Genomic DNA, 72,089 nt, shown 5'->3' on the forward strand with positions numbered 1-72,089 from the left:
TGGGTTCTTACTTCATCAGTATTCTCGGTGCTCCATGTTTTTGGCACAGTGATACACAATTCAGTTGTGAAGCGGTCATAGGTGTGGATGCGGCTCAGCCACTCAGATTTTAGGACCGGATTTTAGAGCGTACGACAAAGCATAATATTAAATTTTCCAATAAACTGAGAAAAGGAAATATTAACATATTAACAGAAGGCACTTTTTCAGCCCCTCCTTACTTTCACTAATATATTTTATGTACCGTTACAGCCTAGCAGCTACGAAAGCACGCATTTGTGGGTGGAGCATTGATAGGGCAATACAGCAGTGGCGCAGTGCCAGAGAAGCGACTCTGTGATTGTGTTTGTAGCCAAAGATTCCCAAAGCCAAACAACCCCAAAAAGGAGATTAGTAGCATTTATGCTTTGCGTCAGCACTGACAGGAAACAGTATGTTTGAACGAAAGCTCCCAAAGCCAGAGATTTTGCCAAAAAAGGAATAGATCAGCAGCAGAAACAGTAGAAGATCAGTAATTCAGAGCGATTTATTAGCAAGGTTAGGACAGGGTCAACAAAAAGAATCAGGCTTTAGCAAAAAGAACAAAAGCAGAAGGGTTTATTGGGTTAATAATGTTGCGCTCTATCTTTCTCTATGTGTCTCTCTAATTTATTTGCTTTCCATGTCTCTCTCTCTCTCTCCTCTCTTCATAAGGCACTGTAGGTGAGCTCGGGCCAAGGTGATGGTGATGATGCCTACTCTTGTTTGGGCTGTCCGCTCTTTAGCCAGGTGATGAAATCTTTAGCCGCCTGGTCCTGCAGGTAGGCGCTGACGTCGCTGGTGTAGGTGCCGTCGGCGTGGCGCCGGACCGGCCCGCTGTGGAGACGAGGAGGAAGGGGGGGGTGTGTGAAATCAGGTTCCATTTACTTTATTGTGCACTGAGATTTATCTAGAGTACATAAAGTCTAAAGTGCATTCTGGAGAATCGCCACTGAGAGAGTAATGGAGCGAGGATGGACATAATCTGATAAGCCGGCTAAATTTGGTGCCTAAATTGGAAAACATTGGTGTCTAAACTGCTGTGTGTGTAGATTAAGACTTATCTGGTATGTGTTGGTTCAGGAATATTATCAGTACTCAGTCAGTAGTGGTTATAAAAAATGTTTTGGACCGATATTTTGATTTTACCTATATTTTAAGCCAATATTGGGTATTTACTGGACTCAAGTGGAGCAGAATGTTTAGACAACTGTGCTAAAATATCTAACCTTTATTCATTTTTACTGCATTAGTAACCTTTTACAAATCTCAGTAACGCTAATCCAGCTAGATTTTCACCCCAGTTCATAGATTTTTATATTACCGTGTACATATCAGCGTTGACAGATACGCGCATAAAAATTTCATAGCCTTTCCCATGTCAGTGCGTCTCTATTGGTTACTGAGTATTTTATAGGTTGCTCCAGTTTTGCGCAAGTTTGTACTTAAGTTTGAGAGTAAAGTCTTCATTTAGTTCTTAGTAGGGCTGCGCGATATTCACATAAAATGTGACGTTCAATAAAGCTGTCAGATATCAAGCGATAAAATTACTATTAAAATAATGCGTCTCTGGCTGGATGTAACACAAGTGCAGATATTTTTTGGAACATATAAACAGAAATCTGACTAACTTCTCTTGTTTACACAAAGCACTATTCACTATTTTGTAAAATAATAAGAAATGAAATATTAACAAGTACTATATATATATATATATATATATATATATATATATATGTATTTGTTTATATATTGTGTGTATATATATATATATATATATATATATATATATATAAATATATGTGTATGTTTTTTTTACAAATGTTCACAAAAACAAATAAATTTGTTGAGTGCAGTAAGGCATCATGTTCTTAGTTGGTCCAGGACTCTTATTTTGAAGGACTCTGGGGACTTCAGTACCTCTGCTGGCTAGCAGAAAAACAGTAGAGCCGGAGCAGCCTGTGAGCTCCATGTTTCCATTAAAACAGAGTTATGGGGACATTTTAGGTCTCAGTGTGTGTTTTGAGTCGAATCTCCATTAAAGCTGCGTTATGGGGACATTTTAAGGTCCCAGCGTGTGTTTTGTAGTTGAATTTCCATTGAAGCTGCGTTATGGGGACATTTTAAGGTCTCCCAGTGTGTTTTGTATTTGAATTTCCATTAAAACTGAGTTATGGGGACATTTTAAGGTCCCAGCGTGTGTTTTGTAGTTGGTTAGGTTCCTCGTCTCCCACATCGGAGATCAGGTACAGTCCCAGTGCAGAGAAGCAGGCTAACGGTTTGTGGGGTAACGTAATGACGTCTCTCTGTTGCTACGTATATGAAGTAATGAGATCTGTTCTGTCACCGCCGTTTTAAAGATGTGTTTACCGCGGAAACTTATATTGCGATAATGATAAAAATATGATTCATCGTGCAGCCCTAGTCCTTAGTTAATACTAGTTAGTTTCAAGCTGTCCTTGGTTGCACCGCAAATCCGTAAGATACGTCGTAACTAATGCATACATCGCATTAACATGACAATGACATGTTCAGGACCAGCTTGTTAATGCACTACCATGGAAATGCGAATCCAGCACTTAATTTTTCCATTAGTTTAGTGTTAGTTTCATGCTCAGAGATAAAACCAGGGTCAGGATAAAAGCTGAAAGCATATAGCATTTAGTGTTTTTAGCTTAGTAATGTTTTTGTTCATTTTATATGGTTTCTGAATGGTTTCTGTTGGTTTTCCCAATAGGTGAGAATATTTGGCAGATACTAAGCTCAACAATAAAACACGTTTGTGTGTTGCAATCCGTTTTTATGTTGTAAACTTGAACTTTATAATAGCTTACGCTATATGTATAACTAATGCACAGCTGGTGCAGCCGGTATTGTATCAGTACCTGCAGATAATTGCTTAAAAAACATACTAGCAGCAGACAGATGTTTGGATTTGGCTGACATTTAAAACCGGTATTTCATGATGTATTTATTGAAATCCAGATGAGCAGAGTGCATAGGCACTGCTCGGTCACCACACAAAAATATGTGCATTTTAGTAATTTTATTTCCTTTTTAACCCTCTACAAATGAATTTTATAATTCTCTGTCCTAATTTCTACATTTTCTAAATGTTTCTGTATCTGTATCGCCTGATATTTACACAAAAAACATTGTATCAAACTGGCCCACAATTCTCACACCGCTGCATCCATAAGAATCCCTAAGTTTAATTAGTTTGATACATTTAACATAAAAAGGGGTTCAGTATGTTTAACCTAAACAGTATCCTGTAAGATATACGGTCATGTACAAAAGTTTGGGTACCTTGGTTAAATTTTACGTTTTGTGTTTGTCTAAAAATAAGTTCTCTACAGAAACACGCTTCTGCACATTTTAATGCACAATAATACATAATGAATGTAACATATAGGGAAAAAATTAAAACATGCCTTGTGCAGAAGTGATGGCACATTTTGTATTTTCTGTTTTGTTTTTTTTTCCAATATGTTAAATTAAGCAGATAAATAGAAATTTGCAGAAAAAAGTCGTTTCTGTAGAGGATGTAGTCACGTATTTTCATGTCATTTGACCAGGGCTGTTCAAAGTTTTGCATATGACTGTATAATGTAAATAATATGCTAATGATAAAAGTAGTTTAAAGATGATAGGAAATAGAAATAGGCCAAGCTAATGGCACAAATTAAGCATTATGAATTTATGCCGTTTGTTATTGAGTGTGAGTTAATAAGTCCTAGCAATTTAGCAGATAAAAAACAATTTGTGGCAAATTCAGAATGCCATATATACAGCATGCTTTCTTTCGCTCTCTTCATATATATATATATATATATATATATATATATATATATATATCACTGATGTCGGAGCAAAACCTCATATCTCAAAAATGTTAACTTTACAGGAGAAGGAAAAAACCTACTTTTCTTTTAATGTAAGTCAATGGTAAGTAATTCTGGGCCGTTTCTTTGGGTCCAGTCATCATGAAATTTACACACAATGTAAAGGACAATAGGTTTTTTCAGATAATGTCAAAAACTGAAAATTGGCCAAAATGGAGATATGAGGTTTTGTTCAGACAATAGCGATAAATGTCTATATCTATATATCTCTATCAATATATATGAAGATAACTGCCTTTTTTCAAATTATGTCAAAAAATAAAAGATGACAAAAATGGAGATAAAAGGTGATATATATATATATATATATATATATATCTATATATATATATACATATATATACATATATATATATATATATATATATATATATATATATATATAAATATGGGTTAATCTATAAATACAATACATACAGCTTCAGATCCATTTTAAAAAACAGTTGAGTTTAAAAATGCAAAAGCTCTTTAGTTGCACTCACCCACTCCTCTTAGAGTTCATCAGCCACTGCACAAAGTCCTGCGCCCGCTGCGTTTCCAGATATTTGCTGTAGTCGTTGGAGAAGGTGCCCTCCGAATGCCTCTTCACCAGTGGGAAATCTTTCCTCTCCTCCCACACACGCGCTTCTGTCTCTGAGCTGCAAACATGCCAAGTCTCAGTACAAAAGCAACCATTAAATCCTTTAAAAGTGTTTTAAAGTGTTCTGGTTTGCTATGCTTTAAGACCTGCTTTCTAATTCTAATCATAGGAGATACATTTGGATTATTTTAAAGTGCATCTTTAATCTTTCTAATGAATTCTTTGCATTTCTTAGTCCACAGTGAACAATTGATAGATTTCCACTGAAACTAAAAGCATTTTATGACAAGCTTCTCTAAACATTCTCTTAAAAAAGTTGTTCCAAGACTAAAGAGAAAACCTGAACCAGCATTTCTTTAAATTACGATCTTCAAAGACACAAAAGGGCAATTTCCAAATATCTCTTGTATCCTCAGTGAATTTGGAAGCATCTATTTTCCTACAAAGCACCTTTGATGGATCTTCATTCAGCTTTTGCATTAAATTAAATTTTAACTGATTTTTAACAATTACTGTATAAGTAAATCAGTAAGAAGATTAATTCGGAATAGTTTAAATCATTCTAGAGAACATTAAAGAGCCAGAATTGTTCACCGTGATGGTGATAGGAACCAGACGTCCACCTCTAAAAGCTCCCTCACAGAAAGTTACTACATGAAATGGTTATGAATTCACTGCCTACCGTTTTACGATAGTTTAGTGAAGGTTTTTGTTTAAAATGTATAATTTTTAAATCCATTAATGGCATTTCAGGACAATATAAGTCACAATAGACCCCATACAAAACATATTATTTCAGATTTTCCACTATTTAACCATCATCAACATTCCATATAAAACTCAGAAGACTTGTGTAGGTTCACTGGTGGTTTTGGATAGTAAATAAAATGGCAAATTTGAGCTGTAGTCATTGTGACCCCTGGTTCCTATCACCACCACTGTAAAGACATCTGACTTTGTGGTACAGTAAATTTTTTTCTTTGCATTTTGTCAAATTCCAACCTGGAAAGATGCTTTTAGATTATTTAAAGATGCTTCAGTGTATTTGAAAACATCAGTAATCATTTTAATTGACCACTCAGTACTGCAAAAAAAAATCTACCCAAAGTTGTTGGAAGATTATATGAGATCTTTCCTTTTGAGATGTTTTTCTCTTACCTTGTGACGTCTTTTAGCGGCAGCTCCAGGCTGCTGTGGATGAAGAAGAGAAGCAGAAGACCAGCGAGGAATTGCGTGCCTTTCATCTTTATACCTACGTCACACATGCACAACAACAAAGGAGTCAACTTTTCTTCATTTCTACGGAAATAAAGAAACATCTAGCGTTCACATTTACATCACAACACTTCTTTTCCTTCAAGAGGTCAAAGGTTCTCCATCCTAATTCTGTGGGTCCGATCCCCCCGCCACTCACCGGTGCGCAGACGAGTGTGTGTGTGTGTTGTGCAAGCTCTTTCGCCTCCTTTCTGCTGCTTTCGCCGGTCTCTTTCTGGCCTTTTCACTTTCTTCCTCCCTCTTTTATAGCAGGGCCAGACAGATGGATCAGCCCCGACAGCAACCCCCCCTATTCACGCAGACTGGGACGCACGCGCACTCACACTATACGTGCGGCGGTGCACGCGTTAAACTCATTCATTAGTCCCAATCCATTACCCTGCTGGGTGAAACCAAAGCTTTGTGTTTGTTTAAAAGAGGAAGACGTAGCGGAGATAAGGGCTGTCTTTTAGAGGTGTCGGAAAGCAGGATGCCATCCTGGCAAATAAAGTGAGAGAAAAACAAGATGAAGTGCTACTGTACGCTCTCGCCGAGGGACGATTAGCACTTAACACTGGCCTGAGTCGGGACCAGGGCTGAACAATTTAGGGAAAATAACTAATTGTGATTTTTCTGCAATTTAAATTGTGATTATTTTCAATAAATGAAGGTCCAGGCCTGTTATTTCGCAAGAAAAAACAGGACATTCACTTTTTTCTGGCTTGAGGCTTCAATGATGCCTGTTAGTTGTGGCTGTGTGGTCACATAATAATAACAATAATAATAATAATAATAATAATGATAATAATAATAATACTAAGAAGAATAAGAATAATTTTTATTTATATAGCACTGTTCATGCCGGTGGCAGCTCAGAGTGCTTTACAGACAGGAGATAAAGCTTAACAGTAATTTAAGAAATTATAAGTATTAATTAAGAATCATATAAGTAAGTGACAGAGATCAAATTAAAAGATAAACACCACGAGACGTAGAGTTTTAATTAAATGCTGAGTTAAAGAGAGATGTTTTTAGATGCTTCTAAAAGTGAGCACTGAGCTTGACTGTCTAATAAAAGGTGGAATTGAGTTCCACAGTTTAGAAGCAGAATAACTGAAAGAGCCTCTCCATGTTTTCTATGTTTTACAGAAGGTATTTGTAGAAGGTCAGTATCTGCAGATCTTAGATTACGTGCTGGAACATAAACAGACAGACAGTCTGTGATGTAAACGGTGCTTTTAAGGTCATTTAGAGCCGTAAAAACTAGTAGCAGAACTTTAAAATCTATCCTGAACGATACAGGCAGCCAGAACAGCTCTTTTAAAACGGGACTGATCTGATCTCTCTATGTTGTTTTTGTTAGGATGCTGATGCATTTTGTACGAGTTGTAAGGGATGCATTGTTTTCTTAGGAAGTCCAGTAAGAAGATCATTACAGTGATCCACTCTGCTGTAACAAATGCATGAACAAGTTTCTCTGCGCGCTCTGACAGAGAAAAGGCCGAACTTCAGCGACATTTCTCAAATAATGAAAAGCTACTTTAGTGACTGTGTTTACATGCAAAATAAACAGAGTTTAGAGTCTAAGATCACACCCAGATTTCCTCCTTCAGGTTTGGTATATGAAGCTAAAGAACCAAGATTCTCATAAAGCAGCTTTCTCTGAGTTTTAGTACCAAGGATGTACAAAGAGAAAAGCCCTAAAACTGAACCTTGAGGGACTCCACAAGAAATGTTAATTTTTTTGATGATTGATTTTCCAGTGAAACCATGAACTATCTATTAACTAAATATGATTTAAACCTTTTTTGACTCCATGTTATTAGGTTAACCCAATATTTTACAGTGCACATTGGAAAAAGACGTTTTTTTTCAAGGCTTCTTTAGTAAAGGCATTAATTCTGTTTAGATTATGATTATGGTTCTTCAGATTGATGGGGAATGTGTTGTGTTTCTTGAATGATAACGGTTCTATACAGCACCAGAAGGGGGTCTTCTATTGTTACAAGCTTGACATCATAACAATAGCAGAACCCTTATTGGTGCTAAAAAGGACTAATTTCAAAAGGGTTCTATACAGAACCACATACAACACATTTTCCATCAATCTAAATAACAATTTTACCATGAAAAGAACCATTTAAGCATGAATTGTCCTATATAGAACTCATGGCTCTACATACAACGATTCACTATACTAAATAACTCTTGAAGAACCATTTTTTTAAGAGTGTAGACATAAAATGCAATTTCCGCCTGTTTTGGAGGAGGAGGTCTTTCGGTTGAACTATACTTTGGTTTCAATATTGTTGGAATATGGAATATTTTCCAGTGGTAATATATTGGAAATGTGTATAATTTACAAATGCTTAACTAGATTGTTTTGTCTTTGTAGGTGAGCCAGCAGGTCAACAAGTGTTCTAATTGTGTTTAGACGCTATTTTTTTTATTGTGGCAGTTGTACAGGATAGTTGGATGTGAATAAAGCTGAAGCTGTCCGTTTTATCTCGGCCACAACGTCGAACCAGCATCATCCAGGCTTTGTGGGGAGGTGTGAATTGTTTTTCACAGCAGAAGGGTTCTCACCCCTCCCCTTTCACCCCCTCAACCTTTCACACACAGAGAGACAACAGTGTCCTGGTTCATCTTAAAATATTTTATTTGATTACATTTAATAAAGATATCTGAGTCATTGTCCAGAATCAGAAGCAGAATGACCACTAGGGGGCACTGCAGAAAGAGGTTCAATTCCCCCACTTAGCCACATGTACCCGACAGGCCTGGAATCAGCCCCGAAACAATCAAGGCCTCCCGTTTTATCTGCTGCCAGAGGAGTTAAGCTGTGTAACAGCACTGTCAAGTTCAGCGTGTAGAACTGGAGCTTTCTGTGGTCAATCCTGTTTCTATCAGTGTATAAAAGATGCACGGGGCCTCTTTTATTGTGGGACACGTTTTTTTTTCCGAACTAAGCATTCAGAGCGCTGTTTACATCAGTAAGAGCTTATTAATGATTTGTTTACTCAGAGAAAAAGTAAATCACAGCTGACTTACATTCCTGTTTACGTGTTTAAAAGATAGATAGTGACATAAGTATATCAAATAAACACAACAGCATTCAGAAATTGCATCTTTAACCGTGAAAAGTTGAGAAAACTGCAGAAATAGGCACTTTTTCAACAACCTGAAAGGAAAGGAGCAGTGTTTATAATGCACGCTATAAAACTGCAGCTTTCTTTAAAATTGCGATTTCGATGTGAAAACGATGAAGGGTTCAGCCCTAGTCAGGATCTCATCGGTCTGAATAGGGACACTCCGACAATTTGCACCTTATTGAGGCTGATACCAACACCAATAAATGCAAATTTTGTTTTTTGCATTTTAAAACAAGACCTCTGGGATCATTTTCACCCTGAGGAATCTGGAGCCCTATCCATGGCGCCCAGGGAGCAGTTGGGGGTTAGGTGTCTTGTTCAAGGGCACCTCAGTCACATACTGTCAGCTCAGGGGATCAAACCAGCGACCTTCTGGTCACAAGGCTGGTTCCCTAACTTCCAGCCCACGACCGTCCCAGAGTTATCTGTATTAATTACAGTATCATCCTTATTTCTTTTCTTTTATCTCTATCAATAAATAACATCTGCATCTGCAAGATCTTTTTTTGCCTTTTTTTGCAATCTAATTATAATCATTCTGATTACAGATTCAGACTGAGGTGTTTATGCTCACTCTACTCAACAATCTGATGAAAATTTCTGTTTTCATGCTCACTACAAGTAATCAGATCCAAAATTATGCGCATGCGTAGAGAACCACTTAGTGTAGACGTTACCATGACAACCAGCATCACGTGAGTCCAGTCGGAGTGAGATGAGCAGCAGTGAGCAGTGCTTGTGTTTTTAATTGCTTTAAAATGATGTCAGACTCAGGAAATCGTCCTTCACATGTCCTTATTAAAGAAGACGAGAGGAAGACGTCGTGTTCTGAGACACATAAGCTGGACGTCCGTCCCACCGCTGTCTTTTAAAGATCAGAGCATAAACTTCATCTCCTCTGCAGACCAGTTTCTGCTCCGCCATGTTGAATGGTATAAACTTTCACTATGACGTGACGAACATGATCAGAACGGACTTAAACTTTCCGATAGGGAATGTAATCAGATACAGACGTTTACACGGATATTATTCTTCTATTTAACAGATTATTTACAGGATTACCCACCTCGTTCAGTCAGATAGAAACTGTATTCTGAATGGCTTCAGTCGGACTAGTCTATTCCGATGAAGGTGTTTACATGGACTTCTATTCTCTATTCCGATTGAGCTATTAGTCAGATTATTAATGGATTATTAGGTTGCATGTAAACGTGGCTAGTGAGACTTAAATCCTGTTCCGCTTTGAAAGATTACATAGAGTTAGGGTAGGTTTTAAAGCACAAGGCGAACCTGATAAATAATGTTTGCTTTATAACACCTCCATCACATCATCTATGTGAAAAGATGCTGTATAAAAACCCTCAGCAGGCCCAATTATCACTGGCATTCATTATTTTCTATGAAATAATTCTCACTTGTAGCTCATTTAAAATAAGTGGAGACGCTAAGCTTTCAATCTTTATCACGTTTGATTTTAGAGATATTCTGTTATGATTTGAATTTGATGAGGTTTTTTGCATGTAGTCTTATTGTGCAGAAAGAAAAACTATCCTTTACATTTTTGCCACATTTTGTCATTTTTCAACTAACAGCAAAAAAAGGAGGAACTGCAGACTCAAACCTGTCGATTACAGGATGTAAACTGAATGTAATTTTATTGATTGTGTAACTGCATAATTTATAATGTAACTGAAATGATTGTGTAATGTAAATCAAATGTATCTACACAATAATAAGTATAATTTTGAAGGATTAGTAGGAAATGGACATAAATACTAGCAAACGTTTTGGGAAAGATTTTATAGAGCTCTTAATATTCTCTCCAGATTTTAGTTCAGACGTGGATTACATCCATGTGTATTTTCGCTAATATGTACAGCACCCATTTACATTTAGATTGTTTTTATTCACCTGTTGTGCAGTTTGGATTTCATCTTGTCTGAACACCAAAAATTTATAATAATTACTAAAAAATGATGACACAGCTGATTGCTTAAAGTTTGAATGGGTGAATCCTCATATTTGGTTGAAATATACAAAAAAACGTTTTTTTTCCAGGCATTTATTTATTCAGCTCACTTTAACTTTGAAATGTAATATGTTTTATGACACTCTGTTTACTTCATCAAAATACACATTTTTCAATATAATTTACATCCAACATTACATCCATATTTTATAACATATTTTATTTCACTTACAGTAAATAATTAGTTTCAAATTAAATGTTTCACAAATTTACAATAAATACTTTCACCTGCGTAAAGGTGAACATGTGGAAACAGCAGGATTACACAGCGCTCTCACCAGCTAGATGTGAAGTTTAACATTTAAATAGAAATAAGTTCTGGGTCCAAAAATGCTACCCATAAAAATCTTAGCAAAGCAGGTTGAATTCTCATTTCACTGGTCTGGTGGCTTCTGGATACACTACACAGCAGAAAGCTATAATAATAATAATAATAATAATAATAATAATAAATGTTCAGCTGGCTCATAAAGCATAGTGATTACAATATTAAATGCAAATTCCCTTGATTTCTTAAAATTCTACATAGGTCAATAGATGAGATGTAAACAGAGAGATTCAGAGTGGTTTGGTGTGAAATGGTTCAGATGTCTTTACAGTGGTGGTGATGGGAACCAGGGGTCGCCATGACTACAACACAAATATAGACATTTTATTTACTATCCAGAACCACCAGTGAACCTGCACGAGTCTTCTGAGTTTATATGGAATGTTGATGATGGAAAATAGTGGAAAATCTGAAATAATAAGTTTTCTTTGGGGACTATGTTGCCTCACAGCGCCCTGCATGTATCCCTCCACCATGAATGGAGTTTAAGGTCAAAGTCTTCTCAAAACTATCATAAAACAGTGTCTCAGTCATCAGGCAGTGAATTCATAACTGTTTCCTGTAATAACTTTCTGTGAGGGAGCTTTTAGAGGTGGACGTCTGGTTCCTATCACCACCACTGTGAACCATTCTGACCATCTGACCATTTAACAACTACAAATAATAAATTTCATAAATAGTGTCTTCGCAGTTTGATCAGCTGCAATATCGACAGGACATGCAGTCGGCCAAAATTCAGACAGGGATTGGATGGTTGGAAACCTTCTCTTTTAGTGGAAGCACATCTAGCTCAGTGGTCACCAACCCTGGTCCTAGATCTACCTTCCTGCAGAGCCTAGTTCCATCCTCAATCTGCCGCACCTGCTCCAGCTGATTGACTACTTCAGAAGTCCTTGATTGGCGAGATCAGATGCGTTAATGTTTGGTAAGGAAGGTTAGAATTTTAGATGCAGATTAGTAGAACTAAACTCGGCAGGACAGTAGGTCTCCAGAAATTACCACTGATCTAGGTTGTGTCCCTACAAACAGTTGTAGAGCTCAAGCATTGTGAATTGGACGCACAGCAAAGCACATAAAGATATTTCATTAATAAAAAAACAAGTTCATTAAAGCTGTTTCCAACTGGTTGTTACCCTTTTGGTGTTGAGGCTTCAATGTGTAAAGTTTTTGCTTTATAATAAAATAATATAGAATCAATAAAAATATATCACAATATATCAGTTTTTTCTCTTGAGGATTTGTGGTATGATGGAGTGGAGCTGGCTAATGAACTGTGGTGGATTGTCCCAAATGAAGATGTTTGCAAAGTTTGATGAGTCAGGGAACATTTACAACAGAGCTGTTCTTCAGGAAGTGACTCGTGACTTTAAGGTCGACATTTCGAGGAACATCTCATGCAAAACAACTCTTCAGGAAGTGACTCAAATAGGTATAGACATGCTGATTGGCTGACCCCCCAAGACTGTGATCCTCATCAGTGTACCACTGAGAGAGAGAGAGAGAGAGAGAGAGAGAGGGAGGGAGGGACGGAGAGCGATGGACAAAATAAACATTAACTATTACAACAGCTTTCCTATCAACACAACTACCTTTTAAAAGATTCCAGTCACTTTTCATAATTCACGCGTCATCTAAAGTCGGGGTTACACTACAGGACTTTTACCCTGATTTAGCCCCGATTCTCAGTCTGGCTGAGTTTGAGCTGGTCGGCTCTTGCCTGCAGATTTTTGGGTCAGTCGGAGTCGACAGTTGGAGAGAGAGTCGAGTCGTGTTTGAGGGGCGCAGACTCAGATTTTTGGCCGCCCGATCGTTTCAGACCAGTCGGAGTTTATCAAACGTTTGATTTTTTTCCGACCCGACTCTGAGTGAAATCTAGTGTAAACTGATCAACGACTCAGTCTGAACGGATTCTTGCAACAGCCAATGAAAACCGAGAGCATGAAAGAGAAAATGCAGCAAGTGAACAAAGAAACGTGGCAAAAAGTCACTCACATGTGGAGCGAAGCTTTTTAATGGGCTGAGTTTAAGGCACAATCGAGTTTATGTACGTTTAAAAAACCACAGTGATCACATTTTTAAATCCATGATCCTCACTTAAACATGTTCACCTGCTGCTTCTTTACTGTATCAGCGCAAACGGCAGAGAAAACAGCAGCAGCTCCACGTTTGTTTATTTGGGTCGCCTAGTAACGGGAGAACGCAAGCGTTCACACGAGTTTGTGTGAGTCTACGAGAGTTCAGTGAGCTCCGTTCGGTTCAGCAACAGCTTAAAAGTCATGCAGTGTGTGATCCCCAATATTTCAGTCGCCCAAAAAATCTGCAAAAACCAGTCTGATAGTGTGAGACGCCCAGTCTTTTATAATCTGTTCAGACTACAACAGTCGTGTAGTGAACCTAAGGCTTTAAACCACTTATCCTCCTGGGTTGTGGGGGGTGCTGAAGCCTATCCCAGCGTTCACTGGGTGGAAGGCGGGAAACACCTTGAACAGGTCGCCAGTCCATCAAAGGGCCAACACCCAGACATATTCACTCACATCTAGTGGCAATTTAGCATCTCCTGACTGCATGTCTTTGGACTGTGGGAGCAGACCCACACAGACAACATGCAATCTCCAATCAGAAAGGACGCTTGTTACCTGTCAGGGGAATCGAACCCAGACCCTTCTTGCTGTGAGGCAGTACAACCCACTTTGCCACACTGTAGACTGTAATACTCTAAGCTTTTCTGGGAGCCCTGGGAAGCTATGATATTATACGCTGTACTTATTTATATATAATAATTTTAGGCCTGGGCAATATGATAATACATATTGTTATTGTGATAAATTATGTCTCAATACAATATGCGTTTCTGAACGTGTATATCGTCAGTACTTGTAGATACTGACCAACTGCATGTTTCAATATAAAGAGAGCAAAATGAGTCCCGTTTAACTGGGTTTTTGATGATATTGTTTGAAATTTAGCACTGCTGACTCTTTTTCTCTGATCAGACGTCTGAAAAAAGAAATACTGTCACATATCGTGTATCGTGAAAATTTCTCGAAGTATTGCAATACTATATTTTTGCCATATTTTCGTCCACCTCTAAGTAATTTCTTCGTAAGTTATCTGCCTCAAAATATTATCACACTTAAAATAGATGCTGTTCTAGATGTTAATTTAAGCATAACTTCATTCTTAATGTTCTACAGCTTTCTCAGATACAAGATCATCTACAGCTCTGTTCATCATTCTGAAAACATTTCTTCATTTTTCGTAGCTTCCTACAAATGAGCTGAAACCTGTGAAGACGTAGAGAATCGTTTTTGTGCAAAGAAATTGGTTTTATATTAATGAAAGCATTGATTCCAAACTTTTTAATAGTTGTCTATATAAGGTACGTATTTATAGTCGTTTGCACCTTTAACTTAGTTCACATCCACACGTCTGCACATTTAAATGCACAGTTACTGTTCATTGGCTGAATTTAACATAAAAAAAACCCCATAAAATATGGCCTTTGCAAAGGTTATGGCACATTTTACACTGTATGTTCTCTTTTTATATGTAAAACTCAGCAAATAGGTAGAAACTGTGCACTAAAATTAGCAGAGAAATGCAGAAATTGAGTGTGCTCTCTGTAGAGTGTCAATCTATTTGCAGTTAGAAAATTAATAAAACATTATTTTCTCTGTGATGTTCAAACTTTTGCATAAAGTATGTGGGCTATGTTTGTCATGCAAAAGTCCACACTTGCAGATGCTTTAGTGAAACTTGCGTTTGTAATTTAATGGCCGATTTAGCTTCAATCATGTTTACCATTGCATCAAAATCCACTTGTTCATCGACGAGAGCTTTGGAGATCTGGGCAGCTTGCTGGAAGTGAACGTTATCTGAAAAATAAAGCAAAAAAATACATGTCTTTTACTGGCTTTTCTGCTTGGCTTTGGGTGTTATAGCTGCTCTCAGTGTAGTCTAGACAATGACTAAGTGAAGCCATAAAGAGATTTAACTCCATTTTCTGGCATTAAAGCAGAAACAAGGGTCCAGAAGTCAAACAGGAGTAAAACGTGTTGATTAGGAACGTAGCTGAAACACATTTTTGCATGGTTAAGAGCAAAGCTGCAAAAAATGGCATCTTGTTAAATGAAGTTGTCTTAAATATAGTTAATAAATCTAATATCCTGTTGAGATTGCTGCAAGTTTAAATTAAGATTATTTAACTTATCTAGACATTTGGTACTTTTGTACAAAATGTAGAAAAGTAGCCTTGTAGACTTGTTTTAAATGATTTTATTAAGTACAATTATCTCACTATATTAAAGCAGTAAGCCACGGAGGCTGTGCGATACTCTGATTTTATCACGGGGAAGGGTGTTGTTAGGCACGTCGTGAAGCAGAGTAAAACGCCCTTCAATGTGCTAAAATCGCAGTAACACAGCCTCAAGTGGCATATAGTTTTCATAAAATGGTGGACAACATAAAATATGATAACACACACAATTTTAGACACAAAATAATTTCAGTTATTATTAATAAAAATCAACATGAACAAGCATTCCACCAAGAAATGTAGTTTCTTTAGAGTATGGTATCGTTGCAGCAACCATGGACCACAAATGAGGAGAATGAACGTTTTTCGTATAATAATGAACATACGATAGCACAGCACTGTTTAATGCAAACGCTTTCACTAGAACGTTTTGGTCACCAAATCACCACCACGTGTCTTATTTAGCACCAATCCAGCGGCGCCCTCTTCTCACACTGGGGCTGAATCTCAAACGGCTCCCTGCTCCCTACATAGTGCACTATGTAGGAGTTAAAATACTGGATCCTGCAGCCCAACAGAGCAAAATACAGCTAAGAAACAGTCATTTGGGACTCAGACACATCCACACTCATGATGCACTGTTTGGCTGTAGAGGCTAGAATTTCTAAACTTTCATAGCTAGAACACTATTTAGGGAGTACAGAGCCGTTTGGGATTCAGTCTGGGTTTGACACGACTTCTGACAGAAACACGAACATTTTAAGTGTGTAAGACATTCAAGTGACATTTTTAGACTTTTATACTGCCGTTTTACAGCGAATCATATAAGTACTTTAATTCAAGTCTGTGATATTAATGATGGAAGATGTTTAGGATGTTGGCTCTTTTAGCTTGTTAGCTAGCTGACCAGCCTGGTCAAGGATTATTCCATTAATAGCACAAGGGTTTTTTTGTGCTGTAGCGCAGTGATACACAATTCAGATGTTTTGAGGATGTCATAGGTGTGCGTATATTGTGGGTTTTACAACGGCTTTGAACATGGCTCAGCCAATCAGATTTTAGGACCGGAACTGTCTGTTTTATATGGGCAGATAATTTGGCTAGTTTTAAGAATGTGCTTGAAACTAGCAAAATTATCTGCCAGCATAGTGAGATAATTTTACTTAATAGATTACCTAAAACAAGGAAATAGTGCCTAAAAATAAATAAAATAATCTTAATTTAGGCTTGCAACAAGAATGGCATGTTTGGAACAGTGAGAGAGAGAGACACAGAGAGAGAGAGAGAGAGAGAGAGAGAGAGAGAGAGAGAGAGAGAGAGATGCATTCAGCGTGCAAGCAAGTGCCTCTGCATCTACATGCGTGAGTGAGTTAGAACAGAAGCCTCACCGTCCGCGGTGCCGTGCACCAGCAGGTACTGAACGCTCTTGAAATTCTTGGCTCGGCCCGTCACCGTGGAGTTCTGCACAGATTGCACAATTTCCTCAAACAACTTTTACGTAGCTTCCAAAACTGCACACTCGTAAATCGGGGCAGATCGCTCATAGAGCTGACTCATGCTCCTCATCAAGTCATTTTGGGAAACCCACTGCATTTGGAACAAGATTAGAGCCTCACAGGCGTAATGCGCTGAGCTCACTTACGTCATAAAAGGCCTGGTTTTCCGCTGGAGTCAGCATGTAGCGCTCTGTGTAAATAGTATCTGTGAAAGAAAAAGAAATGGACTTTCCTTAATCTATACAAACAACAAACAGTGTTCTGTAACTTATGACTAAAGGAAATAGAACAAATGTACGTGCATGTAAAAACTCAATGGAGCCACTCGGGACTATTTCAATACCGTAATATTCCCATTTAGACACCGGAGCGACGGCCATGCCGCACTTGAAGACTCCGCTGCCTGCTCCCAGAACCATGGAGGTGACATAGCCACCATATGACTGAAATAGAGTTATATCAATAAAATCACACCAATATAGTCACACCATTATTGTAAATCAATTTAATACATGCTAGTGCAACGCGTCCAGCGAGCCGGGTCGCTGGTGGCCATTTCTAGGTCATTACACCCCCCGTCCAATTACATGTTTTGTAGATTTTCAAAACACTTAAACATGGCATTTTCCTGCAAATTTTTTATGCACAATTTAATTTTTTTTGAGTTAAGTTAAACTTGTTGAAAAAATTACATATAATGTGTGCACAATTTTGCGTTTTATTTTTTCCCCCAATATATTAAAAATAAACAGCAATTTTGCATTAACCCTCAGGGGTCTGATGGCATTTTCTCGATCTGTGCTTATCTTCTTAAGTTCTCCTTTAAAAGCACTGTTGTATATAGATTTTTAAAGATTTTTTGAAAACTGGCTCTATATAGGTCCAAAATGTTACTACTATACAGAGCCAATGTTGTTAATAATGTGCAACACACTGAAAAAGCATGGAAAAGTTATTTTAGTTGCTTCCAAATCTTCTTAAATCCTCCTTTAAAGGCTCTTCATATAACATGATCCTTATGTTTCATATCAAAATGATCCATTATCTTCATCACTTCTTTCCAAAACCGCTTCAGCAACTTCAGCAGCTGTAAACTCTCTAGCGAGCATCACGTGAGTCCAGTCAGAGTGAGATGAGCAGCAGTGAGCAGCGCTTGTGTTTTTAATTGCTTTAAAATGATGTCAGACTCAGGAAAACATCCTTCACATGTCCTTATTAAAGAAGGCCGAGAGGAAGACGTCGTGTTCTGAGACACATAAGCTGGACGTCCGTCCCACCGCCGTCTTTTAAAGATCAGAGCAGAAACTTCGTCTCCTCTGCAGACCAGTTTCTGCTCCGCCATGTTGAACGGTATAAACTTTCACTGTGACGCGACGAACATGATCAGACCGGACTTAAACTTTCTGATAGGGAATGTAATCAGATACAGGCGTTTACACGGATATTATTCTTCTATTTAACGGATTATTTACAGGATTACCCACCTAGATTAATTGGATTGAAAGTGTAGTCTGAATGATCTCAATCAGACTCGTATATTCTGATTAAGGTGTTTACATGGACATATTCTATTCAGATTGAGCTATCAGTTGGATTATTAACGGATTATCAGGCTGCCTGTAAACGTGGCTTGTTATTTACGTCATGGATTCAAAGGAGAGAAAAAACATCACCCCTCACTACTTTCGGAGAAAGAGTTTACCGTTCTTGACCAAGACCTGTCTTCTCTTCTCTAAATGGCTAAAGGCAGCTATGTAGTGGCTGGTCTCATTTGCATTAAGTTGAAATCACTGCACCACAACCCATCGTGCACTGCCCAAAGTGCAGAGCTCTCCACTGAAATGAATCGGATGCAACAAGTGGACACGCACCGTAATTTAAAAAATAGACTTACCCAACCCCAGATCGCCATTTTCTCTTTATCCACGTAGCCCAAACTGATGAAATGTCTACAAATGAGGACACAATGTGACATTAGCGTGACACTGTACACTTGTGTGTGTGTATAATAAGGATGAACTTGAATTAAACTGGGTTGAATTGAACTGAACTAAAAGGGACTGAGTTCATGTCTGTATTGCTCCTAATTGACCCACAGAGGGCGATAAAGGGTGGCCAAATTTGTTCAGACCCTCTCTTTGTCCCAGTCCCAAATGTTCCACTTCTCAGAGGTACTCAGGAGCGCCCTCTACACGCCCTTACTGTAGACTGCAGCGACACAGACTCAGCAGTGGCCTACTACTCAAAATTCCAAGAGAGACAAGCAAAAACAAAACAGTGTGGATGGTTTTGTTCACAGCTGTCTGACCGGCTTGGTGGAAAGGAAGATATTCAGAAGATACTGAGTGAAAATGCATTATGAATGTCATCCTGACCGTAGAAGAAGAAGACTGTAGTCGTGCTGTCATTTTGTAGTGAATAGGGTTTTCGAAAAATCGCCTCTAACGCTGGATCCTCTGAATTACGATGACATTAAAGAGTTGAAATATGAATATTGCTACATGTAAGCTAAAGCTACTGCACACTGATTTCAAGTCATTAGACTGGCAGCCTCCTTAAGCAGGTTTTGTCAGTGTACATTTCCATGTTCAGACTGAGGGCAGATGAAAGGAGTCAGGTTTCCCTGCAGTTCTCTGTTCTTCATCTGATTCTCACTGAAACACGACAGATCTTTCCTTTTAGCTTGATTTGAAAAGATCTACAAACGTTCCTGCAGTCAGGCTGATCCAGTACAGACTCAGCTTAATATCACTGCTCACCCTGATAAACTGATTTAGGCTCAGAATATCCTCGTTATTATTTTAATGCTGGTAACATTTTTCTGGGGACATTTTCTCAGGACATTCCCCAGCTTTTTGTTCGACTTTTCCCGTTCCGCCTTAAATGGTGCAGCAGTTACGTTCTGAACTACTGCGCCATTTAAGGTGGAATGGGAAAATTCGAACAAGCAGCCGGCAAAAAAGAAGCCGACTTCAGCTTCACGGAGGGTTGAAAGGCCTGATATGAGGAAGCTTCTCTATTTTTGCTTAACAGAGTAACATTAACTTATTTTTGCTGTTTCACACCAACAGGTCAGTTTTTTGTCTTGTTTGCTAATGTCTGTAATAGCTAGTCACAGCTGCTGCACCATTTAAGGTGGAACGGGAACATTCAAACAAGAAGCTGCGAAAAAAGAAGCTAAATTCAGCCTCACAGTTTAACAGGGGTAGTATTTTAATAAGGAGTTTTTAGCCTATCAAAATATCATACCGGCAGTGTGTAGCTTAGTGACGTCAAATTGATGTGCAGTAGCTTTAGCTCGCATGTAGTAATATTAGTATTATAGCTCTTTAACAACCTCATAATTCAGAGGATCCAGTGGTATTCGGGAGAAAAATGTTCACAGGACAGAACATGTCGGGTTCTGAAGATTTTTATTTAACACAGAGGGCGACAGAGGTGGTTTTTCCAAAACGGTATTCATTCTGGCCATAGAGAAATGGAGCTCAGACCCGGAGTTCCTAATATGGGCATAACGAGGACTACAGAATGACGCAAGACTACAGTGGTCTATAAGCAAAGTAGCTCATTAAGCAAAAAGAAAAACGGGACCGATGCATCGAGTGCGTCGCATACAGAGCCTGTACATCTCACAATGTGCTGAATGCACATTTAAACAAAGCACATGCCCTACAGGTCTGAGTGTGGCCTTTGAGGATGACCACAGGGTTCAGGGCGCCAGGCTTTACTGAACATAGCACAGGGCCTTTGACCCACTTATCTCTGAAAATACAGTGATTATGCTGCTGCATAACGTCAGGACTGAGCTCTTCAACACCTGACAGTTTACAGGTGAAGTGACCTATCTGGCTAACTGGAGCACCGTTTCATACGTAAACAGTGGGATTCATAAAACATGTTAACAGCCAGTCAGGTGGGTTCTGGAAAGTCATGAGATCAGCAGCGCTGTGGCCCTCCTACGCGGGAGGTCCTTTTAAAGTCTGACACATCTGTTCTGGAGGTTTGATGTAAAACGTTACTCAGCTGTTTCGGGACTTTAAAGCCTCATTCCCGGCAGGTGTCGTGGGGGTATTTACCTGGCAGCAGTGATCTGGTCCTCCACCTCGTAAGTGCCCAGACGCTTGTAAATGGAGTGCATTATCTTGTCTCCTTGGTAACCGCTCCCTCTGCCGTCGAAGCTGGCCACGATGACATTCTCCGTGCTGGCCAGGTACGTGGACCAGTTAATCCGGAAGCGGAAGTCTGACTTCTGACTGCATGGCCCGGCATAGCTGGAGACAGTACAACATATTTGACCAGATCTGACCATGAGAGGGGTGAACAACCAAGCTAGATTCCTGGGTTATAACTCTGGGTTCTACTTAAAGCTTATATGTAAACCCCATCAATAAACACTGGGCGAACTGAATGACTAAATCATCTCAAACGAGCCTCAAACCATGTCAGGTTAGTAAGTCTCAAGCAGTAGTGGGCCATGTATGCATTCATTCGATATTACGGTTGAAGTTATTACCCTGTTTTACACCAGCAGTGGTCACTCATCACTTGTTTCTGAATTCAAGCTGACCTTTGGTTGCTATGGTTTCACTGACGCCAAGCAAATGACATGATATTACACCATACTTTACTTAAGCAGTAGAACACGAGTGGGAGTGTGTTATCGCGAAATAACATCACGGCTGCGATTTGGTCGCCATAGATCATCACAGCTGCTTTGAAATTAAGCTCAAAAGTACCTGAAACTGAACTCTTTATCGTATTACGGCGCACCTCCGACTTCCGCAGTTTGCTTTTCTGTTCAGCCACTTGTGAATAATAGTTTAGACGTGGATTCGAAAAAGAATGTAAAAATCCTTACACGTCAATAAGCAGAGGGTATTTTTTCGACTTGTCAAAGTTGGGTGGAAGGATCATCTGGTACCACAGCTCTGAGAAAACATGCAGTTTACAGCATCAACATATGCACAAAACCATTTAATGCACAGCACAGACACAGCCGAAAGCACCTTATCTGCATGTGGCCTCACCAAACTCGCCGATCTTCATAGTGCCATGTGTGACGGTGGGCATGGCGATGTCCTGGAGAATGGAGTCTAGATTTTTATTGTCCTCCAGAACTCTGATCTCTGAAAACAACAAATACCAGTCAGTCAGTTTCAAGATTTTTTGGATCTGCTTTTATGTATCTAATATATTCAAGCATAGCTGTTCTATTTAACAGTAATTCAGTCAGGACAGGCCCAGACGAAACGCATTTGCAAGCATAATTTCACGTCCAGGTCAAAGAAATTTCACGTCAGGTTTAACTTTTGGTGAACTATGATGCAAGATTGTGCCCTCTACAATATTGCTTCTGCTATGGCTGCATTGACCTTCATAGCGCTTGAACCTCCAAAATACTGATTCAACCACAGTTTAAGCAGTTTTACCATATAAATAAACTGATAAAAAGAGGTTGTACTGTATGTAGTCAGTGAGGAGACTGAATTATTATCTTGACTTTTGTTGTTAACTGCGATGTTGGCTCCATGGCTAACTCCAGCTGCACACATCTCCTCACTCGCAGCTTTTTGCTACAGATCAGTGTGCAGCACTCAGCTGTGACTGGTATATAGTTATCACATATAATTATATTCACTTTTGTGGTTTTACTGTTTATGGTAGGCGAGTTAGCCAGATTGGTTGCTTGGCTGCTCACGAGTCACTCAACGGTCACCGACCAGGAGGTTTTCTCCATTCTTTCGGTACGACTCTGTGTGCAGCGCCATGCTGAAGTGAATAGTTTTCTGATATATATTTATGTTCACTTTTGTGTTGTTACTGTTTAAGTTTACCAAATATATGGAGGATTTATTCCCATCGCTAAACTTCCAATCACGCCTGTTTCGTAAGGCGACAACAAACTGCTAGTCTAATGTGACTGCATTAATTCCAATGATTCATCTTGTAATTCAATTTTTGTAAAATCTGTCTAAAGTAGGGCTGGGCGATATGACAATATTTATCATTATTGTGATAAACTATGTCACAATACAATACAATATGCTCTTCTGACTATATTTCGTATATCGTCAGTACTTGAAGAACAGTGAAAAACTGCATGTTTCATTATAAACGGAGCAAAATGAGTCCAGTTTAACTGGATTTAGTGCCAATATATTGAACAAAAATCATTCTGCTAACAATTTAAGATACTATTTTTTAAACCGTAGCACTACTGTTTCTTTTTTCTCCGTTCCAACTGGATAAGATGTCAGAAAAATTTAATTTCATGATGTATCGTTTATCGTGAAAATTTCTTGAAGTATTGCCATATTGTATTTTTGCCTTATCGCCCACCCCTAAGTAATTTCTTGATAAGTTATCTGCCTCAAAATTAAATCACACTTAAAATAGAAGGCGTCCTAGATGCTAATTTTAGCATGACTTTATTCCTGATGTTCTACAGCTTTCTCTGAGCTCTACTGATCATTCGGAGAACGTCGCTTCATTTTTCATAGCTTCAATATATATAGAGAATGGAAGTATTTTGTGCAATAAAACTGGTTTTATATTAATGAAAACATTGAGTTGTCTGTATAAGGTATGCATTTATAGTCATTTGCTGATCAGATGTCCGAAAAAATATTGTGACTGATCGTGTATCGTGAAAATTTCTTGAAGTATCGCAATATTTTTGCCCTATCGTCCACCTCTAGTCCAAAATGAGTGAACTGACCCCAGCACTGCTGTATGAGTCGTCACCTCAGCCCTGCAGTGTATGTATATGTGTGCAGTGTGTTTGCTGGATGTTTAGCTAGTACCTGAACCAGCACCTCGACTGTCTCTCAGAGTGTACAAAGGAAGCCCTGGACCTAAACAAACAAACAAACAAACAGGAAGTGATGTGCATGCCGTTTGATCATCTGTGAATGTTTATGATGTTATGATCATTATGTTTTATGGAACGTGGAACTTTATAGTTTGGCAGAAACTCTGTGGCGGCACTTTAAGCTTGTATTAAACTGACAGAACATTAAATTTACTTCTTTTTGCACCAGAGCTAATGAGGCTAATGTAGCTAACGAGTCATGGAAGCTTATAGCCTCCAATTAGCATTGCTAACTGCACACCTAATTCACCACACTTGCCTCAAACTACATTAAGTTGTTACAGTACGCTCTTAAAAAAGACGGTTCTTCAAGGGTTCTTTAGTAAAGAAAATGATTCTATATAGAAGAGAACCCTTTGCATGATTAAGGGGTTCTTTGCATCTTGAAATGGTTCTTCAGATTGATGGAGAGTGTGTTTTATACATACTTAAAAAAGATGGCTCTGCAAGGGTTCTTTGGCAAAGAAAGTGTTTCTATCTAGAACCATTCACATTCAAAGAAACCTTTGTGTGATTAAAGGGTTCTTTGCATCATGAAATGGTTCTTCAGATCAATGAAAATTGCACTGTAGATGATTCTAAATAGCATCTTTTTGAGATGGGTTCTAAAGAGCACCAAAAAGGCCCTCTCCATCAATCTAAAGAATACTTTCATCATGCAAAGAACCAATTAATCATGCAAAGGGTTCTTTTAGTGTTTATGGCTCTATATAGAACCATTTTCTTTACTAAAGAACCCTTGAAAAACCATCTTTTTTAAGAGTGTATGATACTATATAGAGTCTTTTTGAAAAGGGTTCTACATAGCACCTAAAAGGGTTCTTCTACGGTTATGATGTCAAGCCTGTAACAATAGAAGAACCCTTTTTGGTGCTATAAAGAACCCTTTTCAAAAAGACTCTATATATAGTACCATATAAACACACTGTCCATCAATCTGAAGAACCATTTCACATGGCAAAGAAACCTTTAATCATGCAAATGGTTCTTTGAGAGTTTGTGGTTCTATATAGAATCATTTTCTTTACTAAAGAACCCTTGAAGAACCACCTTTTTTATGTGTGGACATACTGTTAGCTATGAAATAGATAATTTGGTCATTTTTGTAGACGTCATACAACGTCAAAAACAATTTGACATAATTTCAGGCAAATGTGTGATAAGATGACGATCACTTTTAAGCTCACTGGTGTTACAAATACTCAGTTTATGTATTTAGATGTGTCAATATCATTTTACGATCATGGCCTTTTCATTAAACTGCAGGTCTGTGAGAGATATGACTGTATGGAGGCCTCATCTCTTACCTGAACAGTCCATTCTGTAGTAGGTGCCTTCAGTGCTGAAGTAGGCGGAGTTATATTGACACCTGTCCTCATTCACAGTACAGGTGAGACAGACAGGCTGAGAATGAGTGGAGTCTTCGATAGAGATTCTGCAGGATGAAAGGAAAAAAAGCACATGCATAAAACGTTAGTACACCGGTCAGCCATAACATTATGACCACCTCCTTGTTTCTACGCTCATTGTCCATTTTATCAGCTCCACTTACTATATAGGTGCACTTTGTAGTTCTACAGTTACAGACTGTAGTCCATCTGTTTCTCTGCATACTTTGTTAGCCCCCTTTTACCCTCTTCTTCAGTGGTCAGGACCCCCATGGACCCTTACAGAGCAGGTACTATTTGGGTGGAGGGTCATTCTCAGCACTGCAGTAACACTGACGTGGTGGTGGTGTGTTAGTGCGTGTTGTGCTGGTGCGAGTGGATCAGACACAGCCGTGCTGCTGGAGTTTTTAAACACTGTGTCCACTCACTGTCCACTCTATTAGACACTCCTACCTTGTCAGTCCACCTTGTTGATGTAAAGTCAGAGACGATAGCTCATCTGCTGCTGAACAGTTTGTGTTGGTCATCCTCTAGTCCTTCATCAGTGGTCACAGGACGCTGTCCACAGGACGTTGTTGGATATTTTTGGTTGGTGGACTATTCTCAGTCCAGCAGTGACACTGAGGTGCTTAAAAACTCCAGCAGCACTGCTGTGTCTGATCCACTCAGACCAGCACAACACACACTAACACACCACCACCACATCAGTGTTACTGCAGTGCTGAGAATGACCCACCACCAAAATAGTACCTGCTCTGTGAGGGACCATGGGGGTCCTGACCACTATATAGTAAGTGGAGCTGATAAAATGGACAATGAGCGTGGAAACAAGGAGGTGGTCATAATGTCATATTTTCAAGTGCACATTTATTCATAAGTTTACGTTGGTTAATGAGGACACTATGGTGAAACACCAGTGGTGGGGTCAATTTATTCACCTATTCATAGAGTTATTTGATTTTTAACGCTTTTAAAAATTTTTTATCAGAATTAATTTATGTTGTAATCATATAACAACCATCTAAACATCGGCCATATTTTTAGACTGTGTTAGGAATGAACCTCCTCAGCATCCTGAGTTGGAGGAGACCTAGCTGGACCTAGCTAAACCCTCGCATTCTTCCATTACTGGGAGACGCAAATAAACAAAGCCAAGATGACCACAGAGTGGACAGACTTTCCTATAAGGACTGAAACTGTAACAATCTGTGGATCGATTTACAGATAAGTGAGTAAATGAACACTTGTAGTAACTCACCTGTAAACATTCCTCTGTCCTGGACTGCCGTTGTGCTCGTTACTCACATAATATCTGTAGGGACATAAACATAAATATAAAACACGTGCATAAATGACAGGTTAGCATATTAGAACACAGCACTGCAAGTGTAAATAAGTGAAAACGTCCTCTACTAAAATACACTTCTGCACATTTTAATACACAATCACTGAGTGCGTTTAGAACACATATCAGATGTTGAAAGTGAGACATTTTACCATTTCATGAAAACATTAACTCATTTTGATGGCAGCAACATATCTCAAAAAATTGGGACAGGGCCGTGTCTACCATTGTGTAGCACCTCCTCTTCTTTAACAGCAGTCTGTAAACATCTGGGAAGTGAGGAGACCAGTTGCTGGAGTTTTGGGAGAGGAATGTTGTCCCATTCTTGTCTGATGTAGGATTCTGGCTGCTCAACAGTTCTGGGTCTTCTTTGCTGGATTTTTTGTTTCATGATGCACCAAATGTTTTCTATTGGTGAAAGATCTGGACTGCAGGCCGGTCAGTTCAGCACCCAGGCTCTTCTTTTGTGAAGCCATGCTGTTGTGATGATGCAGTGTGTGGTTTAGCATTGTCTTGCAGAAATATGCAAGGCCTTCCCTGAAAGAGACGCTGTCTGGATGGGAGCATATGTTGTTCTAAAACCTCTATATGCTGTTCAGCATTGATAGAGCCTTTCCAGATGTGTAAGCTGCCCATGCCATAGGCACTAATGCAGCCCCAGACCATCAGAAATGCAGGCTTATGAACTGTCCGTAAAGAACACGGCGTCCATGGTTTCCAAAAAGAATTTCAAATTTTGATTAATTTGACCACAGACCAGTTTTCAATTTTGCCTCAGTCCATTTTAAATGAGCTTTGGCCCAGAGAAGACGGCAGCGTTTCTGGATCGTGTTAACATATGGCTTCTTTTTTGCATGACACAGCTTTAACTTGCATTTGTGAATTGCATGGTAAACTGTGTTCACAGACAGTGATTTCTGGAACTGTTTCTGAGCCCATGCAGTGATTTCCAGTACAGAATCATGCCTGGTTTTAATGCTGTGCTGCCTGAGGGCTCGAAGATCACAAGCATCCAGTATTGACCGTCTACGTTGACCCTTGCATACAGGGATTTCTCCAAGTCTTTTGATGATATTGTGTACTGTAGATGGTGGGAAATCTAAAGTGTTCATAATTTTACATTGAGGAACATTTTTCTGGAATTGTTTCACAATTTTTAGAAGCTGTCCCAACTTTTTTGAGAGGTGTTGCTGCCATCAAGTTCTAAATGAGTTGTCTTACTTTCAACATTCTGAACTGTGTTCTGTGTGCTATTGTGAATAAAATATGGGTCTATGAGATTTGCAAATCATTGCCTTCTGTTTTTATTTACATTTATTTACATTTTACACAGCATCCCAACTTTTTTGGAACTTACATTGCATTTGTGGTCACCTTGAGAATGCTGATGACCTCCCATTGGCCAGATGTTACAGGTGTTATAGTGTTCTGAAAAAAAAAATGGATGTTTTTTGGCAACGTGTGTAAATAAATTCTTATAAATGGCTAAACAAGTGCAGTAATGTCCAAACATGCCAGTAAATGCTGAAGTTTGTTATTCATTCTTCACAGCAATAAACACATGCTTGTACTACTGCTGGAATTCAGTTCACATACACTGACTGCCCACTTCATTAAGTATTAAGTACGCCTCCTTGTTTCTACATCCTATGTTGATTTTATCAGCTCTGCTGACCGTATAGTTTCACTCTGTAGTTCTACAGTTACAGACTGTAGTCCATCTGTTTCTCTGCATACTTTGTTACCCTGTTCTTCAGTGGTCAGGACCCCCATGGACCCTCACAGAGCAGGTACTATTTGGGTGGTGGATCATTCTCAGCACTGCAGTAACACTGACGTGGTGGTGGTGTGTTAGTGAGCATTGCGCTGGTGCGAGTGGATCAGACACAGCAGTGCTGCTGGAGTTTTTAAACACTGTGTCCACTCACTGTCCACTCTATTAGACACTCCTACCTTGTCAGTCCACCTTGTAGATGTAAAGTCAGAGACGATAGCTCATCTGCTGCTGCACAGTTTGTGTTGGTCATTCTCTAGTCCTTCATCAGTGGTCACAGGAAGCTGCCCACAGGATGTTGCTGGTTGGTTCTCAGTCCCGCTGTGACACTGAGGTGTTTGAAAAACTCCGGCACTGCTGTGTCTGATCCACTCAGACCAGCGCAACACACACTAACACACCACCACATCCAGTGTTTAAAATGACCCACCACCCACATAATACCTGCTCTGTGGGCGTCCTGACCATTGAAGAACAGGGTGCAGAGAAACAGATGGACTACAGTCTGTAACTGTAGAACTACGAAGTGCTCCAATATGGTCAATGGAGCTGATAAAATGGACAGAGAGTGTAGAAACACGGAGGTGTAAATCTGATCAATAATAAACCTGTAAGTCATATCTCTGCCCTTTAACCTTGGTCATGAGAACCGTCACTTGTTATCTGGACATCATACAGATTTTCCGCTGCTATAAATGACACTTACTGTGGTTTGTTGGAGGTATTTATGGTTATGAGAGCTTTAAACGCGTTAATGGAGCGTCAGTAAAAAAGTAACTCACTCCGGTGACGTGATGAATGTGCTTAAAGCCGTTCGTGTCGCTCTTGACATAGTAAAAGGTGGAGCCGCTTGGGTGGAAGACGGGATCATCTGGGGAAAACTGGAACAGAGAAAGGAGATACATGCAAAACCAAAAATATTGATGGCTGTTACTGGCAATTTTGTAGTGAGAGAGAGAGAGAGAGAGAGAGAGAGAGAGAGAGAGAGAAAGAGAGAGAGAGAGATACGTACCCGGCCGACCCAGCCTGTGCTGCTCGACACATTTATTCCCTGAAAAAAGGCACAATAAACAAAGCAAATACAAGCTGCTTAATTTAAAGTGGAATTCCACCAATCTTTCAAAATTTGGCATAATTAAACATTTAAGATGGTTTGAGTGTCAGAACTGTTCAAAACATGGCACAAGAATATAAAATAATGACATCATAAAAAAACAAAACATAAAATGCACAAAAAGTTGTATAATTAGTTTCAGAAAATTGTTGTAAATCAACAAAACATGTCTTTTGACCAGGGCATATGACTGTATATGCAAATGAGCTCATTGTGTATGCAAATGAGCTCTCTGTATATGCAAATGAGCTCACTGTTCTCGCTATAGTCCCTATAACAGGGGTCAGCAACCCAAATGTTAAGAAGAGCCATTTTGTCCCTTCAACAAAAATCAGACTTGCTTTGCTCTGCTTTAAGCTTTAGCTCAGCTATAGCTGCTTTTCTCACATCGCCAGCAGGAAACTTTTTCTGCAAAAGTAGATCAGTTTCTTGGAAAATGTCTCTCAACATTTGACTTTTTACGAGGCTGAAGTCGCTTCTCATTCACCAGCTTCTTGTCTGAATTCTGCCGTTCCACCTTAAATGTTGCCTGAGGTGCCAGAATGTACCTGCTGCACCATTTAAGATGGAACAGGACAATTCAAACAAGAAGCTGGCGAATGAGAAACTGACTTCAGCTTCACGACTTTTTAGTGTTTGACAGTTTCTAATTGCAGATTAAACGTATCAGGAAAGCAGCTGGAGTGATTATAAACACAAATAAGTCCATTTGTCTCTGAATTCTCGATGTTTGTCTTAAATCTTTCTTTTTGCCGTTACGTTAGCTACTAGCTAGACGAGACTGTTGTCTGCATTACTCTGGTGACCAACAGTCTGCGTACCAACCTTCAGGGTTAAAGGGTGAATTAGCAGTTCTACATTAACTCCAGAGTTTAAGACCATTTATTGTTAAACTGTGTTGAACGATCAGCAGAGCTTTATTTTACTGCAAAGGAGGATCTTTTTATTTTTATCTAATAGTAAGGTAAAAGGATGTGGATGGAGGGTACGTACCGTGGTTTCTCTCCAGGTGTCGCCGTTGAGTTCGTACAGCTGCAGAGTCACATAGCTTTGGGTCCTGTTTTGCCACTGAACTGCGATTCTCTCGTCCGTTGCCCAAGTGACGGTGCTCAGGTAGTGCTCTCTGGAGAAAACAGGGCAGGATTCAGAGGAAAGCTCATGTAGGCCTCAGAGTCTAGTCATGCTGTCAATGGAGATTGTTCATCAGGAGGCTTCCAGTAAACACCAGTTTCACAACCACAGTTTGGGAAAAGTGCATGTATTTTGGGTCATATTTACCGTTCCCCAACAGCGCTTGGCACCACGACCTCCGTAATTCTGGACACATTAGTGGCATCAGCCACGAACAGGCGCACAGTCGGGTTCGGCGTTCCTGCCTGGAAACACAAAACGCCTGTTGTTCAGAGTGAAGAAATATGTTTGGCACAGGCATTTTCCCTGCCAGAGCTCTGTTTATTTGCACTACTTTGTGGCTGTTTCTTTTTCGTGAAAGAGGAAGTGTGGACTATCATGGAAATAGAGCATGCCAGCGATAAAGACCACAGTTTCTGAAACAACACCAGCACTAGCTCTGACCTCCACACCAACTCAGTTTCACTACACTTTTTTTCTCCAGATAGTTACCACACCCTGCTTCAGACTCACATCATACTACTTCATACCACTGTGCACCACATTTTCATTCTCATACATGATGTAGATTGATGTTGTTTGCACCACCACACACACTTATGTATATTGCCTGCTTCTGTATCTGTATGTTGCTTGTATATTGTGTACTGTCTGTAAGTAATATGTACATTGTCTGTATATTACTTAAGCAATAGAACACAGAGGGAGTGCGTTATCGCGAAATAACATCACGGCTGTGATTTGGTCGCAGTAGATCATCACAGCCGTGATGGTATTGGCGATAACACACTCCTCGAGTGTTCTATTGCTTTTATACAACAGTTAAATAAATTAAGTAATAAATAAATAAACTGGGCGTTTAATATGTTTTAATGTTCGCAGTTCCTTCAGCCAAATTATAGTTCCTTAACAAGCAGCTTGTTGCTACGTCAGAGTAACAAGCTCCGCCCACTCGCTGCACAGCCGGCAGTTCGTTCTCCTGCTCCTTACACTAAATTCCCAAACTGTCATCACCACTGAGCAGCTTTTCAGTCGGCAGCTGTGACAGAAGAACAGCTAAACAACCTGGAATCAGCCAGAAATGAACCCAACACCGTTCACCAAACATGTAGTCTGATCTTCAGAGTCTGACTAAATCAGACTGAGCCATAAAACTGCCGCAATATCAAGTTTAGCTCAGTTTTGTCAGTTTTTGCCAGATCAGTATTAATGTTGTTTTGTTCCAGCCAGTCTGTAAAGCATCTTACAGCCCATTTAGTTTGGCGAATGGTGTTGGGTTCATTTCTGGCTGATTCCAGGTTGTTTAGCTGTTCTTCTGTCACAGCTGCCGACTGAAAAGCTGCTCAGTGGTGACGACAGTTTGGGAATTTAGTGTCGTCTCATCTTCAGAGTCTGACCAAATCGGCTGTTGGTCAAACGTGATCTTAAAAGTGTCCATTTTCAGTTTGTGGCAGAGTAAGAAATAAAAACGTTTAAATGGCTTGAGCATCTCCTACAGCTGTCAAACTCGTTGCTTTGCAACAATGTCTCAGCGAGTGATAGAAACCGTGATGTTATGGTGAAATAACAGCACGGTTAGAACACTTCTCAACCAATAGGCTTGCATGGCTACCTAACTGTTGTATAATTGTCCATATATTGTCTCTATATTACTTGTATACTGTGTATATTGTATACTGTGTATTGTCTGTATATTATCTGTACATTGTATAGTGCATTTAATTGCAAATGATTGAACTGACTATTCATAACAATACATTTAGTAATATCATTTATAGAGCATGTTTCATACCAGTTGAAGCTCAAAGTGTTTTACAGGCAAGTGATAAAGCTTAACAGCAATAGAAGAAATTGCGAGTATAAAATTAATATCATATAAAGCGATGACACAGGTCAAAGTAAAAAGATAAACTCCAAACGAGATGCTAGAGGTAACACCTCTGCCTTCTACACTGTAGACTGGGGTTCAATCCCCGCCTGGATAAGTGCCCTACACTATACCAATAAAAGTCCTTGGGCAAGACTCCTAACACTACCCTTGCCTACCTGTGTAAAATGATCAAATTGTAAGTCGCTCTGGATAAGCGCGTCTGCCAAATGCCGTAAATGTAAAAAAAGGTGAACTGAGTTCTGCAGTTTAGAAGCAGAAAGAGTCTCTCCATGTTTTCTGTACTTTACAGAAGGTGTTTGCAGAAGGTCAGTATCTGCAGATCTAAGATCACAGACAGACATTCAGGAGCTTTAAGGTCATTTAGAGCTTTAAAAACCAGCAGCAGAGCTTTAAACTCTCTCTAAAAGATCCAGGCAGTCAGTGCAGTGTGTATATGGGGTGATTTGAGCTCTCTGTGTGGGTGCTGTGAGGATCCATACTGCTGTGTTCTGTATGAGCTGTAGAGGATGGACTGTTTTCTAAAGGTAAGAAGATCATTACAGTGATCAACTCTGCTGAGCAAACACATCAACAAGTCTTTCCATGTCGCTCTTAGATAGAAAAGGCCGATATTTCTCAAATGAACAAGCTACTTTAGTGACTGGATTAACTTGCGGGATAAAACACAACATTGATTTATCAGTCTACTCAGGCTTTAGCAGAGCTCAGTAACACTGAGATTAATAACTGATCATCACATTGATTTATCAGTCTACTCAGGCTTTAGCAGAGCTCAGTAATACTGAGATTAATAACTGATCATCACATTGATTTATCAGTCTACTCAGGCTTTAGCAGAGCTCAGTAACACTGAGATTAATAACTGATCACCACATTGATTTATCAGTCTACTCAGGCTTTAGCAGAGCTCAGTAACACAGATATTAATAACCGATCATCACATTGATTTATCAGTCTACTCAGGCTTTAGCAGAGCTCAGTAACACTGAGATTAATAACTGATCACATTGATTTATCAGTCTACTCAGGCTTTAGCAGAGCTCAGTAATACTGAGATTAATAACCGATCATCACATTGATTTATCAGTCTACTCAGGCTTTAGCAGAGCTCAGTAACACTGAGATTAATAACTGATCATCACATTGATTTATCAGTCTACTCAGGCTTTAGCAGAGCTCAGTGACACTGAGATTAATAACTGATCACATTGATTTATCAGTCTACTCAGGCTTTAGCAGAGCTCAGTAACTCTGAGATTAATAACTGATCACATTGATTTATCAGGCTACTCAGGCTTTAGCAGAGCTCAGTGACACTGAGATTAATAACTGATCATCACATTGATTTATCAGTCTACTCAGGCTTTAGCAGAGCTCAGTAACTCTGAGATTAATAACTGATCACATTGATTTATCAGTCTACTCAGGCTTTAGCAGAGCTCAGTGACACTGAGATTAATAACTGATCATCACATTGATTTATCAGTCTACTTAGGCTTTAGCAGGAACTTCAGTGTTTGTAAAAAAGTTCGGTAGAGAACGTCTTTAGAGGCCATGTGCTGATTTTATAATAGTTTATAAACATGTACTGATTATCTTTCTTTTAAAGATACAACATATCAATAAATATAGCCGGGCTGCTAGGCATGCTTATGTTAGTTCTCCTAATAAACAGCCACATGTTCAACTCTGACTCCTTATTCACTGCTTATATCTCTGCAATATTTTCTTTGGCATGTTCTTATCAACATCAACACCAGCAGGTAATGAGAGTGAACGGGGGGAATGTGGCTGCACTGTCTGGGATTTTTCAGCTGCAGAGTTCAAATCTCTCAAGTGAAACAAGTCTTGCAGTATAAATACAAAGAAGTATCACTTTTGCTATTGAACTTCTGCTGCCTGAGACAACTGCCTAAAATCAAGAGCATTCTATTTAAACAGAGAGGTCAACCACAGAAACAGCAGTTAGGAAACTCTCTGGGTCGTCCTAAAGTTGAGACAGTATTTAGGAGGTTATGTCTAGTTAGGATGCCTCTGTAGTACTCTTGTCTTATCTGGAGCTAGGATAAGATGATGAACGTAGGATATGTAAAGCTATTGTGCTAAATGATGTTGTCATGGTGACTAAACAGAGTAAGGATATTTCTGTAATGCGGCCCTAAACGTCTGAAGACTTTAATGCCTCTAAAATCTACCCTTGCAGACAGTTATTACACAAAATGGTGTACAATATATGAATATGCTGCCTGAATCATCGTTTTACAATAGTTTCAAAACACATTCTTCAAAATCCATTCATGGTGGAGGGATACACTGAGGGTGTTGTGAGGCAAAATAGTCCCTAAAGAACATATTATTTCAGATTTATGACTATTTTCCATCATCAACATTCCATATAAACTCAGAAGACTCGTGTAGGTTCACTGGTGGTTTTGGATAGTGAATAAAATGTCTATATTTATGTTGTAGTCATGGCGACGCCTGGTTCCTATCACCACCACTGTAAAGAAATCTGAACCATTTCACACCAAACCACTCTAAATCACTCTCAATCTCAATCACTCAATTAGGCATAAATGTTTATTTGCTGGAATTGAAATTGACTCCAGTCCAGTGCAGAAGCACTACTATCATGCCTGACCTTGGGGTATGGGATGATGACCATCTCCGGGTACTGGCCATCTCCGTACCACGAGTAGTCGATTGTATGAACGTTGGTGTCGTTGAACTCAGCGAAGGCCAAGTACTTGCCCGTTGGTGACCACCACAGAGCACGGTTTGTGGAAAACATCTCCTCTGCACACAACAGCAACACAAATGTACATCATATAGAGGTTTGTTAAAATGATACATAATTACATTCCCAAAAATTACCCTCTATTGGTAACATTCAGGTACGACCACAGTCTCACTGAATAAACGAATGTTTTCACTACGCGAATGAGTGGCTTTAATTGTGTTGAGAGCTGTTCACCAGTCAAGTAATGCCAGTATGAGTCTTTGGTCTCGTTATTAGCTGTAAGACTCACATTTATAAAAGGAAACCCTTCTACAAACCTGTCAGGTTCAACACGGCTTCAAATAACGAGCCTTTCATTAAAGAGAAAACTCAAGCCTGACGGGAAAAACTGAAGCGCTACACGCGGTAAATGCTGGATTTAAAGGAAAGAATCAAAACAACTTGAAACGGACAAGGCTGAAATGGGTTTCTTATTCACCAGCTTATTTTTCCAATTTTCAGTTCCACCTTAAATGGTGCAGCAGTTACATTCTGGCATCAGAATGTAACTGGTTCACCATTTAAGGTGGACCAGAAAGTTCCAATAAGCCAACAGCTTTTAGCTTTGCTTGAAACATTGTGCATTCTGTAGTTTCTATAGCATGTGAGCTAGCTAGCACAACTAATCCAGCTAAAAAGTACACACTTAAAAAAGATGGTTCTTCAAGGGTTCTTTAGTAAAGAAAACTATTCTATATAGAACCATGGCCACTCAAAGAACCCTTTGCATGATTAAAGAGTTCTTTATATGGTGGAATCGGATGGAGAATGAGGTTCTTCAGATGAAGAATGTGCTGTAGATGGTTCTATATAAAACCCTTTTGGAAAGGGTTCTATATAGCATCAAAAAGGGTTGTTACAACCTGACATCGTTACAATAGAAGAACCCTTTCCAAAAAGGTTCTATATAGAACCATCTAGAGCACATTCTCTATCCATCTGAAGAACCTTTTTATGATGCAAAGAATCATGCAAAGGGTTCTTTGAGCATTCATGCTTCTAAATAGAACTATTTCCTTTAATAAAGAACACTTGAAGAACCATCTTTTTTAAGAGTGTAAGTTTTAATGAAATATGACTTGTAAGTAGATTAGCTGGCAGATTTAGCTATAAGTAGCCTGCTACCTAGCATACTTGCTATCCAAACTACAGGCTATCCAGCATTTTCAAGTTGTTGTGCCTCTTTTCTTTAAACACTGCATTTACTGCATGTAGCGCTCCATCGCTCTGACGGTTTTTCGGTAATGAGAGGCTTGTCGTTTGTGGCCGTAATAAATCTGATGCCGTGGCAAGCCGCTGAAGAATGGCGTTAGCTTAGCTAAATGGCCAACTTATGCAAATCTGGCCCCAATCCGGCCCAACTACATGGTTGGTTCACAACATTGATGCCATAATTGTCCCACAAATGTAGACACGAGGCAAAAACGGTATAAAGCTGTCCAGGATCTGTCCAGGATTCTGGTCCGCATGTCTGACATCTACCCGGTAGTCAGCACTCACACAGGAAAGCCAGAATTGGCCCAAAACTGTGTGCTGTCTGGGTAGCCTTCATCAATGAGCTTCAGGGAATTCCAGTTTGACCATTGGCTGCATATCGATACACCAGTTCCAGCACCATGCCCAATACAATGTCGCTACCATTGCAGTTTCCCTGCTATAGATTTACATAGTCAGCTGTTTCTTACCTTCATACACCCAGTCAGGGATGCCATTCAGGATCTTATTATGAGCTCCGTTGAAGGTGACTTGCTGCGATGGTGTGGTGGGGCTGTCCTTCACATACACATTATACATCCACACATACGCCTGGTTTAGAGAGAGGAGAACAGGGTTGTAACACCAGCTACAAGATATGAGTATAAACTGCCTCTTATTTTGAGTCAAGATCTTTTTAAATTCCCCATATCATAGAGAAATTAATTTTTCCTGACCATTATGAAATAATAGAGTCTGATGTTGTTGGTAAACATTGTAAAAGTTTCAAAAAGTACAGTTCACTCTCCAGTCCACACGGTCCATTTGTGAAAAGTGATGTCACGAAAAACAACACATTTACTTATATACCTATTTATTTTACTACATATATATACCTGCTCCGCCTACAGCAGTTTGGCTCCGCCCACTCACACTGAAGTGAGTGTTTCAGGAGTGTTTCAGCCCGACTGCTTTTTGAATGAGGCATAATACAGGGCAACCAATCAAAACAGTGCTCATTTATATATCAGTCTTGAAGGAGAACTCCTCCAATTTTCAAAATTTCTGAATAATCAAACAGTTATGACGTAAACAGAGTCATTCAGAGTGGTTTGGTGTGTCACTCTGAATGGCTTTGTTCACATCCAAACCATTGAATTATGCAGAAATTTGAATAATTGGTTGGATTCCCCTTTAAAGGGGGTGAAAGGACTTTGGAAAATGTTCATGCAGAAATGAATTATGACTGTTTTTGCTACATAAAATCACACAAACTTTATAAGTGGACCTGAGTTGATTAAAAATACAAGAACAATGTAAGATTTGTAGCATTAATATTTGCCTTCAACAGTGCATGATTCAGTGCGTGTCAGTGTCTGAGTCTCATAAGTACATGTTGCTGTGTAGCTAAAAGTAATAGTTACGCAGCACCTTGCAAGTGCGAACTATAAACATAAATCTAGATGGGAACGATTACAGGCCTGCAGATAAAGCACCGCCAGCACGAAGTGAGATAACCCTCTTGGGTGGAACCATGATAAAGATATTAATCTGACCCTTACTTACACTACGGTTTAAGTCTATAAAGTTACATGGGTCACACGAGGCAATGTCTTCTTGACCGGTGGTATCTTTTAGGTTTCTGAGTTCTGAATTTCTGCTACAAACATCTACCAATAGTCTAATATGCTAATCTGAAAAATATGAGGCCAAGTTTATGTTATTACCCATACACAGTATCAGACTGAGTTGATAATCAACTTTTCACCCCAAATGTAGCCAAGCCATGTTTAGTGTCTTTAGTTTGCATTTTTAGTTTGCATTTAGCACTGAAACTATGAGGCGAATGTAGGAAAAAAGTGGAAGCCTACACTGAACCAATTAGCATCATGCTAATGTGAATACCTAAATAATTACACTATTTTTTTTTTTTACTATTTTTCTTTACACTATTTTATTCTGTTAAATAGCATAGAATGGACAATGTAAGGACAAGAACTACAGCGAATGTAGGAAAAAAGTGGAAGTCTACACTTCACCAGTTAGCATCATGCTAAAACACCTACATTATTACAGTTTTTTCCTAACTCTGTTAAGTAACAAAGTATAGCCAACGTAAGGAGAAGAGCTACAAGGCTAATGCAGGAAAGAAGGAGACGCCTACACTCCACCAATTAGCATCATGCTAAATTATTACACAGGTTTGTCTTACTCTGTTAGTAACACAGTATGGACAAAGTAAGGAAGAGCTAGAAAGCTAAAGAAGCGGAAGCCTACACTCCACCAAGCATCTTTCCAAAAATACCTAAATTACACAGTTTTTTCTTACTCTGTTAAGTAACATAAATAAGGACAAGAGCTACAAGGTTAATATAGGAAAGAAATGGAAACCTACACTTAACCAATTAGCATCATGCTAACTAAATCCCTAAATTATTACATAGTTTTTTCTAACTCTGTTATGTAACACAGTATGGATGACGTAAAGGCAAGATTCAGGCTTCAAGATGGCTGCTACTAATGTTGGCTGCTATGTTACATTTCAGGGATATGCACACGTACGTAAGTACTCGGTTAACTGTTTGAGGGGCCAGTATTTGAATACTGAAATCACTATTCAGGCACTATTCAGTTTCATTATGGGAAGATGGAGAACACACACCGACCAACAGTTCAGTGAGACGGTAACTTTATGGTTTAACAGAACTGTAAAACATGGCAAGTTCACTCGCGTTAGAGAATAAGTATGTATACTACACTTTGCAGCTAGAAAACGTGAGTGCCTGAGTGTGGCGCTGTTAAGGACATGATTGAGAAGGCTAATGTTGAGCAGCTTCATCACTAACTAGGCCTGGTACACTAGCTGATGTCAGCTAAGTCCTGAAACAATGAAAATAAGTTTCTCTGAGAAACTAACATGCTGGCTAATTGTCCACTGAGGAGAAGAGCAAGAGGTTTTGATTAGCATTCAGTGTTGTACCAGTTAGCTTTGTTAGCAGGTTAGCTCATCCGAAAAGGCCGCCTCTGTTATGTGATTGGTAAGTTTTTGTGCAAAGCCAGCATTTTCACCCAAAAAGGTAAGCCTACAGCAGAGCCGGTTTATGGGGAGTCTGGCCACTTCCTACTTCCACCGTTATTTCAAAAACAGGACTGCTGAACAGCAGAGGGCGCCCGCGAGCGAGTCCTCAATGAATGGGAGTAAATGGAGCTCAACGGCTAAAAACAAAAAGTTAAATAGTTTCTAATCACTGAACCAGAACTTTCCTTTAATTTTAGAAAGCAGAAGGATGTATTTCACTAAAAAAACAAAGAAGTCCTACCCATATATTTCCTTTTTTCTACAGCAAACGGGTTTTGGACAGCAGAAGGCGGGCATTACTGCTGAGTGAGTGCTGATTGATTGGCGAGCGGAGCAGCTCATTGGCTGTTCACGCCCACAGACATAATACACATACATGGGGTGCAGTTTTAGACTCCTATAACTCGAGTTTAAAAGCTCTTAAAAATATAACAGCAGTGTTAAAATGTTTTATGCTGTTCTGTGTTCAGGAAATGAATACATTCTTTTACATTAAAAATGTTTAAGCATTTATAAACTATGATTTTGCTCAAATGCTCCATATCAACCCATTCATTTTGGACTCACTCGGGAGCGCCCTCTAGTGTTTGAGAAACCCGGAAGACATTGCAGAGTGGAAATTCTCATCTCTACAAGTTCTCTGCCTACAGCACTATGTTAGTGTCGGCTGAAGTCTGTTTTTTTCCTTCCCTGCGGTTTTCAGCCCTTACAGGACCTCAAATATCAAAATTAGCCAAATAAGAATGGTCATCACTATTGCATACTTCTGTCCATTTTTATAGATAACAGTACATCATACAGTGTCAGAAACCACATAAACAAGTCTATTAGAGATTTCTCAGTAACTCCACACGGTTTGAGGCTGATGTTTCATGATTAGCACAATGCTAATGTTCTTACCCGTTAACTTCTATTACATGTTAGCTACATTAGCCTTGTAGCTCTAGTGCTAAAACTAAAGAAGCAAACTTCAGACACCAACCACGTCTCGGCTCGTCAACTACATTTCAGAAAAAAGTGTATAGGTTTGATTTTTCCTAGAGCTCTCCCTTCACGGTACATTGGGTATGACTGAAAGAAACATGATCATTTGAAAGGTGATGCTTACTAGTTTGTGGCCAGTTGGTGACCAGGCCAGATAATGGACCTCATGTGGGATATCTGCAGTAATAAAAGTCCTAAAGGGAGAAGAAAGCGCTATTAATTGCCATAAGATTAGTTCATAAAAATAAGAATACAACATGCATTTTTACAGCCATTTTTAGCAAACTGATCTAATTCAGGTCTAATTTGTTTTTATCACTGTATACATTTTGCCTAAAAAATGCTACACTGTATGTCCAAAAGTATCCAGACAGCCCTTCTAATGAATAAATTCAGCTACTTTACCATTTTCCAAAAAAGTTGGGACAGTATGTGAAATGCAAATTATTTGTGAATCTACTTTGACCTGTATTTAAGCGAAAGCAGTGCAAAGACAAGATATGTAGTGTTTTAGCTTATCAACTTCATTGTTTTTTTGTAAATATACACTCATGCTGAAATTGATGCTGGCAACACTTTCCAAAAAAGTTGGGAAGGGGTTGATTTAAGACTAGGAATGTTGCTAAATGTTAAGAAAACATTTTAAAAGACGTGATGTTGAGCAAGGATGGGTTGAGGTGAGCTGGTTTGCCCAAAACTGCATCAGCAAACAGTCCAACTGTTTAAGATCAACATTGCTGAATGGGTATTTGCAAGGATTTTAGGTATTTCACTCTATACAGTGCATAATATGATCAAAAGATTCAGGGAATTCGGAATAATCACATCTGAATGACCATTTGTCACTGCATCCACAAATGCAGGTTAAGACTGTTCTGTGCACAGTGGAAGTCGTGTGTCAACAACGTTCTGAAATGCCACCATTTCTGGCAGACAGAAATGCCTTGTTGATGAGAGAGGTCAGCGGAGAATGGCCAGACTGGTTTGAACAGACAGAAAGGCCATATTAACTCAGACAACCACTCTGTACAATTGTGCTGAGCAGAAAAGCATCTCGGAATGAACAACATGTCCAACCTTGAGAAGGATGGGCTACAACAGTAGAAGACCATGTCAGGGTCTGACACCAACAGCATGAATCCACGGACCCAACCTGCCTTGTGTGAACAGTCCAGGCTGGTGGAGGTGGTGTAATGGTGCGGGGCAGAGGTCACTAATAGGCGGACCGTGGTCCAAGTCCGGACTCAGACACTGTTCTATGTGGACCTGGACCTGTATTTAATTTCGACTGGGTGGTCCTATTTTAATCGGTGTGTCATTTCTAGTAATTACAGTACCAGTTTAGCAGCCCGGGAAACTCATAGACCAACCGCATACGTTGTAAATATCACGTGATGCTACTCAGCCCATCAGATCTGTGCATTACGATGAGCACTGAGACTCGAGTGAGTGACACACACACAGGGGAGGGACGAGGCGAGAAACAGCAGTCAGAGAAGAAAGTGAGCCAGATTATTTTACATGGCGTGATCTAAAAAGAGAAAACTGACAATTAATGTTGTTGAAATGTTACTGAATTGTACTTTATTTGATTTGATATTCAGTTGTTGACTGTATAAGATGTTGATATACTTACTAGGCTACTTCAGTAAACAGTATATGGCACTGAGACATGATGCAAGTTAGACATTATGATGTTCTGGACCTTTGCTTGAGGAAATTTTCTCTAACTGGAGAAAATTCCTTACTGAATTTTAATTAAATACCCCTGGTGTAGGGAATGTTTTCTTGGCACACTGATAATACCAGTGAATCATCGCTTGAATGCCACAGCCTGTTTGAGTATCGTTGCTGGCCATGCGCATCCCTTCCTGACCACAATTTACCAGCTTCTAATGGCTACTTCCAGCATGATAATGCACCATGTCACAAAGCAGAAGTGGTCTCAAACTGATTTCATGAACATGACAATGAGTTCAGTGTTCTTTAGTGGCCTTCCCAGTCACCAGATCCAAATCCAATGGTACACCTTTTCGGATGTTTTAGTGCAGGAGATTCACACATGAAAGAGCACCTGGAAAATCTGCAGGAATTGTATGATGCAATCCCATCAACGTGGACCATCTTGTGGAATCCTTGCCACAAAAAATTAAGGCTGTTTTAAGAGCAAAGGGAGACCCTACTGAGTATTAATATAGCGTTCCTAATAAAGTGCTCAGTGAGCGTATATACATATTGTAGAGCAACATATGCTGCCATTTAGATTCTGTATTTTTCAGAGACGCCCATGTTTATTTCAACATTCTGGACGTGTTACGACAGCCTGGTTGCATAATCAGAGAATGAGGGTGCTAGACTGGTTTTCTATTAAAAATAAGTGGCGCATTATGAAATGCAAAATGCAACAGCGAAGGCCTCATACGCAAGCTGAAGCCTTGCGTATCTGAAAAATGGCAGAATTTTTGCTTCCCAGCTTGTGTCTTTAGTCATGACTGTTAAGTGCTGGTAAAAGGAAAGGTGATGTAACACAGTGGTAAACATGCTCCTGTCCCAGCATTCTTTGGAACGGTTTGCAGGTATCATATTTGGAATTGGCGGATATTTACAAAAAACAAAAGGTTTTATAAGGTAAACATCAAATATTGTGTTTTAGTACCATCAATGAAATGCAGGTTAAACACTAACAATTAACTAGTTGCTTTTTGTTTTTATTGCCATTTCACGTACTGTCCCAACGTTTATATGATCTCTATAGGAAGGCGCTGACCAGAAGAATGGAAGGCAATGGAGCCTAAGAACACCAGGCCAAATGCCAAGCTTTGGCTTGAGGGGTATAAAGCCCCCCCCAGCACTGGAACTACGTCCTCTGGAGTAATGGAGCTCCATCCAATACCTTTGGGATGAGTAGGTGTCTGCAATCTTTTGGACATACGGTGTCCATTAGTAGAACGACTGATGTCTTCTATAAATAATAATGATTAGTGTGATGTGATCTAATGTTAATGAGATTCCTGGACACTACTGACCCACTCTCGCGGTCGTAGATGGAGTAGGAGGCCGTGTAGGAGTGTCTCCAGAGCTGATGGAAGACAAAAGCTGCTTAAGTAAACATCTGTAACAGCTAAACAGACTTATCGGTCATTACTGCTGTGGATATCTCACCTTCGTGTAGTTACTCAGAAAACAGACAAACTTGCGATCGGCCGACACCATGTAATCGAAGGCCTCGACGCGATCCTACGACAAGGGGATCAGCGTGTTAGCAGAGAGACATCACTAAGCACACATTGATACATCCACATGATCATCTAGGACATCTTACAAACAGCTGGCGGCTCAGAAACTCCTGGCCGTTCTCTGAAGAAACGTTAAATAGTAAGACCGACCCCTCTTGCGTCTTATGCAGGTACTCGTTATCTGTGAAATAAACCAGAAAAATGCAGTGAGTCACAGTAAATGTGATGTTATTGCACATGAGAATGTTCACAGGATTTATTCGCAAAAGTTTACAACCATATTTGATTTGAGTCTTTCCTGCTGACTGTGCAGTACTGAAAGTCTTAAAAGGAATATTCGCTTTACTGTGTAATCCTAATCTGATCTCGTTGCGAAACTGCTTCGTCAACGTGATGAAGGCACTGTGAAGGCATTTACAAGCTTAGTTACACTAAATGACATGATGTTAACCCTTAGAAGTAAGGCGGAACAATTTGGGGAAAGTATCTCATTGTGATTTTTCTGACAAATATTGCTGTTGCAAATTATTTTCTATAAATTAAACACCAGGTTGGTTTTTTTTTTCAAGAACACCAACACATCCATTTATTCAGGCTTGAGGCTTGAATGCTGAACGCATTGCCAGACTGCCAGTTCACAAACTTTTAAAATGTCTCCATTTAAAGCCTGTTAACACACCGTTGAATAATGTAGAATACGATTCTTGCAATATGAAAACTGCAAATTGCAAATCTTTCAAATTGCCATTTCAATATAAAAGCAATTAAGTAGAAACCACAATTATAGCAGATGATAATAATAAATTATAAAACCATGACATCATTTTATGTTAATAATTTTACATAACTCGTTGCAACAAGCAGATAAATTCTGTTGAAAGTGCAGATTCTAAACTTTCAATCCATATCACACACAAGTAGAAGAGGAAATCCTTTTCATTTAAACCTACTGATATTTGTATGTAATTATATTTAAATATTATAGGAAAGCTACATTAATTAAAGTATATACTACTCAGTATATAACAATAAAACTGTCCCTTTTGGGCAAGGGGACAGTCAAAGAAACAAACTAATTAACAGGGGTGTAGCCAAAGGGATCCACCCTAGTTAACAGGGGTATAGCCAAAGGGATCCACCCTAGTTAACAGGGGTATAGCCAAAGGGATCCACCCTAGTTAACAGGGGTATAGCCAAAGGGGTTCCGCCCAAGTTAACAGGGGTATAGCCAAAGGGGTTCCACCCTAGTTAACAGAGGTATAGCCAAAGGGGTTCCACCCTAATTAACAGAGGTATAGCCAAAGGGGTTCCACCCTAGTTAACAGAGGTATAGCCAAAGGGATCCACCCTAGTTAACAGGGGTATAGCCAAAGGGGTTCCACCCTAGCATGACATATGGCCACCCATTCTGGCACCCCAGTTATGTAAAGTGAGACAGTCAGCCATTATCAATAAAGCAGTCACCAGAGAAATGTTCTCCTACCTACTTTGCGTGAATGTTTACACTTTACTGTAAGAACTGGATGATGCTGCGCTCAATAATCATTTTGTCTTTGCTCTGATTGGCTACTTTTCTGAGCAAACAAATTAGTTAAGGTTTTAACCAGCATTAAAGCTGCACTATGTAAGGATTGTGGATTTGGAGACCCCTCTGGTGGAAATGTGTAACTGCACACAGCATGCGGAAGCAACTTGGGCTGTGCTTTGATGAATCTGATGACTGAAAGAGAATTCAAAGAGAACTCAGTCGAAACTTGAAGGACACGTCTTCTGAGTTTGTGAGTGAAGTATCTACTATTGTGATCATGTCTTCATCAGTATAATGCTGATTTCGAGACCTAAACGTGGAGCTGGACCTTCTTTTTAAGTCTGTGATGTTAACACGTAAAGACGTGCGACGTGGTCTGAAAAAGATCTGACTCCTCTGACTTTTAAATGAATATTTCAGGCTTTACAGGGCTCACTCTGTGAACCACAGCATGACATGTAACAAATATGCTGTACTACACTGATGTAGTAATGTACATTTAACTGTGTACTACTAGCAAAATACCTTATGTCATGTTGCTTAAAGAAGCAGTTCACATTGGACCTCTGCATTAGGGAAACACAGTTAATGCACATAAATACATTAATACATCAATATAGCACAGTTCTTCTGTTTTGTTATACGTCGTGCTGCAGAGCACATGATTTGAACCAATAACACAGTATCCAGCAGTAGAAATGATACAAGGAACAAATACAAACATGGAACAAAACACTACTTTTCTCTGAACCTCATCAAAAACAGGACGAAAATCAGTTTCAAGTGTTTTAAACAACATGATTCACCAGGTATTTCAAAAGAAGACAGTTATTTTACCAATGTAGGCCTAATAATAGCACAAAAGAACCTCATTAACCCCTTAATAGGCCATGGGCCGACCACTGTCTTAGCATCTTAGCCTGCTATCTGAGCTATCTGCTGAGCTGCTCAGCTAGTTAACCCCTTAAACAGCCCCTTACACAGTTCTATATCCTCAGAATAGTTCAACAAGTCCCTGTAGTTACTGAATAATAAGCCTTAGTATGTAAAAAGGCTGGGATTTTAAGGGGTTACCTTCTGTTTCATTTTGCCATCCTACTAAAAATACTGGGTCTATCCTGCCCACCCCTCTGTAAACGTCCCAGCTACACCCCTGCTGGATAAATCAGATTTGAGAATGTAATTAGCCTGCGAACCTTGAGAAATCAAAAACACAGGCGCAAAAGTGGGGAGTCCACGGAAAATCTGATTCCTGAAATGCCCCCGATTCCCAAAGAACAGTTTGTTTGTTAGCCGATCTCTAGCAGGCCTGCTTATATTGTTTCTGACACTGTAGCACATAAACATGGCAGACAAAAGTCAGGCTATTTTTAGCTTCACAGCACAATTTAGTCCATGTTTATGCACAGCAGTATGTGGTACAGTGTTAGAAACCACACTAGCAAGTCTATTAGATATGACTTAAAGGGTCCATATCTCGGAAAATAAACTTCCCTCACTTTTTTGGAAAGTTTTAAGAAACCTAAACACTGTTAAAGCTGCAAAACATACCATTCAGTCCACATACAGTCCAGAGCTGTGTGTGAAACTGCCCTGTTCACTATACAGTGCACTATTTCGGAGTTCACCCGTTTGTAGTGGTGTCCGAAAACACAGTGCAGAAGATCCAGCGCATTCAAGCAATCCCACAATGCACCACAATCAGTAGTGCACAACGGACATACTCTACGGGATAGGGAATACCCATAATGCACTGCGTTATTTGCACACGAAAGTAGTAGGATTACCAGCTACAATGGCAGCACCTCCACAGGCCTCTCTTTAGACCTGATACAGATGTTAGTGAGCTCTTCTCAAGTGCGCAGTCAAACTCAGAGGTTATAGTGGTTATAGTGGACGGGGGGGCTGGACGTTTATAGTGTTTACATCACAGTAACGAGGAAACCTGTACGACGTAGTGTCCGAAATTGTTTACTACCATCACCGACTCTGTTCTATACACGGTTATATCCGCATATATGGATATAAAACATCAAGAACTGCCCATTTTGACTAGTGATGTCATGGTAACCAAGACTTTTACATATATCCACCCATTCACGCTGAGCTTATGCTGTGTTTGAGTGCTATATACCAGTTTTCCCACTTGTAAATTGCGCTGGTAAACTCGGGATTCGAGATGAGTTAACGGGACCTATAACGCGACCTTTCACCTTTCACACGAGTGAAACACTCTAATGTCGCAAGGAATGTGAAAAAATGTATAGCTGCGTTTTTATTAGGTCTACGTGCTTTTAAATGCAGCGAAGAAAAAGCAGGATGTTTATCCTCCGGACCTGGGCGTGTTCACAAACGAGCACCCGAACAGAGTAAAGCTGTATTTACTAGTTAAACAACTGTGGCCGGTTGTACCAGCTGTGTGTTCACCACAAACTAGTTTTAATGTTGAGCTTATTAGTTAGCAAATATTTACACCACCCAAGAAACAACATAGAAAACACAAAAAAAGACCAGAAACATGGCTTTTTTGGTTACTAAGCTAATAATTCCAATTGCTATACGCTGTGGCTCCAATCGTTACCCTCGTTTAAACTCGGAACCTGAAGCTAAATACCGACAGACAGCGGCTATAGATAATTAGTTTTATTCAGTTTAACCTGTCACCAACCTGCGTTTCCATGGCAGCGGGTTTATAGATCATGTTATCGTCCTGTTAAAGCAACGTACGCATTAGTTAGTTGTCACTAGTTAAAACATGACTTACGGATTTGTGGTGCAACCAAATTTAGTAAAATGATACTAACTAGTGTAACTAAGGACTTCGTAAAGACTTTACACACAAACTTAAGTATAAACTTACACAAACCTGGTGTATACAACCTTCTGATGAGCGTCTGAACGCAGCATTCTAAGCTGATTTTTGAATAAGGACCAATTAGAGCAGAGGTCACAGTCTTAAAGGCACAGTAACAAAAACAGCCTATTTGATTTTAGGAATAAGGAGAGGTTGGAGATTGGGTCGGAGGCATGCAGTTAGCGCCATGCTAATTGGTGGGGTATAAGCTTTCACTTGCTCACTACATTAGCCTTGTGGCTCCACTGTGGGACGACTGTATAAATTGAACTAGATTTTAATTGTAAAATGTTAGAAAGAACAGGACTGGCTCACCGGAGAGCCAGCGCAGGTTGAAGGATCTGGTTCTGATGGTGCTGTTGAAGTAGTCATTCAGAGTGAAGGTCCTCTGGGGGTCTTCTTTCTTCTCTGGAAGCACACATACACATTAACACTCACATTAACACAAACAAGCTGCTGTCTGCTATGGTAGTATCTGTAGTACCATAGGAGTGGACAATACTTCAGTATTTCACTTCATGTTTTATATCTTAAAACGTCACTAGTGTGACAGTTCGACATTATGAGAGTTAATATCTTCCCTTTCTTGAAAGTGCCCAGGCTTATTACATACTAAGGCTTATTATTCAGTAACTACAGGGACTTCAATGCAAACTGTCTGAGCTATTCTTAGCTTATAGAAGTGTGTAATAAAACTAGGGCCTGCTGCTGGGCTCTGGCCATTTAAGGGGTTAATATTATTTAAATAGTTTTTCAAAACTTCTGCATAAGAGTAAGAATTGTTCACAGTGGTGGTGATAGGAACCAGACGTCCACCTCTATAATCTCCCTCACAGACAGTTATTACATGAAATGGTTATTAATATGCTTCCTCATATCTGAGACGTTGTTTCATGATAGTTCTGAGAAGATTTTGGCCTTGAAATCCATTCACGGTGGAGGGATACATACTATGCAGGGTGTTATGAGGCAAAATAGTCCCCAATAAAACTTATTATTCCAGATTTTCCACTATTTTCCATCATCAACATTCCATATAAACTCAGAAGACTCGTGTAGGTTCACTGGTGGTTCTGGATAGTAAATAAAATGTCTATATTTGTGTTGTAGTCATGGCGACCCCTGGTTCCTATCACCACCACTGTAAAGACATCTGAACCATTTCACACCAAACCACTCTGAATCTCTCTGTTTACATCTTAAATAATTGTATTATGCAGAAATATTGGAAAATCAGTCGAAACTTTGACAGTTGAGGGCCGACATAGGTGACAAACGATACTCATATTGGTCAGTAAAGCTCTGGTCAGCTACTAAAACTATTGGAGTTGGCCTATACTACTTACTTTTAGCTTAATATCAGTATCAATTATGGCATTTTCGGATCGGACGAGCCCTGGTTAAGGGTCAGTTCAGCATTTCTACCGTCACCACAGGCATGACCTGAGCCAAAGTTCAAGCAGCACTAATGGCCTGACCCAGCAAATCAGTCATCCCTAAGCTACTGCTATGGAAACCGTAGCATCTGTGTCCGGCCTGGCCTTCGCAAGTCCATCATGGAGCCAATCAGCTCCACTACAAGGGTTTTGTGACATGATCCAACTCCAGTTCATTCAATAAAGCAATGAAATTAGTTCCGTCCTGTAGTGGACCAAGCAGAACAGTGGTGTGGTCTGCTATTGGGATGTTAGGCAAGTATGACACCTACCATTCAGAAACAAAGCTGTTGGGACAGCAATCAGAATCACCACCACGGCCACCGCCAACACAGCGAGGACGATCTTCCACACGTTCTGCCGAGTGAGGGGGGAAAAGCGTTAGAATGCGCGTTAAAGTAGACGGCCACGCGCGTAAACATGGGCGATACTGACTGCAAACGCAAGGCAACCGAGTTAGAGTGCTGCCCCCCAGCAAGACCACCCAGCCACGTTTACCCACGCGCGGCTGCAGTTGGCAGCTAAGAGCAGTGCATGCGTAAAAGCCGTGCGTAAAAGTCTTTGGAGCATACTGACCGTTCCCATCTCTGGCTCCCGGGCTGATTCAGAAAAGGGGGAAACACTCCGCGCTGAGCGGCCGATTACGTTCCTCTTCACTGATTTCTGCTGAGCGTGTTAAGAAAAGGAGGAAAGCAGGGGGCTGCAGGGCTCGCGAGGCTCTCCTGTTAAACATTAGCTCGCGCTCAGCCGTAAAAAGGGGCGACAATACAATCGCGACGGATTAAAGTTCATGTAAAAACATGTTGCACAATCTGCTCCGAGAAACAACACGCGCGCGGGGACGCTTTGCGGCGAAGTTCGCGCGCGGAGTCGCCTGAACTGACCCAGCTGAGCGGAGTGTCTCACGTGCACATTACAGCTTTCAGCACCTTAGCGGGGAACCCTGCACGGTAACACAGTAACGCGGTGTGAGGAGATCTTTAAAGGTTTATTCTGAACAGTGCGGAGCTGAAACGCCGCCGGGCTTCACGCTCCGGAAAGCACCTCAAAACTGAAACCATGTGCAGAGTGACTGGAGACGCAGTGTCGGGCGGAAATACTTTGGTAATAGATGATCTTTTGCACTCTACTTTATTTCCAAGAGCGCGTCACGTGCTCAAAGAGAGCAGGAGGTGCTTTGATCGAGTTATTTATTTACTTGTTTGCCTGTTTGTTTGTTTGTTTGTTTGTGTATGTATTATTTGGGAAGGATGTTGTACTGATAGTATTTACATTCATTATAAATAATAGTATTATAAATAAAATCAAAATGTTAAAAATAAAATGAAAATTAATATCATATTAATACAAATATTAAAACATATCATGGATATAATGCACAGTCTCTCAAGACATGCATGTTCACTGGTACGGCCATTTTTATCTATCTCTCTGTCTATCTATCTATCTGTCTACCTATCTATCTATCTGTCTGTCTGTCTGTCTGTCTGTCTATCTATCTGTCTCTCTGTCTATCTATCTATCTGTCTACCTATCTATCTATCTGTCTGTCTGTCTGTCTGTCTGTCTGTCTATCTATCTATCTATCTATCTATCTATATGTGTATCTATCTATCTATCTGTCTGTCTGTCTGTCTGTCTGTCTATCTATCTGTCTGTCTGTCTGTCTGTCTATCTATCTATCTATCTGTCTATCTATGTATCTATATGTCTGTCTGTCTGTCTATCTGTCTGTCTATCTATCTATCTATCTATCTATCTATCTATCTATCTGTCTGTCTGTCTGTCTATCTATCTATCTATCTATCTATCTATCTATCTGTCTGTCTATCTATCTATCTATCTATCTATCTATCTATCTATCTATCTGTATGTCTGTCTGTCTGTCTGTCTATCTGTCTGTCTATCTATCTGTCTATCTATATGTCTGTCTGTCGATCTATCTATCTATCTATCTATCTATCTATATGTGTATCTATCTATCTATCTGTATGTCTGTCTATCTATCAATCTATCTATCTGTCTATCTGTCTGTCTATCTATATGTCTGTCTGTCTATCTATCTATCTATGTATCTATCTATCTATCTATGTATCTATCTATCTATCTATCTATCTATCTATATGTCTGTCTGTCTGTCTATCTATCTATTTATCTATCTGTCTGTCTATCTATATGTCTGTCTGTCTATCTATCTATCTATCTATCTATCTATCTGTCTATCTATATGTGTATCTATCTATCTATCTATCTATCTATCTATCTATCTATCTGTCTGTCTGTCTGTCTATCTATCTATCTATCTATCTATCTATCTATCTGTATGTCTGTCTATCTATCTATCTATCTATCTATCTATCTATCTATCTGTCTGTCTATCTATCTATCTATCTATCTATCTATCTATCTATCTATCTATCTGTATGTCTGTCTGTCTGTCTGTCTATCTGTCTGTCTATCTATCTGTCTATCTATATGTCTGTCTGTCGATCTATCTATCTATCTATCTATCTATCTATCTATCTATATGTGTATCTATCTATCTATCTGTATGTCTGTCTATCTATCAATCTATCTATCTGTCTATCTGTCTGTCTATCTATATGTCTGTCTGTCTATCTATCTATCTATGTATCTATCTATCTATCTATGTATCTATCTATCTATCTATCTATCTATATGTCTGTCTGTCTGTCTATCTATCTATTTATCTATCTGTCTGTCTATCTATATGTCTGTCTGTCTATCTATCTATCTATCTATCTATCTATCTATCTATCTGTCTATCTATATGTGTATCTATCTATCTATCTATCTATCTATCTATCTATCTGTCTATCTATATGTGTATCTATCTATCTATCTATCTATGTATCTATCTATCTATCTATCTATCTATCTATCTATCTATCTATCTGTCTATCTATATGTGTATCTATCTATCTATCTATCTATCTATCTATATGTCTGTCTGTCTATCTATCTGTCTATGTATATGTGTATCTATCTATCTATCTATCTATCTATCTATCTATCTATCTATCTGTATGTCTGTCTGTCTGTCTATCTGTCTGTCTATCTATCTGTCTATCTATATGTCTGTCGATCTATCTATCTATCTATCTATCTATCTATCTATCTATCTGTATGTCTGTCTGTCTGTCTATCTATCAATCTATCTATCTGTCTATCTGTCTGTCTATCTATATGTCTGTCTGTCTATCTATCTATCTATTGTTGTTTATTTAGTGGCGATGGTGTTTAGATGTTGTGAAGAAAAACTCCGCCGATACTGAGTTGCCAGTAAAAGATTTATTACATAGTAAAACAGTATGATATCAAGCACTATAGAGTACCTGAGAGAGGATCTGTGCCAATTCTAAATGTCCCCTCCCGAACAGACTGACCAACAGCATATATATATATGGTTCTTGTTGTTGAAACAGGAGACAGAGCATATGGTTCTTTTTAACATGACCTCATCTATTTGAACCTAAGAGACCAAGGGCCCCCCAATTCACATTCCTAGCCCCTGCACAAACAGAGCACACAGGGAACTCCTAGATACTACCACCTCAACTTATTGAAAGAGTGTTTTTACCTTCTTCTATCAAAGGTTTCTTTTTAAAATATACTTCACTATCTATCTATGTATCTATCTATCTATCTATCTATATGTCTGTCTGTCTGTCTATCTATCTATTTATCTATCTGTCTGTCTATCTGTCTGTCTATCTATATGTCTGTCTGTCTATCTATCTATCTATCTATCTATCTATCTGTCTATCTATATGTGTATCTATCTATCTATCTATCTATCTATGTATCTATCTATCTATCTATCTGTCTATCTATATGTGTATCTATCTATCTATCTATCTATCTATCTATCTATCTATCTATCTATATGTCTGTCTGTCTATCTATCTGTCTATGTATATGTGTATCTATCTATCTATCTATCTATCTATCTGTCTATCTATATGTGTATCTATCTATCTATCTATCTATCTATCTGTCTATCTATATGTGTATCTATCTATCTATCTATCTATGTATCTATCTATCTATCTATCTATCTATCTATCTATATGTCTGTCTGTCTATCTATCTGTCTATGTATATGTGTATCTATCTATCTATCTATCTATCTATCTATCTATCTATCTATCTGTATGTCTGTCAATCTGTCTGTCTGTCTATCTATCAGTGATCGTGTGTGTCAGCAGTGATAGTAGTTGTATTGACTGTATCGTGTATGAAAGCTTCTGCTTCAGAGATGCTGATAGAGGAACTAGGATCATATAAATATCCTTCAATGTCAACATCAAACACACTCATACACGAGGTCCATCAGCAAGACTTCCCTAATGTGACTGTTATGAATGGTTTATTATATGAATTTAGAAAGAGGTGATAAATGATGTTTGTGCTGCTTAAGGAGAACTTCCTCAAAATACTTTGTGGGAGAGAGAGGCACGGTAGACACCATGTGCATGTATTTGTGTGCATTTAGCTCTTTGTGGGGGACAGTTGTCTTCAGGCTGATGAAAACATGAACACAGAACAAACAATGTGGTGATTAGAACCTATCATAATCGGGAATTAGAACTAATCACAGTCAGGAGGAGATCTCAAAAGAAATAGCATAATAATTAGAACCAATAACAGTCAGAGGGAGGTCTCAGAACAAATAACATGACAACTAAAAGCAAACACAGTCAGCAGGAGGTCTCAGAACAGACAATGAGGTGATTAGAACCAATCACTGTCAGGGGTAGGTCTCAGAACAAACAATGCAGTAAATAGAACCAATCACAGTCAAGGGGAGGGCTCAGAACAAACACTGCAGTGATTAGAACCAATCACAGTCAAAAGGAAGCCTCAGCACAAACAATGCAGTGATTAGAACCACAGCCAGGGAGAGGTTTCAGAACAAATGATGCAATCTTTAGAGCCAATCACTATCAGGTGGGAGCCTCAAAACAAACAATGCAGTGATTAGAACCAATCACAGTCAGGAGGAGGTCTCAGAACAAATAACACAATAATTAGAACCAATCACAGTCAGTGATAGGTCTCTGAACAAATAATTAGAACCAATCACCATCAGGAGGAGGTCTCAGAACAAACAATGCAGTGATTAGAACCAAACACAGTCAGCAGGAGGTCTCTGAACAAACAATGCAGTGATTCGAACCAAACACAGTCAGCAGGAGGTCTCTGAACAAACAATGAAGTGATTAGAACCAAACACAGTCAGCAGGAGGTCTCTGAACAAACAATGCAGTGATTAGAACCAAACACAGTCAGGAGGAGGTCTCAGAACAAACAGTTCAGTGATTAGAACCTCAGGAAAAGGTCTCAGAACAAAGGATGTGATGATAAGGAGCTGTATTCTTAATGCTTGACCCCTGCAGTAGGAAGGGTCACTGCAAATCAATACAAATCCTATGATAAAGCAGTTCTATCCTGATGAGTGGTCTCAATGCCTCCACAGGGTACAAGAGGTCACTGAATGGTTTGATGAGTATGTATCTCAACCCAGTTAAATACCTGTGGGAGATTTTGGAGTGACCGTTGACAAAGCTCCTCAGCACCATCAGAACACCAACTGAAGGAGTATCTTTAAGAAAAACACCATTCCATCTCTCCAACACAGCTCCAGAGACTTGAAGAATCCAGGCCAAGGTGCATTCAAGTGATGGCCCAGCACCACAGAAGACATCTTCTGCTAATTTGTCATCTGTCTGTTTTCTCCAACTTTTAGTAGAGGACATGGAAACAGATGGTTTTCATGGAAGCCAAATTGGACCAGACTTTTATATTCATTTAAAGCAGAGAAGCCCTGCTATGTGGCTCTGCAGTCCTGTATTGTGCTTGCTGTTCATTCCAGGCCTTGTTTACCTGCTATTGAGTGAGTGTACCTTATGAAGCCCCCTCTCCTAATTCTGTAGATTCTTGTCTGTTTCCTGCTGCTTTGATTGCATTTCCTCCTGGCTGCCCTGAAGGGACTCCTAACTATCACTACTACTACTACTATTAATATTAGTAGTATAATAATTTTGTAGGTAGTTTGACCAGAGGAGGATGGGTCCCCCCTTGTGAGCCTTGGTTCCTCCCAAGGTTTCTTCCTCAGCTCTGAGGGAGTTTTTCCTTGCCACTGTCGCCCCTGGCTTGCTCACCTGGAGGATTTACATTTCATGTTAAAACTTTGTCCTTAATAGATTTCTGTGAAGCTGCTTTGTGACAACATCAGTTGTAAAAAGCGCTATACAAATAAATTTGACTTGACTTGACTTGACTTAACTGTGTGGCCTTTTCTCTCACACACCAAACATGAGCCAGCCTGCAGGAATGCTTTCCTGGGACAGATCTGAAGCTACGGATATTGTAGGCACAATGCACAAGATTTGCTCCCCACTGAAAGTAAAGCACGGAATGGAAAGACAACTGACTTGTAAAAAAAATAATAAATACCATCATTCAAGTAAATACGCAGTTATTAATTTGGGTTGCACAACTAAATCAAACTGTCTTAATTGAATCAAGATGGTTCCTTGAACCTGAACCCATATCCTACATTCTTTTATGCTTACAGCATCTGTGTGCTTTTATTTAGCAAAAACAGCTACAGTTCCATGTTACTGTGCCTTTAAGAAATGAGCTCTGTTCTGATTGGCTACACTGTACTGCACCTCGTTCAAAAGTAATCCTGATCGACATCGTCAGGGCCATAAAAAAGAACTTAAGCCACTCTTTTCGGAGGTGTGGATGTTTGGAAGACTTTACCATCTGACAGCCAGGAACAGCACAACGTTTAGTTGTTCTTCTACAGAGTGTCGGCAGTAACAACACTCCACTTCAATGGAAGTGGGCAAGGCTACACTACTGTAGGCCAAACAGCTGGGGCTAGACTGCTATAGGCCGAATGGATTGGAATAATCACCCGCAGGATTAATGAGTGGAGCTAAACAATAGTATGGCTGTATATAAAATGAGCAATTATAAGCAAAAATTACTGCTTCTGTAAGCATACATGCTAACAACGTTAGTGTTAGCTATCTAGCTATGAGTAAACAAAGCGTAACCCTCGACAAGTGTTAAAAAACCCAGTTTGAGCTTTTGTTGTTTTTGTATGATCTTAGTGTCTTAGGCTATGTTCACATGGTCAGCCCAAATCTTTGATTTTTGTCATATCCAGATTATATCCGGATTAATTTTTGATAGTCTGGACAAAAAAAAAATCACATTTGGAGGTGGTTTGATTTGCAACTGCACTCAGATTTTTACAGATGGGTTTCAGTCTGGACGTTCTGGACGCTTAAACCAGATTTCTTTTGCTTCACTCGCAAGTGACAAACAATGTTGAAGTCAAATCCAGAGTGACGGAAGGCCTTTGATTCGAGAACATGTCCAAAGAGAATCTCCAAAGATTCTGAAGATTTCAGAGAATTCTCAAGAGGTTTGCAGGGCGAGATGATGCAGCATCTCTGCTGCATCTGCGTCTGAACTCCACGTCACCGGCATAGCTACGTAGTTACTGACAGCTACATCATTACCATGGTAACCCATGCAGATAGACTTGTGATGTCTGGACACACAAATCCAGTCTGGTCACTTGTGAATAACAGTGTGAACAGTCGCCCAAAAAGATCTGATTTGAGAAACAATTCTGAACACAGCCTTAAGGAATTTGTTTACCACTTTCTTTTGTTTACATTGATTTGCCTCAAAATAGCGTACAACTCACATTCACATTTTGTTTGTATGCTTGTAAACAACTATGTCACTACAGAATGTGATTGCAGTCCGCTTAAATAATTGTGTTTAGGTTTTCTATGTTGCTCAGTCAAGCTAACGTTAGCTTGGTGACACATTTGTTATTGTCATTTCCAACCTTCCTACTTTCCCACGTCCTGTTTCTTTAGGTTGAATAGAGTTTAGCCAACATTCTGCAAAGCCTGTCCAATCTTGAATGCATTTGTGGGCGGAGCATGCTAACAATGCTAAAAACGTAGCATTTTTAAAGACTCTGGTACTCCAGTGATTTCCTGGAGGTCCACATTAGGGAGTGAGCACTATATAAAATCATGAATTAATTATTATTATAACTAGATGGGCAAAGTTTGTGGACAAACTTTAAGTTGGCTTGACAAAGCCTTTGCTATATTATCCCAGGTGGTTGCTTAGGTGTTGCTAGGCTATTGCTATGGAATCCTAGGTGATTGCTAATGTGTCGCTATGCTGTTGCTGTAGCCATGATGTGTTGCTATGCTGTTGCTGCAGTATTCCAAGTGGTTGCTAAGTGGATGTAGGCTGTTGCTGTGGTATGCCAAGTGGTTGCTAAGGAGTTAGCCCCCTCTCCTAATTCTGTAGATTCTTGTCTGTTTCCTGCTGCTTTGATTGCATTTCCCCCTGGCTGCCTTGAAGGGACTGTGTGGCCTTTTCTCTCACACACCAAACATGAGCCAGCCTGCAGGAATGCTTTCCTTTGACAGATCTGAAGCTACGGATATTGTAGGCACAATGCACAAGATTTGCTCCCCACTGAAAGTAAAGCACGGAATGGAAAGACAACTGACTTGTAAAAAAAATAATAAATACCATCATTCAAGTAAATACGCAGTTATTAATTTGGGTTGCACAACTAAATCAAACTGTCTTAATTGAATCAAGATGGTTCCTTGAACCTGAACCCATATTCTACATTCTTTTATGCTTACAGCATCTGTGTGCTTTTATTTAGCAAAAACAGCTGCAGTTCCATGTTAGTGTGCCTTTAAGAAATAAGCTCTGTTCTGATTGGCTACACTGTACTGCACCTCGTTTAAAAGGAATCCTGATTGACATCGTCAGGGCCATAAAAAAGAACTTAAGCCACTCTTTTCGGAGGTGTGGATGTTTGGAAGACTTTGCCATCTGACAGCCAGGAACAGCACAACGTTTAGTTGTTCTTCTACAGAGTGTTGGCAGTAACAACACTCCACTTCAATGGAAGTGGGTGGGGCTACACTGCTGTAAGCCAAGTAGGTTTGGGCTAAACTGCCATAGGCCGAATGGATTGGAATAATCACCCGCAGGATTAATGAGTGGAGCTAAACGATAGCATGGCTGTATATACATCAACAAGAACACAGATTTCATATAAACCCAACAACGCAACACACTCCACTTTTTCACACTTCCCTTGAACATATTTGGCCGATTTTTCTATGCGACTATGGATTTTGTGATAACTGTGGAAAGCAGTGGTTGCCAAGCAGTGATTGAGGCTTTGGGATCGATTTCGCATGTTCAAGAGTGATGCGTAGAGTGTTGTGACTCAGCATGGTGGCACAGTGGATAGCACTGTTGCCTCAAAAGCAAGAAGGGCCTGGGTTTGATTCCGGCCAGGTAACCAGGGTCCTTTCTGTGTGGAGTTTGCACCCTCTCTGTGTGGGTTTCCTCATGCAGTCAGGCCAACTGGACATGTTAAATTGCCCCTAGGTGTGAGTGTGGATGTATATGTGTATCTGCACTGCGATGGATTGGTGACATTTCCAGAGTGTATCCTGCCTTCCTCCTGATGACTGCTGGGATAGGCTCCAGCACCGCCCCCGGCGACCCAGAAGGACAAGCGGTTTAGAAAGTGTGTGTGTGTGTGTGTGTGTGCCCCACCCTATGCAAACAGGCCATATATCCCAGGTGGTTGCTAATATGTGTGTATATCTACATCATTTGTTAAGGTTAGATTAGAGTTTTCTCAACATTCCATAATTCGGGGGGCTCCTGAGTGGTGCAACTGTCTAAGCGTTGGCCCTCTCATGAGTATTCCAGGCCTCGCTCTCTGGGTGGGTAGGATGCCCCCCATCATGATTCTAGGCAGCACAGGCGTCTGTTAGCTGATGTAACAGAACTGGCGGTTAGTGTTCTCCTCCAAGCGTGTTCAGCTGTCTAATGATGTTGCCTTAGCAAGATTTAGTGGCCCTTCACATGACTCTGAGGAAGCTTGTGTTTGTCTTTGTCCTTCTAGCGCTGGTGGTATCATGTGATACAACTAGTGGGTGGAATTGGATACAACAAAATTTTACCTATGGGTAAACAAACGCTGTACGAAAACTGTACGTCCTAAAAGCACAATTGCATTACAATCATGCCAAGTCCATAAATGGCCTGTTTGGACTGAGCAGTGAGAAACTTGAACCAGCGTTACCATTTTTATTTCAAAAATGCAAAGAAGACATGATGTTTCATGATATGGCATCTTTAAAATCATCCAATAGGTCAACTAAGCAACACCTAAGTGACTGCATTCGATAGCAAAGGCTTAGCAACACTTTAGCCACCACCTGGGAAACATGGCAATTGCCTAGCAACTCCTTAGCAACCACCTGGGATACCATAGCAGTGGCCTAGCAACACCTAAATGACTGCTTCGGATTCAAAAGCAATGGCCTAGCAAGACTTTAGCAACCACCTGGGAAACATAACAGTTGCTTAACAACTCCTTAGCACCTGGGATAACCATCTGGGATACCACAGCCTAGCAAAAACTTAGCAACCGCTTGGAATACTACAGCAACAACATAGCAACACATTAGCAACCACCTAGATTCCCATAGCAATGGCCTAGCAACATCTTAGCAATCACCTGAGACAATATAGCCGACTTGACAAACAGTGAACAGGAGTTTTGTATTAAAACATTTTCAGTCAAGAATGCAAATCTAAGATCAGCAACATCCGCAGACGTTGTAAATGTGTCCTCACGCTCCTCTGGACCACATGGCTCTGCTTCTTTTCCTGGCTGAGGTGCTGTTTATGTAACATTAGGTAATGATTAATAAAAAGATAAAACCCGGTAATCATTAACTTCATGTGTACGAGTGAACTGATTGCTCCTATTGTTTTACGGCTGAGGAATGTGCGCATGTGTCTCCTGAGCAGTGTGTATGATGGTATATCAGCACTGTGAGTGCTGTGTTGTGTGTTCTCTATTAGAACTCTCAGCTCCCCCACTGAAGAGAAGTATGGTGGTGGAAGTGACGATATTACAGCATCAAACGTCACTGCAGGTCATATTTACCCCACAGTGCAGGTTTAGACCAACTACGACTACACTGTACAGTGTATTTGTAATCAGTTATGTTCATTACTCCTTAAATATGCATCCAAAGGAGGACACTGGAGGCCTGTTTGAAGTTTTTTCTAGACAGGAAAAACGTTTGTTTTGGGAGATTTTGGGACCTGTCTAAGTCTAGAGCTGGTTTCTAGGATGCAAAGGTAAAATCTGAGATATTTGCTCATCTTCTATCCATGCTCCGCCCACAAATTTGTGTTTTTATGGTGTTGCAAGGTTGGACAAGCTTTACACAAGAACCACTTTACATTGAACATAATGAGAAACTGTAGTGCACAGTCTGTCTTTGTCAAAACACCCAGGTTTAGAGAGGATTAGCATTTTCCAGCAATATTTTTGTTTTCTTACAGGTTACATGGTTGCACAGAATCACAAGTAGAGTCAAGCAAAGCATTTCAAAAACATTTTTGAAAATGAGCAATTATAACCAAAAAATACTGCTTCTGTAAGCATACATGCTAACGACGTTAGTGTTAGCTATCTAGCTATGAGTAAACAAAAGTAAAGTAGTAAATAAAACCCAGTAGTTTGAGCTTTTGTTGTTTTTGCATGATCTAAGTGTCTTAGGCTATGTTCACACGGTCAGCCCAAATCTTTGATTTTTTTCATATCTAGATTATATCCGGATTAATTTTTGATAGGAGTTGTTAAGCAACTTCTATCTTTCCCAGGTGGTTGCTAAAGTGTTGCTAAGCCATTGCTGTCGAATCCAAGGCAGTCTATAGGTGTTGCTAGTCCATTACTATGGTGTCCCAAGTGATTGCTAAGGAGTTGTTAAGCAACTTCTATCTTTCCCAGGTGGTTGCTAAAGTGTTGCTAAGCCACTGCTATCGAATCTGAGGCAGTCACTTAGGTGTTGCTAGGGCCATTGGTATGGTATCCCAAGTGGTTGCTTAAGTCTTGCTATGCTGTTGCTCTGTTATCTCAAGTGGCTGCTAGTGATGCTAGGCCATTGATATGGAATCCCAGGTGGTTGTAAAGGTGTTGCTAGGCTGTTGCTATGGTGGTTGCTAATATGTGAGATATCCTTTGAAACATCAATTGTGGCAGTTAGATTTGAATTTTCCCAACATTTCACCATTCATTTCCTAAAGGTTCTTGAACTATGGGTGTTTGAGCAAACGCTGCATGAAATCCTGTGAAAACGGTACAAAAAAGTATACAATGATAAAATGAAGAACAGTTAAGTCTTAAGTTGTCAAACCCATCTAATTAATTGATTAACTGATTAGTAAAGTGTGCCAGAAGAGAAAGACTCTACACTGTGTAGTGCTCGCGTACTTTGCCACTTTGCTCTCTGAAGGCCTGTAAAATAGGACACTTAAGCCATCATGAACCACCACGGCAATAAAAACAGAGCTTTAACACGAATGAGATTATGTCACCCTGTCTGGTGTAAATCAGTCTGGTACAGTCAGACATATGGTTAGCTTTAATGTAACTGGATGGAGAATGAGGCGGACGGATAGGGCTGGATGGGTCCAGTTTGACGCAGCATTGACCGTTTCCTACTCCTGGCTTCTTTCTAGCAGGATATCCTGGATAGGTGGAGGTCACTGGTGGCTGCACACTGTAGGCAGTGACTAATAAGTGAGGAATCTGGATTCATTGAAGTCAAAGTGCATCACTATTTGATTATTTACAGTGTAAAAATCAACCGGTGGTCCACCATGGTGTACATACACTGAAATGCTTGTATTGTACATTTTGTTTATTAGTTTCTCACTCATGTTTTTTTTTTAAAAAATGGAGAAACTGGATGGAAAATGCAGATTCCAAACTTCTATATCACATTTGTGTTTGTAATTGGGTCAGTGACGTCTCCAAGTCCATTTGTTTCCTGTAAAATAATTTCAGAAATACCTGACTAATAAAAAGGGTTATTTAATTAGACAAAATTCTAAAAACATACTTGATTTTAGGCTTGAAGCCTTCAAAATCATAACATGTTGCAAAACGGCACAACTTTTTAACTCATTGTCCATGAAGTAGGTTTTCCTCATGTATCACGCAACAACTGACAGACAACAAAGGACTTTTATTCTGACATGCATTTGAGAAGGAAGAGGGTAGTGCATGGTAGACCCCAGGAGGACACCAAGTGACCATTATGGTGCAATGTCAAGGTCATTAGCAATTGAAAAATTACAATTTTTGAGTGTTGGTTCAGGTTCAGTTTAATAGGTCAGGTGGTGTGACCCCAGGAAAACCATGAAAATGCATTATTATTACAATAATGTTTAATATTTGACCTTGAGTTCAAGGGCAAAGGTTTAAATGGGTGTCCAAGTACAAAGACTAGTTTATACCCATTTTCAATAGTTACATATATTTTATAATATGTGGTCGCGCCACATGACATTTTCTTGGTGGTAAAATTTATGAAACAAATACCACATTTAATAGATTTAGATCATATCCTTTAAAAAATCATTGAAAAGTCTTATTTATCATTGAGCCAAGCAGAAAAGAAGATATTTGATTATTATTTGAATTACAATATTGAATAAAATATACAATTTCAGAATAATATGTGGTCGCACCACTGGACATTTTCTGGGTGGTAAAATTTATGATGCTGTTTCAAAAAGAATTTTAAGCTATGAAACACACATCACATCACTGAAAAGCTTTATTTATCATTGACCCAAGCAGAAGATATTTTGTTATGAATTGAGTTTGATTTAAGAAATATTGTTGTCTAAAGCGTTGCAGAGAGAAAAAGTACATCCTTCACATTTTTTTGTCATTTTTTGCTACGGAAAAGAATGAAAAGATGATGGAAGTGATGGTTGATGCAGGATGTAAACGTAATTGTGTTGCGTAATTCATTACGCAACTGTAATTACATCATTTCCATTGAAATAGTGCTGTAAAATGACCATAACTGTAGTCTCCTGAGTGCTAATACTCTATATAGGGCACTGCTTAGGAAGTCCACTATCTATAAAGGAACTTGTGATGTCACGTCGAAATGAGCACCAGGTGACTCCACTCAGCTCGAGTGAGGCAGTCACTTGGGTGTTGCTAGGCCATTGATATGGAATCCCAGGTGGTTGTTAAAGGTGTTGCTAGGCTGTTGCTATGGTGGTTGCTAATATGTGAGATGTCCTTTGAAACATCAATTGTGGCAGTTAGATTTGAATTTTCCCAACATTTCACCATTCATTTCCTAAAGGTTCTTGAACTATGGGTGTTTGAGCAAATGCTGCATGAAATCCTGTGAAAACGGTACAAAAAAGTATACAATGATAAAATGAAGAACAGTTAAGTCTTAAGTTGTCAAACCCACCTAATTAATTGATTAACTGATTAGTAAAGTGTGCCAGAAGAGAAAGACTCTACACTGTGTAGTGCTCGCGTACTTTGCCACTTTGCTCTCTGAAGGCCTGTAAAATAGGACACTTAAGCCATCATGAATCACCACGGCAATAAAAACAGAGCTTTAACACGAATGAGATTATGTCACCCTGTCTGGTGTAAATCAGTCTGGTACAGTCAGACATATGGTTAGCTTTAATGTAACTGGATGGAGAATGAGGCGGACGGATAGGGCTGGATGGGTCCAGTTTGACGCAGCATTGACCGTTTCCTACTCCTGGCTTCTTTCTAGCAGGATATCCTGGATAAGTGGAGGTCACTGGTGGCTGCACACTGTAGGCAGTGACTACTAAGTGAGGAATCTGGACTCCTTGAAGTCAAAGTGCATCACTATTTGATTATTTACAGTGTAAAAATCAACCGGTGGTCCACCATGGTGTACATACACTGAAATGCTTGTATTGTACATTTTGTTTATTAGTTTCTCACTCATGTTTTTTTTTAAAAATGGAGAAACTGGATGGAAAATGCAGATTCCAAACTTCTATATCACATTTGTGTTTGTTATTCGGTCAGTGACGTCTCCAAGTCCATTTATTTCCTGTAAAATAATTTCAGAAATACCTTTTTAACTCATTGTCCATGAAGTAGGTTTTCCTCATGTATCACGCAACAACTGACAGACAGCAAAGGACTTTTATTCTGACATGCATTTGAGAATGAGGAGGGTATTTCATCGTAGACCCCAGGAGGACACCAAGTGACCATTACGGTGCAATGTCAAGGTCATTAGCAATTGAAAAATTACAATTTTTGAGTGTTGGTTCAGGTTACCAGGTGAGGTAGTGTGACCCCAGGAAAACCATGAAAATGCATTATTATTATAATAATGTTTAATATTTGAAAAAATATATATAACCTTGAGTTCAAGGGCAAAGGTTTAAATGGGTGCCCAAGTACAAAGACTAGTTTATACCCATTTTCAATAGTTATATATATAATATTTCTATATACCCATCTTCAATAGTTATATACATAATATTTCATATGTATATGTGTTTATATGTATTTATATTTTATATAAATAATATGTGGTCGTGCCACATGACATTTTCTTAAAATAATAAAATTTATGAAACACCCCATTTAATAGATTTAGATCATATTCTTTAAAAAATCACTGAAAAGTCTTATTTATCACTGACCCAAGCAGAAAAGAAGATATTTGATTATGATTTGAATTTTAATATTGAATAAAATATACAATTTCAGAATAATATGTGGTCGCACCACTGGACATTTTCTGGGTGGTAAAATTTATGATGCTGTTTCAAAACAGAATTTTAAGCTATGAAACACACATCACATCACTGAAAAGCTTTATTTATCATTGACCCAAGCAGAAGATATTTTATTATGAATTTATTATGAAATTATTGTTGTCTAAAGCGTTGCAGAGGGAAAAAGTACATTCTTCACATTTTATTGTCATTTTTTGATACGGAAAAGAATGAAAAGATGATGGAAGTGACGGTTGATGCAGGATGTAAACGTAATTGTGTTGCGTAATTCATTACGCAACTGTAATTACATCATTTCCATTGAAATAATGCTGTAAAATGACCATAACTGTAGTCTCCTGAGTGCTAATACTCTATATAGGGCACTGCTTAGGAAGTCCACTATCTATAAAGGAACTTGTGATGTCATGTCGAAATGAGCACCAGGTGACTCCACTCAGCTCAATGATCTCAACGTGAGAGATCATGTAGAAACGTTATTGGCCAGCTAACAGCGGAAGAACGGCAACTAAAAGCCTGTTAAAAGCTTTACAAACAGAATAGCGTCTCTTTAATGACCGAGCCTGGGCAGAACAAACAGAGCCATCTTCTCCAGAGCGGACTTCCTCTGCAAACACACAGACACTCGTGCACTCGCCGCTGTCTAATGCGTTGTGCTATACGATGCACGAAAGCGGAATTTTATCCGCCGTTCTGATGAAAGGCTAAGCAGGTGCCATTTCACACCTTATGTACTTTATTGAGTTCCCGGCAGCTTTGAGGTCAACTCTGCAGCCTGCCGGGTTTGTAGGTGTCAGTTTCGAGCCTCTTATCTGCAGTTTCACTGGACACGCCAATTGAAAATGGCTTTCCACCGGCAGCGAAAGATCGTCACTTCCATTAATACGAGTTGGTGGGTTTTTTGTTTGTTTCCCTCCAACACTTGGCCAAAAATCTAATTTACAGTTCCCACCTTACCTCAAACAAGACATGTTCGGTTTTTGATGTTTGCTTCTTCAGTTTTACACTGGAGCTAAGCAGCTAATGTAGCTGGCTAACAATGGAATGGAACCAGTTAGCATTGAGCAAACTGCATGGCTAAGTGTTCACACACTTGGGCCAATGTGCCCCAAACGAGGATTACTGGACTGTTTTAGCTTCAGAGAAGGACTTATGATGTGTATGAAATCAAATTTTAGCTCATTTATATTCAACAGAATCGCCATGCTCGCTTTTTAACTCTGCAAGTATTGTAGTAATATTCACACTTAATTGCTAAGTTTTGGTAGGAAAAGGGTTCAATTCTTCAAATGTCTAATAGAAAATTATCCAATCAGAGTTGTTTTCTCTTGCGTATCCAGGTAGCTCCAGCCAAGCTAGCTCTCCCATTGGTTAGGACTTCAGGAGCTGATAGTAGAGTCAAACAAACATGTTTGATACACATTGAGGCCAATTTTGTGAGAGAAAGTGTCATTTTGGAAGTTCTAGATACATCACTGACTGTGAATACGAGTCATAGTCCAAGCAGGTTTCGGTCCGTTGTTAGGAATGGAAAGCAGCGGCGGCAGCTCTATGCTAGAACTGAGTCACTGGAAAACTGATACATACAAGCATAATATATGCTAATGTCTGTTAGAAGCTACAAACAAGACAAGGAATGTCTTCAAATGTCTGTATTTGACATAGAACAGCGAAAAATGTTTGTGTGAATTGCTGGTAACATAGTATTAGAATCCCATAGTGGCGCTAGCAGAACTTAGCATTATAATAGAGGCGTTTTTCTCATATTTTGACCAAGTTTTGACATTTGTGGCCTGAGCTCGAGGCCTAGCTTTAACAGTCATGGGTTACCACAGTTAAGGTGTTGTAACCCAATGTGAAATGTTTTAGCTTCAGAAAAAGCCTTATGATTTCTGTGAAATCAAATTTTAGCTCATTTTTATTTAATAGAATCACTATTGTATTTTGCAAGTATTGTAGTAATACTCTTACTTCATTCTTAAGTTTTGATAGGAAACAAAAGGGTTCGATTCTTGAAATGTTCAACAGAAAATTGTCCAATCAGGATCATTTTCTCTGTGGTATCTGAGTGGATACTGCTAAGCTAGCTCTCCCATTGGTTAGGACTTCAGGAGCTGATAGTGGAATCAACCAAACATTGACCAAATAAGACATGGAATGTCTCCAAATGTCCATATTTGACATAGAACAGCAAAAAATGTTTGTGTGAATTGCTGGCAACAAAGTACTAGAATCCCATAGAGGTGCTAGCAGAAATTAGCATCATAATAGATGATGATTTTTTCTTGTTTTTGACCCAGTTTTGACATTTGTGGCCCGGGCTCAAGGCCTAGCTTTAATAGTCATGGTTTGCCCCTGGATTTTAACACAGTTAAGGCACTGTAACCCAGTGCAAAATGATAAGACAAATTGCGTTTACGAGTTTTGCATTTGAATTGCTGTAAGCCGTAGCCTCCTGACGTTAGTCCCGTGACCAAATCTGGATCACAGGCTTCCATTACTTGTTAGCTACATCACCTCTTAGCCCCAGTGTGAACCTAAAGCCATGGATGGTCGTGCCAGGTTGATTTTCCACTGAAGTGTCCCTTTAAGGCCATGTTGCATTGTTACATGTGATTTAATCTCATTTGACGAATAGCGTCTTGACACACAGGAGTGGCGGAGATGCTGGCTCCCTGCTAAATGCAGTGTTTGGACCGAGATGTGAACAGCTGAAAGAGTTTGAGACTACAGGCTCCTCTGCTGTTAAACCCTCTCTAGCAGAGATAGCTGCGTAATGCAGATTAATCAAAACACCTCTGACAGTCTACGGACGGCTGGGTTGTGCATCTAGTCCACATTCAAGTGGACTTAACATTGTACAATGTTCTCTTAGAGCTGCAACTTACAGAGCAGCCTGGTGAGATGGTATCTGTTCTATGAATGTTCCCCCTGTCTGCAAACGCTCTGCAATTTGCTACCGTCTCTGCTGTCCAGCTCAACCCGAACACCATGATTAGCTTGATTATGGCTGTGCCCAACCTGAGGGCATCACGAATGACGTTGGGACTGAGGTCCTTTTACTGTGGAACGAGGAGCTTAAATCTAATGGGATGCAAACACATAGAAAACAACAAGGCATTACGTATTTTCTCAAAGAAGCAAATGACTTGGCCTGCATGCGTAACACTTCATAACACACGAAGGCTCAATGTAATTGACATGGTTTTGGCGTTTAGAGCCATATGCAAAAGTATGAGCACCCCCGCTTAACACATCCTCTACAGGAAACTTAAATATTGCACAATTTGAGTTGAAAATATTGGAAAAAAAAAAAACACAAAAAGTGCATTTGTTTTTTTTTGCAATATGTTAAATCCAGCAAACAAACAGCAAATTGTGTATTATCACTGTAGAGCAGGGGGTCTTAACCTTTCCACCTTAAGGTCCACCCATTTATCACTAGAAAGCATGAAGGCCCAGAAGAAAACAAAACTCAACGTTTCTGCTTAAAAATGTCATTTTTAGGGAAATTTTCAACACAGTGATGTTTGGGTAACCAACTCTGGAGATATTGAATGTGTATCAGTATCAGATACAATATCTGCAGAATATTGGTGCGAGTGGACAACTGAAAGGTCAACGAAGCTGCCTTTGGGGACTGTCATTGCACGGCTTATATTAATGTGTTAAACTGTCTGAAACATCTTATTTCTTTCTTGTTGTTAAGTCACTGAGTTTTATGACAAAGTGCCCCCCACAGACCACTGGTCCCCCTCAGAATAGGTTCAAGGACCACCAAAGGGTCCTTCGCGGCCCACTTGTGGTCCTCGGCCCAGTGGTTGAGAAACCCTGCAGTAGAGAATGTGTTAACTTATTTTCACTTAGAAAATCAATGGAATTTGACCAGAGGCACCAAAACACTGGCATATACCTGTATATGTCTAATATATGAACACAAAACTTATTTTTCTAATCAGATTATCATGCGTTCACAGCATACAGGACTAGTGGGCATGCTCTGAAAGACTAGGCTCTGCCCGACTCCACAGCGCACTCTTGTGGTAAGGCAGTGGACGTACACAAAAATAAACCATGAACAAGCAGGCAGACTGGCACTCTGACCCACTGACGCTCAGTGGAAAGTTGGGCTATAAATATTACATAAATATTACTTGAATAAAACTCGATTACTTGCTAATAATAGTCAGTGATTAACATTGAATTGATATTGATTACCTGGTAGTTTGAAAGATAATAATGGTTCATAGTTTAAACCTACTACTCCTACCACTCCTTCAACACGATGATAGTATGAGAAGAGACTTATGTTACTTTCACATTACAAGCCTCATTACTCAAATCCGAGTTTTTGCTCAGATCCGATCTGTCTGACATGATGGTTCGTTTAAGTAAGTGATTCAAATCTGTCAATGTGACGAACCGGCGTCCTGAAATGACCCACATGAGCACATCCTACTCAGTAACGCCACGTGAACGAATCACGTTCATCATCAGCACAAACTAACGAGCAGAACGAGCTTCGCTGAGAAGATCATTAACTCTGATCAGCTCTCAGCTTCATTATTAGAGTGAGACGAAGGAGAAAAAGGTGAGATGAGCTGCTTTTCCACCGTTTACAGGCTTTAACTTCTGTTCGGCGCTGCTGCCATAGTAACGCTGAATGATGGCGCACAGGCAGTGGAAAAAAAGCACATGAATTCCGATCTGAGCGTCACATTAAGGTCACACGGCCACGAATCGGATACGTATCCGATCTAGGACCACATATGAAAGTGGCTCAGGTCGGATTTGAAAAGATCAGATTTGTCCACACAGCCCTGAAAACATCAGATCTGAGTCACATTAGGGCAAAAATTTGGTAATGTGAGCTTAGCCTTTGGCTGGAGTTCTGAGGGGATTCTGCTTTGGACCGCCCTGGATGAAAAGACTAAGGAACAAGGAGGAAACAAGGTGGTGGTGGGGTGCAATGATGATGGAAACTAATGGGACCATGCCCTTCCCACACTTCAGTTATTTGAACTGAAGCAGACTGAGGCATGCATACACACACACACACACAGACACTTTTTTTAAATCAAGTCTTTTACAGGCTTCTTCGCTCTTTAGAAAGGCTTTGTGTGGTCTGTTGTTCGATTACATCCCATTTTTATTGTTTTTAAAACTTTGTCTGTTCAAGTAGTCACCAAAATAATCAGTAACTTATTTAATTACTAACACAATCAATAATGACAGACCTACTAGGAAAGAAAGGATATCAGCGAAGTGTTTTGGCCACAGGAGTAAAAGGCTTGTTGCCAGAATGTCAGTCAGAATCAGAGCAGAGAACCCGAGCTGGACCCTCAGAGTTCAGGCTTGGTCTTAATCCTCACAGCTCTGTAGATACGAATGTCCCTCTGTTCATCGTAATGAACTTCCTGTACGGAGAACAGCCTCCCCAGCATGCCTAGAAATCGCTCGTCCCGCTCGTATCGGATCCGACACGACAGCAGAACCTCAGTGTTCTCCGAGCTCAGGTGTTCTAGAGTCTGTAGAAGGGCGGGGAACGTTTCCTCCAGGTAAACGATGTCTGCTCCGAGAACGAGGTCGTAGCTGCCTGAGGGATAGCGCTGTAGTCCCTCTCCCCAGGTCAGCTCGGACACCTGCACCGCCTCCTGCAGGTCTGGAGGAATGTTCTCACGCACGTTAGCGCTCAGAAACTCCAGCGCAGGCTTCCGGTCAGTGATCGTCACGGTGGCTCCTGAGAAGAGTGAGAAGGCATGAGTTAGTACAAAAAAGTGGGTTTAAACACCAACACAATTATATTTACACAGGGAACGGAATTTTTTTGTTTATATTTAGCCTTGAATTTTAGTATTGTAGGACCGAAGCACTTAGATTGTCATCTGCTCTATTAATTATGTAAGTTATATACACCAATCAGGCATAACATAATGACCACCTCCTTGTTTCTACACTCATTGTCCATTTTATCAGCTCCACTTACTATATAGGTGCACTTTGTAGTTCTACAATTACAGACTGACAAGGTAGGAGTGTCTCATAGAGTGGACAGTGAGTGGACACAGTGTTTAAAACCCTAGCAGCACTGCTGTGTCTGATCCACTCGTACCAGCACAACACACACTAACACACCTTCACCACGTCAGTGTTACTGCAGTGCTGAGAATGACCCACCACCCACATAGTACCTGCTCTGTGAGGGTCCATGGGGGTCCTGACCACTGAAGAACAGGGTAAAAGGGGGCTAACAAAGTATCAGAGAAACAGATGGACTACAGTCTGTAATTGTAGAACTACAAAGTGCACCTATATAGTAAGTGGAGCTGATAAAATTACCGTATACACTAAATATTTGAACATATTTTCAATGAATCAACTAACGTCAAAGTCTCCTGAGGTCACTGGTGATCGATCAAATCAAGTATTAAAGTAATGCTATTCTCTCTAAGGTCATTTCCAAGTTTAATTAGAGTAACTTAACAGGAGAAGGAAAAACGTTCTTAACTTCTTAACGTTCTTTAATGGAAGTTAATTAAGATATTTATTCCAAGCAATTTTGGACCATGTCTTTTGGTCCACTCATCATGAAATGTAACCAGCATCTTGCGACAAAATTATATCAAAAAATGAAAAACTACAAAAATGGAGATGCAAGGTTTTGTTCTGACAGTGACAATATGGATCATTAAAAGTACAGATTAATTTAGCTCTAATTAAACTT

The 72,089-nt window shown here is 39.6% G+C and overlaps 3 protein-coding genes across 3 annotated transcripts in view; all 3 read right to left on the reverse strand.

The window, feature by feature from the left end:
- Positions 1–6,049, reverse strand: part of gcga (glucagon a) — a 13,047-nt gene extending 6,998 nt beyond the window's left edge. Inside the window, exons 1-4 of the mRNA XM_036560240.1 lie at positions 5,918–6,049; positions 5,662–5,755; positions 4,406–4,561; positions 739–855 (exon numbers count right to left, since the gene is read on the reverse strand). Of these exons, the coding sequence (XP_036416133.1) occupies positions 739–855; positions 4,406–4,561; positions 5,662–5,747 (359 nt within the window). The 5' untranslated portion in view covers positions 5,748–5,755; positions 5,918–6,049. The remainder of the gene's footprint in view (positions 1–738; positions 856–4,405; positions 4,562–5,661; positions 5,756–5,917) is intronic.
- Positions 6,050–11,831: 5,782 nt separating this feature from the next.
- dpp4 (dipeptidyl-peptidase 4) lies at positions 11,832–50,506 on the reverse strand. The gene is made up of 26 exons (XM_036560235.1): positions 50,198–50,506; positions 49,894–49,978; positions 48,501–48,593; positions 43,890–43,984; positions 43,730–43,804; positions 43,594–43,646; positions 40,692–40,761; positions 36,996–37,116; positions 35,173–35,327; positions 30,788–30,885; positions 30,503–30,632; positions 29,408–29,446; positions 29,178–29,276; positions 27,979–28,049; positions 26,535–26,588; positions 25,196–25,323; positions 23,821–23,871; positions 22,045–22,143; positions 21,876–21,945; positions 21,094–21,288; positions 18,912–18,966; positions 17,361–17,460; positions 17,164–17,222; positions 16,910–16,982; positions 15,068–15,141; positions 11,832–12,751 (listed from the first exon to the last, which is right to left on the reverse strand). Exons 1-26 carry the CDS (start codon positions 50,204–50,206, stop codon positions 12,659–12,661), a joined length of 2,244 nt encoding a protein of 747 aa, XP_036416128.1. The 5' UTR covers positions 50,207–50,506; the 3' UTR covers positions 11,832–12,658.
- A 19,803-nt stretch (positions 50,507–70,309) lies between these two features.
- Positions 70,310–72,089, reverse strand: part of mettl21a (methyltransferase like 21A) — a 5,510-nt gene continuing 3,730 nt past the window's right edge. The window contains exon 4 of the mRNA XM_036560237.1: positions 70,310–71,105. Coding sequence (XP_036416130.1) covers positions 70,708–71,105 — 398 coding nt within the window. The 3' untranslated portion in view covers positions 70,310–70,707. The remainder of the gene's footprint in view (positions 71,106–72,089) is intronic.

This window comes from Colossoma macropomum, unplaced genomic scaffold (assembly GCF_904425465.1).
Source record: "Colossoma macropomum unplaced genomic scaffold, Colossoma_macropomum, whole genome shotgun sequence".
Taxonomy (NCBI): Eukaryota; Metazoa; Chordata; class Actinopteri; order Characiformes; family Serrasalmidae; genus Colossoma; species Colossoma macropomum.

Coding starts and splice junctions, on each gene's coding strand:
- dpp4 (XM_036560235.1), bottom strand. Junction 22,144..23,820: donor CAGTCGAGGTGCTGGTTCAG/GTACTAGCTAAA, acceptor TGTTGTTTTCAG/AGATCAGAGTTCTGGAGGAC. Junction 15,142..16,909: donor GGTGCACGGCACCGCGGACG/GTGAGGCTTCTG, acceptor TTTATTTTTCAG/ATAACGTTCACTTCCAGCAA.